The 72,089-nt window shown below is 38.6% G+C and overlaps 4 protein-coding genes, 1 long non-coding RNA gene and 2 pseudogenes across 6 annotated transcripts in view; 3 read left to right on the forward strand and 4 right to left on the reverse strand.

Moving 5' to 3' along the window:
- The window catches only part of LOC115667633 (ankyrin repeat-containing protein At5g02620-like), a 9,756-nt gene extending 8,318 nt beyond the window's left edge, over nucleotides 1-1,438 (reverse strand). Inside the window, exon 1 of the mRNA XM_056318411.1 lies at nucleotides 758-1,438. Coding sequence (XP_056174386.1) covers nucleotides 758-1,364 — 607 coding nt within the window. The 5' untranslated portion in view covers nucleotides 1,365-1,438. The remainder of the gene's footprint in view (nucleotides 1-757) is intronic.
- Nucleotides 1,439-19,324: 17,886 nt separating this feature from the next.
- LOC115663773 (uncharacterized) lies at nucleotides 19,325-20,165 on the reverse strand. Its single transcript, XM_030585751.2, has one exon. It carries the CDS (start codon nucleotides 20,132-20,134, stop codon nucleotides 19,535-19,537), a length of 600 nt encoding a protein of 199 aa, XP_030441611.2. The 5' UTR covers nucleotides 20,135-20,165; the 3' UTR covers nucleotides 19,325-19,534.
- Nucleotides 20,166-35,146: 14,981 nt separating this feature from the next.
- Nucleotides 35,147-41,535, forward strand: LOC130140056 (peptidyl-prolyl cis-trans isomerase CYP59-like; the record flags this gene model as incomplete). The annotated part of the gene is made up of 6 exons (XM_056318412.1): nucleotides 35,147-35,316; nucleotides 37,777-37,951; nucleotides 40,527-40,618; nucleotides 40,708-40,807; nucleotides 41,235-41,357; nucleotides 41,455-41,535. Coding segments are annotated over exons 1-6 (741 nt in total), but the record flags the coding sequence as incomplete, so codon positions are not given.
- Nucleotides 41,536-42,443: 908 nt separating this feature from the next.
- LOC130140006 (uncharacterized) lies at nucleotides 42,444-43,778 on the forward strand. 2 transcript variants are annotated; one of them, XR_008818009.1, is made up of 4 exons: nucleotides 42,444-42,544; nucleotides 42,630-42,907; nucleotides 43,019-43,516; nucleotides 43,581-43,778. It is a non-coding gene; the product is annotated as an uncharacterized LOC130140006 (long non-coding RNA). The 2 variants fall into 2 exon arrangements; XR_008818008.1 differs by lacking the exon at nucleotides 42,444-42,544 and having other exon boundaries at nucleotides 42,556-42,907.
- A 3,785-nt stretch (nucleotides 43,779-47,563) lies between these two features.
- Nucleotides 47,564-55,512, forward strand: LOC115662325 (uncharacterized vacuolar membrane protein YML018C-like). Its single transcript, XM_056318413.1, is given in 8 exon segments — nucleotides 47,564-47,587; nucleotides 50,253-50,321; nucleotides 50,920-51,038; nucleotides 52,797-53,003; nucleotides 53,607-53,797; nucleotides 54,137-54,257; nucleotides 55,049-55,184; nucleotides 55,501-55,512. Coding segments are annotated over 8 exon segments (879 nt in total).
- Nucleotides 55,513-64,673: 9,161 nt separating this feature from the next.
- Nucleotides 64,674-67,659, reverse strand: LOC115662322 (ankyrin repeat-containing protein At5g02620-like; annotated as a pseudogene).
- A 2,917-nt stretch (nucleotides 67,660-70,576) lies between these two features.
- Nucleotides 70,577-71,689, reverse strand: LOC115662324 (uncharacterized; annotated as a pseudogene).
- Nucleotides 71,690-72,089: the final 400 nt, after the last annotated feature.

Consider the following 72,089-nt stretch of genomic DNA (forward strand, 5'->3'; position numbering starts at 1 on the left):
TTTTCTTTCAACTCGTCATAATTTTCCCTCGAGGGTTAAGAAAATTTGCGTGCATACCCTGATCTTTTGGAAATATATTGCAATGTGCCCTGTCATCAATTGCAAACTGAAAAGCAATTAATCATAAGGAGAAAAGTGTTGAAACAAAGAAGAATACAAAAAAAAAAAAGGGAAGAAGAAGAAGAACTGGATGAGAAAGAAAAGGGAACAGGTAGGGGTGTGATGGTGATGGTGATGGTTGATGATGATCTGCCGGTGGAAATCGTAAAAAAAAAAGTCCTAAAATTCACGAAAAAGTAAGAGAACAAGATCTAGAAAAGCGTGTAGAACGAAATTAGTGAGTGAAAAATACTATTATCAACACTATTATCAAAATAGTGATTTTCCCTAATAGATGCTTAATCTAAAATGATTACATTATTTTTAGTCCCCGTCCGAGGACGAATCGATTCGAACTTATTTAATAGTCAATGAGGAAACCAATAAAGAGAATGCAACGAGAATAGCAACGAGAATCTTTTCAAAACATAACCCTCAACTGATCAAGGGGCGTTTCCTTGGAAAAAAAAATGACCTTTCACAAAAATAAACGTAATAATAAATAAATAAGTACTGTATTTACTGTTATACTTATTGAAAATTAGGATAGATGGCGGTCCTCACTGCTAACACCAGCACTCTCATCTAAGAGAAGCATTGCACGAGAGAGAACTTTCAATAAATTTTTTTTCACTGGGCATTATCGTGTGATACTTACTGGTCAATGAGAGAGAGATTCCGGCATGTAGAGCTGTCAAGCCCTTAGGGCCCTTATAAGAGGATGACGATGAGAAAGCACTTAAAATCAGCTCGGTGATACGAGAAAGTCCTCGATCCGCTGCAAGATAAAGCGGGGACTCATCAGCAGCATTAGTATTATCACACAGTTGGGGATCTTCGTCAAGCAGCAACTCCACCACCAAATCATGGCCTCCTCTTACTGCAGAGTGCAACGTGGTATCCTTACGGAAATTCTGCTTTCGAAGTAGCTCTTTGCATGCGTCAACTTGTCCGTTCTCAACAACCCAATGAAGTGATTTTGCCAAATCAACGAAGACTCGAACTGCTTCGCAACTTCCCACTTTAGCAGCAACATGTAGGGGAGTATCTCCTTTGTAGTTACCCTGCCAAAGAAGAGACGATCCTGATGGATGTCCAAGAAGATGCTGAATCAAATTTACCTGCTTGTATTGAGCCGCAACATGAAGAATGTTGTTCCCTTTTGGCGTTGTTTGGTGGAAAAGGTCCTCTCCATTTCCCAAAATTATTGTCATCAGGTAATCATAATCTCCTATCTTTGCAGCCTCATACACTTTAGGATGCATTCTCACTCTCTCTTTATCGTTTACAGAACACAGAGTAGTTAAAATTGAACTTATTAAAGGAGCAATGAGTACTGGAAAGGAGACTATTATATATATAGATGGTCCTGGTTCAGATAAAATACGAGTTTACCAGATTTAAAGAATAATTTCCGAAAAGCCAAATTGAATTGTTCCTTTGAATTTTCTGTTCTCTCACGGGCGAATTTATAATAACAAAAGTGGGGGTTGAAAGGAAAAAGGACACTAAGAAAATCGACGGTTAGGTCTCCCCTGAAGCTTCTTTTTTTTTTTTATATATATTTATTTTGACTTTGGAACCACCTGGTCTTCTCCTTTGAACTTACACAGCCTTAAGAACCGTCCTCGTTGGTTCTTCAGCCAAGTAAATATTCCAAGGAACCTTCAAGGATGGCGTCATCCAGATAGGGAAATTCTAACGAATCAATATCGAATGGCTGAGATTTATCCAACTAATTGACTTGGTCAATTATCATCATCCAAAGATAATTAATATGCAATGTCACTCTCTCTCTATAGTTCCCAGGACAAGATTAGTTGGAAGTGCAATGAGTTCAAGTGCGAGAAATGTCTTTGAGCCTTCCAACGGGATTAGAATAAAGGCAGGATGGCGGGAAGGATATTTCTTTGGGCTTTCCAAGAGGAGTTCTTTGAACTTTCAAAGAGTACTCGACTACAGGGAGGGTGTCAGGGAGGAAATTTCTCAGAGTTTTCTAAAAGAATTAAATCAAAGAGAGGATGGTGGAGAGACAATTTCTTTGAACTTTCCAAGAGGACTTTTTTAAACTTTTCAAAGGGCCTGGACTAAAGGGAGAATATTATGGGGCAGATTGTTTTGAGCTTCTCACGAGTACCGAAAATGACACTATCATAAGCATATGGATGGTCCATCAATTATATAAATAACATGTAAATTTATCAGAGTTAGGGAATAGTTTTCACAAATCAAATTGATCTGCTCATTTGAATCCTCCGTACTCAATACTCACCACGCGAACATAATAAGAAGGGTTAATATCACGAAAAACCCAAAATTGATACATCCGTGACAAATTTACCTCAAAATAATTTTTTAACTATAAAAAACCCTAAATTGGTAGACCCGTGATAAATTTACCCCAAAATAATTTTTTGACCACCAAAAACCCTAAACTGGTACACTTGTGACAAATTTACCCTCCGTTAAATTGGATTAATACCAAGAAAAACTACAGACTGATAAATCTGTGACAAACTATGGGGTACAATCCTAAACTGGTACACTCATTAACTGTCACGTATCATCCAACTCAGCAATTTAATAGTAAAATTTAACGAAAATTAACGGAGGGTAAATTTATCATAGGTGTACCAGTTTGGAGTTTTTGATAGTTAAAAAATTATTTAAATATAAATTTATCATAAGTGTGCTAGTTTAGGATTTTTTATGGTATTAACCTTAATAAGAAAGTGGAGTGAATATCGCTGAAAGGAAGATGGACAAGTACAAATATAAAAAAAATCAACGGCCGTCTCCCCTGCATCTTCTAAGTTATTTTGACTTTTGTCCCATCTGGTCTTCCACTTGTGAGGCTTCTTATTTATTTTGACTTTTTGACTTTTGTCCCATCTGGTCTTCCACTTGTGAGGCTTCTTATTTTATTTTGACTTTTTGACTTTTGTCCCATCTGGTCTTCCACTTGTGAGGCGTCTTATTTTATTTTGACTTTTTGACTTTTGTCCACATCTGGTCTCCCACTTTTGAGTTGTCTTTATTTTATTTAGACTTTTAGACTTTTGAACCATCTTGTGTTCTACTTTTCATCTAAAACAAAACCATTGCACATCCACAGTACTTCCTGGAACATGATAACTTTAGACTTCCGTGGCTTCCCCCCCGTGGGTACGTAGCAATGAGAACCATCTTCGATAGTTCTTCAGCCAAGTAAATATTCTACAAAACCTTCAAGGAAAATTCTAACGAATCAACCCTCAATAGCTCATGAAGTTATCGATTGCTATCACGACCACCATTTCCGTTTCTATGCATCACCGCAATCACCATCTCTTTCATGGCCAAAGTGATCTATTTCCTTGAATTTTCTATTCTCCCACACCCAAATCTATCCTAAGAAAGTGGCGGGACTCTTTTTTGAAAGTTAAAAAAAGGTAAGGAAAAAAAAAAAAATCAATGGCCAGGTCTACCCAGCGTCTTCTTTTTTATCTTTTTGACTTCTGAACCATCTTGTCTTCCACTTTTTCATCAGAAGCAAAACCATTGCACATCCAGGATACTTCCTCGAACATAGTAATTTTAGACTTCTATGCCTTCCCCCTCTGGGTACGTAGCAATGAGAACCATCTTCGATATTTCTTCGGCTAAGTGAACATTTTAAGGAACCTTCACGGATGGCGTCAAATCAATCGGCGGTGAACAAATTTATACTCCAGACTACCAGAAATGGGGAAAATAAGCAGGGTAGATTCTTATGTAGAGAAAAACGGTAGCTTAATCCACAAGCTTATATTATTTGAAGTCATTCCACAAAATCAAGACAATCATGTTTCAAGAGATAAGGAAGCTCACACTAAATCAAAAAAAGGAAAACAAGTTTTAATGTATATTTGTCATTGCAATGTCCACCAGACGAAAACTTACTGTGGGCCATTTCTAAAATGCCGTTGAACTAGAGGACTCCAAAAATTGTTTCAGTCATGTAATAATTTCTTTAATGAGTTGGCAGAAAAACTCATAACACAATGTATGCAAGATGTTTGTGACCTTCATTTTGTTCATATGCGTTCCTCTTTGGACAAGTTCATGTGCACCAAACACATTTATGCCTATAGGGGGTTACAAAACTGGAACTAGCACAACATCGCGAAGTAGCCATCTTTTGCTCCATTTGGGCCAAACCTTGATGCTGCCACTCAGGCATTACCCAATAGAAGTGCAAGGCTGATAGAAGTACTTAAACAAAACAACCACAATTACTACTTCCAATTGGTAAACAAACTCTAGTCATTTATGCAGTTAGTAATGGATTATGTGATGGAATACCGCTAGACGGAAATTCAAGAATAACCTATCAAATGAATTTCAAATTTCTGGAACAAAAATTTTGTGTCGTTATCAAACACTATAATTTGCTTAGAAATTCGTCAAGGGAATAGAATGGTTTTCATTCGCGCCCTAAGCAATGTCAAGGTGGAGAATACTAGAGCATTGAGAAATTATTAACGCTCGAAAATTACATACAATAGGTGATAATTTACCATCAAATATCTAATGACATATACATTATGGAAAAGTTACCCCATTAGTCTTGAATTTATCATAACAATAAAAAGTCAATCCTAAACTTTCTAATTTTGCCAATTTAATCCTAAATCTTTGCGTAAATTTCCAATATAGTCTTTCCAACCAATTTTGTTGGAAATTGTTGACGTGATAGTCAAGTCAACAATTTTTAGTGAAAATTGACCAGAAAGACTACATTATTGGGGCAAAGATTTAGGACTAAATTAATAAAATTGAAAAGCTTATGACTAAATTGCCATCCAGATAATAGGTTTAAATCCGATAAGATAATTTTCCCTGTACATTTTCTATTTGTTTTCCGCATGCAAACCTACTAAGCCACATGCGGATAACTATATGTTGGTTCCGTGTGAATTGACTAAAATACTTCAATTTCCATTACCGATTTATTTGTTATTCTAGGGTATCGTTATTGCAGAAATTTTTCTATATAAACATTAATATTTAGTGGCCATAGAATCACTGCCAATTTCCTGTTTCAATTTTCTCACTACGGTATTAACTCAGATCTAACATCTAAGCTAATCTTATGTATTATACTAAAAGTAACATTTTCACATTAAACACATTAAATTTTATTGAATGGAGTCTTTTTTTTAAAGGAAAATAATTAGTAAAGTAGACCTTGAGAATGGCAAAAATATTTTCAAGAAAGAAATCAATAGAGAAAAATTTAAAATGTTAATAGAGGTATTAATATTACATCTATTTAGTAATATCAAATCTAATAAGTAGTAAAATGAACTCAACAAGAATGAGAACGCAATTATATCTATAATTTCACATAAGATTGACTCTATTACGCATAGTATGTTTTGTGATATATTTACAGAAAAATTCTACTCACATATTTATAGAATAAAATGGAGAGAAAATTTGACTCACCCACTTGCAATGCTGTACACCTTAGAGAGTTAATTATTTCAATTCCAACCGATACAACATATAGTATATACAGTATTAGAGTTAAAGTTACTTAAATGATAATAATTACTTAAAAAGGATCGGAATGGTCAGGTCGAATAATATATAAATAGTTCCTGATGAATTCAACTTTTTGTCCAATATGACATAGGAAATGTTTGTTAAGTGTAAAGCGAATTTATACGTAAGGTAAATCAATCCACAATATTCAATCATCTACCAAATGATACATATTATTATCAAGTGATATTTCATTTACAATTTCATGATCATCATCACCGCGACAACTCTAAAAGTACTATTTACATATAAGTTGAATGTGTAAGAGTAGACAAGCAGGTTTATTAAAAGAATACATTATGTAATAAATCCATGAGAAGCATACGTAAATGTACTAATTTGATGGATACTAATTAATTTGATGGTAATTTATGCAATATCCTAGCAACCAGTAATAATTTGTTCAATATCCTCGTAATCTATAATAACAGCCATTCCTTTTCTGTAGCGATTCTCGTTCCAGTTCAAATACACCATCACACGGCCTTAAGTTGGGTTAAAATAACTCAATGTCAATGTCAAATGTGAGCTACAAATAATCTCCAAAACTACCTAAAGAAATCACGTTCTATTGTTCAACTTTGTTTCTTTTCCAAGTTTCTTTTCTTTGTTCATGAGATCAGAACTAGAAGATTGACAAAAGGAAAAGGGAATATCTTAATTCAATCCGGAGATTAAAAAAGGGCCAAAAATAACTCTACCCTTTTTACATACACTAACAAAAGTGCACATTTGCCATTTGTATATAACAAAATTGGCATTTTGCAAAATCGTCTGATTGCGAAATATTTCAATTTGGAAAGAAGTTATTGACTAAATATGAGGAAATTACACTCATTTATGTGTAATGAGAAAGATATTTCAAGATTTAACTTTTTCTGGTAAGTTTGTTGGTAAGATAGCGTGGATCCAAATTTAAAATTAAAATACACATGAGAGGTAAAATATAATTATTAATTTATGTACGGATTTATACCATTAAAAATCTCAAACTGGTGCAAATGATGCATTTATCCCAAACTGGTACTGCAAATCCATCATTTGTTAAAATGCATAGTATCAATCCATGTGGATTTTCCACGTCAGATATGTGATTCTTCATGTCAAATTTGGCTTGCAATTGTTTGTTCGGTGTGTTGGCTCGTAGATATTTTAACAGGATATTAGACGAAATATCAAAGGAGGGTAGATTTTGTTTAGGGTATTGGGTTGGGGCTTTTTGTGAAAAGAAAATTTATTTTTGGGGTAAATATATAACGGGAGTACTAGTTTGTAATTTTTTGTTAACTGAAAATTAGATTGGGCCAAATGTGTCATAGGTACAAATTTGGAATATTCAATGGTATTAAACCTTTCCATATTTGACTATTGATAGAATATTTATCAAAAAAATTAATTGAGGATATTTAATTATTATAACTGGGTGTGCATAAATATTAAATATTCTATCACTTCCCCTCACGCTTAGTCTGATTTTTTTTTCTTTTTTTCATCTTTTGTGCATTCAACTTATGTGAAGATTTAGTATTTTTAAAACTGTAGTAGTGGCAAAATTATTAAATTGTATAAATGGAAAGAAATACTACTTGAAAAATAACATAGAAGTGGCAATAAATATTAAGTAATCAGTTCAATTGGGTTCATTGAGCTTTTCAAGATGATTGGGCTAAAGGGAGGATGTTGGGGAGGAAATTTCTTTAAACTTCATAAGAGCGTCGAAAAGGAGATTATTATGTGTATATGAATGGTCCATCAATAGTTCAAATAAAATAGAAGTCGATATATTGTGTCACGCCTTGGACCCTAACGGGCTCGCGACACCCCTCGAAGGTCGTATTGCACGCGACGTCCCAGGACGCGTCGCCGACTCAAAGGATACATGCGATGACATATGACAGCGGAAGCAGAAATCAAACAACCCAGACAATAAAACAATGACGAATGGGTAGTACTTACACAAATCAATAAACTCATATCATTAGCAAGAGGCCAAAAATGCATACATTAGGCTCCTAGGATTAGCATCCACCTTCATCATAAAAAAGGGACAAGTGGTAGGGTATAGACTACGGAATACACAACAAGGGCTCTACCAAAAAGCATCTACGCCCAGCATCCAAACACTCATACGGTGCCTAATCCAAATCAGACCCTGAAGACTCGGACTCCGTATCCGAGTTGATCTTGATCGGCTCTTCCTCGTGCTCGGACTCCAACGGCTCTGGCACGGGCTCTGGCTCAGGCTCGGGCTCTTCAAATTCCTCCTTGAGCTCGGGACCCGTAAGCTCTACGGGTTCTGGTATGGGCTCGGGTTCGGGACTAGGGTTCTCCAGGGGATCTTCGGCATCCAGAATCTCTCCGTCACGAGCGTACATGTCCACGGGCTCCCAATCCACGGCATCCTCGTTGTCGTGCTGTTGTCCCTCAAAACCCCGGATTGGGCCCACTAGCTCCAACCCATTACGATAGAACCAGGCTAGGTAAGTGTAGCGCTGCAAGGCCTCTAAGCCCACATCTACCTAGACTGAAGTAAGGTGCCTAATGTAAGTCTGATTTGGACCTACCGGGTACTCGATCTCCTCATGCACCGTATGCATAGGGACTCCAAAACGCCGCGGCAGCGGCATGATCAAGGTAGGGGTCGAGGTCGGGGTCGGGGTTGGGGATCTGAAATGGTTTGCACTACAGCAATGAGAATAAATCTCAATAAGCAGACAACCTATACCCCACCTAGGCCAATACGTACCCAGATGAGTCTAAGATGCAATCTAACAGACAACACATTCGAATCCACACAAACATACTTACCTCGCCTTAAATCAAGTGCCAACTCTGCATATTAGTTAAATCATCATAATGCAATAATAACTCAAGAACATAACATAAACACTCAAAAACCATAACAACGTACATTCACCCAATTCAACTAAACACCTTTCGCATGCGTGGCCGAACAACTATCCACGACCCGCGTCAACACGCCTCAGGCTCAGCCCTCCGATCAATTCGAGCTCAGTCCCGCATAACCACGTCTTAGGACATTTCTTTCGACCCGCGTAACCATGCATCAGGTCATTTCTTGCCTTTCTAGCCACACCCACGTAACCATGCCTCATGTTGGCAGCCCTCCGATCAATCCAAGCTCAGTCCCGCGCAAACACACCTCAGGACATTTTTCTCGACCGTGTAACCACGCCTCAGGTCATTTCTTGCCTTTCTAGCCACACTCGCGTAATCACGCCTCAGGTTGGTAGCCTTCCGATCAATTCGGGCTTAGTCCCGCGTAACCACGCCTCAGGACATTCCTCATGCACATACACCACAACACAATTCGCCAATACCAATCTCACACGTCATACTATTCAAAACCAAGCCATGCTCACCACATTAACCCCTCTAATCCGACCTTCAAGCCAGCCATATTCAAACACCAATTTCACCCACAAACACCACTACAATTTAGTAATTGAATTACTAATTTAGCACAAAATTACCACCACAATAAACCATAAAACAATCACATCCAATTAACTAAACCCTACCCAATTTAATCACTAAACCAACACTAATCACCCCTAAACAAGTCTAATAATACCCAAAGTACTAAGTAGGGTTTAGGGAGTCACTTACCTAGGTTTGGCTTGGGGAAAACCGGCTAGGGGCCAAAATGGCCCGGTGGAACAGTAACGGGCTCGGCGCGGCATGGGCGCAACGGGCACGGTGGCTGGCCATGGCTCAACACAGCTCTCGGCCATGACCGGGCGAGCGGCCAGGCGAGGGGCGAGCGGCTGGGCACGGCACGGGCATGGCTGGGACTGCTCGGCCACGGCCAGGCGAGCGGGCGAACGGCTGGGCACGGCTGGGACGGTTCGGCCAAGGCCCGGGGGAGCGGCTAGGCGAGTTGGCCACGGCTTGGGCAGCGGCCAGGCGAGCTCGGCCTGTGAGCTGGGGCTGGCGGCCGGACGGCGGCGGCGAGCTGGCGGCGACGGTGACGGTGACGGGCTCGGCCAGGCGAGCAGGAGAGCGGCCGGCAATGGCGACGGGCAACCGGGGAGCTGGGGTGGTGGTGGCGAGCAGGTGGGGGGCGGTGGCTGGTTGAGCTGGTGACGGTTGGGGGTGTGCTGCGAGCAACAGCGGCGGCGGCTGGCGGACGACGCGCGGCGACTAGACGGCAGCACTCAGTGGCGAGCAAGAGGCGCGCACCGGAGGGGAAAGGGGGAGAAGGGCAGTCGGTCCAGGGGTGAACGGTGGGACGAACGGCGGCCCTGGCGGCTGGGCATGCGGCGGCGCAAGGCGGACGGCCGGCGACGGTCGGGTGTCGGTGAGCGGCGGTCAGTAGAGGGGAGCAGGAGCAACGGCGAGGGAAGGGAGAAGAAGAAGAAGGAAGAAGAAGAAAAGAATAAAGAGAAGAAGAAAAAGAAAAAGAAAAGGAGGAGAGAGAGAGTCTGCATGGGGGGATGGGGGAGGGGACGTGCACGCAGGGGGGACGCGACCGGAGAGAGAGAGAAAAGCCAAAGAAATCGAGTGCGATCTGACAGCCCACGTTCAAATCCGAAATTGATCCAACAATCCACGAAAAATTTCAATTTATAAATTAGAAAAAAGCCAAAAATATTAACTAAAATACACTACGAATGAGGTCTACTAATTCAAATTCGCATTCGGTCCAAATTTCACTTTTCGTCAATTTCGAGTAATATCGATGCTGGCCACAATAATTTCAACACCGTCCAATTAAATTCGTCACGAAACTCCGAGAAATTCGACACCAAAATTCGGATTCTAAATAACGACCAAATTCGATCGAGTGCGATTCTAGTGAAATCTCTAATTTAAAAATAATCCAATAGTAATCAGTTCTGGGCGAGATTTTACTACAAGCACACTGACAAAATACACGCTTTATATATCTAAAAAATAGGTCGAAATTCAGAACGTCACAGATTTGGGTTTAGAGAAGAGTTTCTCAAATGCCTAATTGATTAGTTCCCTTGAATTTTCTATTCTTTTGCCCGCAATTCTATAATAACAACTCGAGGGAGAATTCTGGCCTGACTAATTCCAAAGAAAAAAGTACCAACTTTACATCGAGTAATAATTATGGCCCAAACATTTTTTTTTGTCTCAATAAAAAATATCAAATTTTACTCGAGTCCCACATCTGACTCTCGTGATGTAAAATTTTCGAATTATTTGGCCAGATTTGAGATTTAAGTCAAGTTGATGATTTTTTATGAGATAAAAAAAGTTCGAGTCAAAATTGTCACTTAACATAAACGTGCTGCATTTTTTTTTGAATCCCAAAAGGATCGTAAGAAAGACTCGATGGCTTTGGTCTTCTCTCGGCTGCTTTTTTTTTTCTTTTTTATTTTGACACTTGCATTATCATAAAGGAAAGACTCAAGTGCACGGTTTTCCCTGCAACTTCTTTGTTTTTTTTTGAGCTCTGAACCATCGACTGGTCTTCCACTTTTCATCCAAATTAAAACCTTCGCACATGCATGATGCTTCTTGGAACACGGACCTTGTCAAAATAAAAACCTGCGCACATACATGATACTGTGTAGGGGTGAGCAACTTGACCGCTCAAATCGGAACCGGACCGGACCGACGAGTTTGATCCGGCTCTTGGGACTATCGGTCCGGTTCCCGATTCCTAAAAGCGGAGCCGGTTTCCGGGCGGTCCGGTTCCCGATTCCAAGGGGGAACCGGTCCGATTCTTGGTCTGATCGAACCCCTTTTAATCTCTAAACTAGGTGCCTAAGTGGTATTTTTTAAAATTTCTTAGTTTAGGGATTAAAAGGGGTTTTAAACCCCTAAAAAGGATTAGACAAGCCAATAAACCATGCTTATTGATTTTTTTCACTTATAACTTGTAGTTATAGTTAAATAAAAGATATAGATTTGAATGTAAAAAAATTGGGAATAGAAATTTTTTTGGTTGTACCAAATGCATTTCTATTCTTTTTCTATTCCAGGAATAGAAATTTTGTGCAGTTACCAAACGCATTCTTTTGCTCAAAAACTCATCCAGAAAATAGAAATAGAAAAAATTATTTTTGAAAAGAAATTGTTCCCAGAAACAGAAACGTTACCAAACGCGCCCTTACTCCATCCAATTTAGCTAACAGAAAATACTGACGTTATTTTTTTTTTCCACAGGACAGTTGGCACAAAAGTGAAGATTCTGACAATGGAGGAGAGCTGGTAAGAGAGGGGAATTTACAATTTTTTATGCTTTCACGTTATTATCGATTACTTATTTTATGATTTAATCAATATTCCGATTTTAATTCTCATTTTTTTAATCAGGGAGGATAAATTAAATGATGGGTTGCAGATCCACTCAAAGTAAAACCTTGCTTAAATATTAACAGAGAATTTGATTAATGTGAATATTTATTTCTACAAAATTCTGCATATTATTTCTAGTACGAAAATTTGCGTTAACACCAACATTTCAAATAATATAACAACAGTCTCATACCCGTGCTATGCGTGGGGCATCTAGCTAGTTGGTTAATAAGTTTAGAGAATTACAACTAAAAAAATTTAATTATTTGTGGAAAGTCTAAAATACGCATAGATAGAGTCTTGAGGGTTACTCTCTCTTCATGAAAATTACTAAGCAATGTCAGGGTGGCGACAGACCAAAAAAAAAATAATTTGTCAGGGTGGCGATTACTAAAGCATTGAGAAATTATTACCGCTCGAACATTACATACCATAGGTAACAATTTATCATCAAATATCTAATGAGTGCATATATATATACATTTTGGAAAAATTACCTAATTAATCATAATTCTATTATACGGATGTCAATTCAGTCCTAAATTTTCTAATTTTGTCAATTTATTTCTATACTTTTGCATGGAATTTCAATGTAGTCCTTCCAGCCAATTTTCATCGAAAATTGCTGATGTGACGGTGAATCACAAAGATGGCCAACGAGTCAGCAATTTCCCGTGAAAATTGATCAAAAGAACTATATTGATTCGAGGAAGGGTTTAGGGTTAAATTGACAAAATTAAAAAATTTAAAACTGAATTGGCATTCGTACAATAAGTTTAAAACCGATTAGACAATTTGTCTTACATTTTATATTCGTTTTCTGCATGAGAACCTAGTAAGCCGCGTGCAGATAACTATGTGGTGGTTCCGTGTGAATTGACCGAAATACTTCAATTTCCATTACTGATTTATTTTTTATTCTAGTATATTTTTATTTTAAATCGGGTTGTACTTTTTCCTATATAGACATTAATATTAATTATTGGCTATAGAGTCACTGTCAATTTCGTGTTGTAATTTTTTCACTACGCTATTTACTCAGAGTCTAACCTCTAAGCTAATCTTATATATTATACTAAAAGTCTAAAAGTGACATTTGCACATTTACGCATTAAATTTTATTGAATAGAGCCTTTTCTTTTTCAAAGGAAAATTTAATTTTTTTTAAAGAAAAAGTGAAAGTTTACGGGAAAATCTCTTGAAAATAAATAGTAAGGTTGACCTTGAGAATGGGAAACTATTTTCAATAATTTTTTTAAATACATCAATACTTTTTATGCAAATTAAAACTGCTTTTCTAGTTTTTTTTTTTTGGCCTGTAACTGCTTTTCTAGTATACTTGCCCATACATCAATACTTTTTTAAAGTTGACCTTGGAAATCCTTATAAACTAGTATACTTGCCCTTGCTTCCCATGGGTTTTATACCTCAATAATTTTTTATGCGATGCTTTTCTACTTTTGTCCATTCAACTTATGTAAAGATTTAGTATTTCTAAAACTACAGCAGTGGCAATAATCATTAAATTGTATAAACGGAAAGAAATACTACTTGAAAAATAACATAGCAGTGGCAATAGCAATGAGTTCAATTGGGAGCAATTTCTTTGAGCTTGATGGCTGGGTCAAAGGGGGGATATTGAGGAGGAAATTTCTTTAAACTTCTTAAGAGTTCCGAAAAGGAGATAATTATATGCATATGAATGGTATATCAATAGTTCAAATAAAATCTAAATTGATATATGGAGTTTAGAAAAGAGTTTCTTAAAAGCTTAATTTATCTGTTCTTTTGAATTTTCTACTCTTCTACATGCAAATCTATAATAACAACGTGGTGTAACTTGTAGAGACGAAAAAAGAGAAGTACAAAAAGAACATGGGAAAGACTCGATGGCTTGGTCTTCACTCAACTGCTTTTTTTTTTTTTTTTTCTATTTTGATACTTGAATTATCACAAAAGAAAGACTCAATTGCCCGGTCTTTCCCCGCAACTTCTTTGTTTATTTTGAGTTCTGAACCATCATCCGGTCTTCCACTTTTCATCAAAATCAAAACCATTGCACATGCATGATGCTTCCTGGAAATGGAAGACCGTAACTTTTAAACTTATACTCTTTTCCCTGTCGGTAGGCAGCAATGAGAACCATCTTCAACAGTTTTTCCGCCAAGTGAATATCCTAACGAACGTTTAAGGATAGTGTTGTGCTGATAGGGAAATTCAAATGATACAGCATCCAACGGCTAATTAAAGGAGTTCAGTACGATGTTATACTATAAAAGGTGTCCGAGTGGGAGGCGATTGAAGTTAGAGCGAAAAATATGTAAAAAGACGGATAAGATTAAATCGTACATAAAGGACAGACTCATGAGCAAAGGACCTACCCACAGTTCACTTCACTCCCTTTAAGATGTCCCAAATCAATCGGCTGTGAACAAATTTATACCCTAGACTACCAGAAATGGGCAAAAGAAGCAAGTAGATTCATATGTAGAGAAAAAAATAGCTTAATCCACGAGCTCACATTATACAAACTCATTCCTTCGAATCAAGATAATCATGTTTTAAAAATTTGTGAAATTCACATTAAAAAAAAAAAAGAAAACACGTTGAGCACAAGTTTCAACGTAAATTTCTCATGGCAAGTAACTATGTCCACAAGATCCGCTATGAAACGAAACTTACCACGTGCCATTTCTACAATGCTAACGAACTAGACGACTCCACAGATTATTTCAGTCATGTAATTTCTTTAAAGGATTGGCAGCAAGACTCATAACACACAGTGTATGCAAGATGTTTGTGACCGTTGTTTTCTTCGTGCCCGTTCCTTTTTGGACAAGCACATGTTGACCAAACACGTTTATACCTATTAGGGGTTTCAACAAATCTCTGTCTGTTCGTAAACCTTTTGTGGATGAGGATGTCAACGATTTGGGCCATGAAAATGATATAGAATCTATGTCCATGCATGTGAATATTTTCAAACATATTAAAGACAATCAGGACCAGCTCCATCTGGATGCCGCACTAGATTTCTTTTGCAGTGAGCTTGATCACTCCTCAACATGCTACTTTCACACATGGGATAATGACACAAACATTCCTTGAACTTTGGCGTAATGTACAATTTGGTCCATAAACTTTTAATTTGTTCAATGTAGTCCCTAAACTTTAGCTAAATGTTCAATTTAGTCTCTGAACTATATGAAATATTCTATGTAGTCCATGAACTTGAATTAAAAGAAGGACTACATTGAATATTTTCATATAATTCAGGAACTAAATTGAACATGTACCAAAAGTTCAAGAACCACGTTAACCAAATTAAAAATTCAAGGACCACATTGCATATTGGGTTAAAGTTCAGGGACTACATTGAATAAACTAAAAATTATGACTCACATTGTATATTGGATCAAAGTTCATGGACTTTTTGTGTCATTTTTCCTTCACACATCCAACAGCCTCTGCTAAAGAAACGGGAAAAGAAAAAACTTTGGGCCCATTTTCATCTTCTTGTGTCTCTAAACTACAGCTGAGCCTCCCCAAGGCCAGGATAAAAAGCTAGGCTTCCTTTGGGCCTCTTTACGAAAATTGCAGAGCTAGAACCTCTCTTTACTCTACCCTCACTTCCTGTTATTTCTGGATCCAACTTGCAACTGAACTCTCAAATTATCAATTTGGATGTTGTCTTACATGGTGGAATTGAATCCCATTCAGGGAAGACTACCGTCTCGAGAAGTCCTTTGATGTTTACAAGTCTATTCACCCTTCGAAGAGAGTACGCAGACTTCAATAGTAAATCTTCTCTTCCTTCTCCTAAAGATTAACCGAGGTTAGCGGAGCATTGGTCACTATCTCCAGAGGACCAGCAAAATTTTCTTGGCCAACCCTTTACGACAAATGAAGTCTAAGATGTTTTTCAGTTGGTTCCATCGAAAGCCCCTAGGACCTAATGAAGCGCCAACCATCTTTTATATAAAATATTGCGATATTGTTGGACTGTTGGAATCTTATCACTTTCGCCATCAGATTTCATGCTTCATCAAACGAACGACACATTAATTTCCCTGAAGGCTCCCAATCCTCAATCCATCTTTGGATTAATTTATACCTATCAGTTTTGGCCAACCGTCTCAAACTTGTCCTAGATTCTCCTATTTCTGGCTGTTAAGGAGGTGTTGTGTCAGGCAAAGTAATTCTAATACTTTGGTAGTTCCTGAGCTGGTTCAAAAATTTTGAAAGCCAAAAAAAAAAGTGTCATTGCTTTTTGCTACATTTAGGCTTGAAAATGAGCAAAGCCTTGGATAGATTAAACTGAACGTTTCTTTTGGAGGTTTTTAGTAAGTTGGGCTTTAAGCGATCGTTGTTGCCACTTCAATTGGCAACGTGTCTCCCCAGTCTACTTTCTTGCTTTTGATAAATGGCTCGCCCTCGCACCCTTTCAAGCCTTTATGTGTTTTGCTAAATGAGAATGTCAAGTTGCAGATGAAAATGTGGCAGCATTAGTGTTGAAGGAGTGCGGAATGTTAAAGGAAACCAGCTCAAACAAATGTCCCACCCTACGGCCAGTCCTAACAAATCTGTCTCATCTGTGGGTCTTGCACAATACAACCATAGGAAGAGAAGTGAATATCAAAGTCAAGTTCATATAATTGTCCTATAGAGATCAGTAGTGAGAGTTTAGGAACAAGAATGGTGTTAGATAAGGACAAGGGGGATGTGTATATGTCTCCCGTATGACTGACGCTAAGCTGTGTTATCGGTTGTGTGAATAGTGGGTGCAACGCGAAGTGAATGTTTTAGATAGAAACAAAGCACAGTTCGAAGTCATGTGATTGTAGCAAGCGAAATAAAAAAACCATGAAGCCAAAGTACCTAGAATGATAGATATAGCAGAAGTATTTGAAACATAGGGCTAAGGGTACCAGAATCTTGAAGAATAAATTCAAGCATAGAATGAAGGTTTTTGAAGAATTTAGGACAAGAATGGTGTTAGGTAAGGACAATGAGGATGTGGATATGTCTCTCGTATGACTGGCTCTAAGCTATGTATTAGTGGTTGTGTGAATAGTGGGTGCAATGTGGAGGGAATGTTTTAGATCGAAACAAAGTAGAGTTCGAAGTCATGTTATTGAAGCAAGCGGAATAAAAAAACCAAGAAGTAAAGGCATCTAGAGTAATAGACATAGTAGAAGTGTTTGAACATACAACTAAGGGTACTAGATTCTTGAAGAATGGATTCAAGCATAGAACGAAGATTCTCTAATGATTCACTAGAAGAAGCTTATGCGGTAGCAACACTGGCAAATGATAGTGTAGGGTGACCGCAATTTTGGGGTTGGTTGTCTGGCCCTAGAAGTTGCTTAGCTTGTAATTGATAGTAATTGGATATTGGATGACCACGTCGTCGATGCTTACAGTATTGGTTGAAGAGGAAGCGGGCACAGCAAGCACTGCATCTGTAGGTGTAAAGGTGGGCACATTAGGACGCTATGACTTAGAAGTTGTTAGGCGAGTCTCCGTAATTAATAATTCGGAGACAACTGACTCAAGATCAAGAAATGGATCTATGTGTAGAAGTGAAGCTTGTACAGGCTCAAACTCATCCTTGAGAACCATTAGAAATTGCATAACACGCAAACGATTACGATACTTAAGAAATTTGTGAGCCTTAGTATCCACAGCCGATCGTGGTTAAGATAAAGCTAATTGATCCCAAAATAGTATGTTTTGAGGACAAAAACCCATTAATGGATTAACTTGGCTCCTGACTCATACGATACATATTTCCAAATAGCTGATACTAATGAACAATATCTGCAGTTGAATAACGACTGACAAGGAAATCCCGAACTTCCTTTGCTGTTCTAAAGTGACCAAACTGAAATCGGATAGATGAAATCGAAGTGTTTCAAATTCATGTTATATTATGATGATTCTTACTATCCCATTCATCTAAACGAACATATTTATCTTCACTTATCAGTAAGCTTTGTAGGGAGGCAGACATCACCTGTAATACAATGTTAGAGCCTACGTTCTTTCAAGAACCCTGACATTTGTCGAACCCATAAAACATAGTTGGTTCCATCCAAAACAACTTGAATAGGAACAGAGACATCCATTTTGTCCTATCTAAGTGCTGATGCGACCCATCGTCCTACAATTATGGCCAATTCACACATATTTATAAAATGTACTCTTTTCCGCTGTACCATGGAACACAGATATAATTTCCCAACGAATTTGGAGGCGAGCATTCGTTCCGATTAAATAACGACAAATATAACGGCACGTGATGAGCTGGAAAGAGATCACCCATGTGTTTCACGATCGCGCAAGCGACAAAACAGATTATGGACTTTTTGGGAATAATTATCTGCAAAGAGTGTAATAGAGCTCTTCATTTAGCCAATTAAATCTTGAAATATTTTAGCAAATATTCAACCTAAGTCCGATTTACTAACTTTGTTAGTTAGATTTCACAAAAATAGTGATAGTGCCAAGTGGCAGTATGTCACATATAGGATTTGGTCGATTTTTATATGAGAGGACTTGATTGAGCATCTACAGAAAAAGTTTAGGACTTTATTTTGATTATTCAAACTACAATTGTCAAGGTGCATTCATTTCATGAAGAATTCATGATTTGATATTTACTTGTTCGTATCTTTTTGAAAATTAGTCAACGTAGAATATTTTTTTTATTAATTATAACATATATACAAACAATTTTAAAAAAAGTTTTTCAAATTATTACTTTTTCGCGAAACAGACACATTATAACACTCGATTGGATTTCGAGCAAAAATCTGAGGTTATTGCTTTGATTATCTTTCGATTTTGTTCAGTTGACCTTTGATGGTTCTCTACGTTGCTTTGATGCTTCGTGTGGTGTCGTGAAAAGTAAGAACTTGGGAAGATGGTATTGATGCTGTTCGAGGCCAGGGCAGTTTGGTCTTTTCGATCGCGAGGTTTTGAGGGTGCAAAGTGGTGTTTTGAGTAATAGAGTTTTGTGAAGTGTTCTTGAGATCAAAAGTGGGGAGGGTATATGGTATTTTTCCGAATGCTCTTTCGTTCGGGTATACACAAGCTAAGTTTATGCTGGCTTCACCTCCCCCGGATCTTGTCGCCGTCGATGATTCACGAGACAGAGCTCATGGTGAAATTACAAAGAGCTTGACGGAAGAGATGGAGCTGGGGGGAGAGAGAGACAAAGCGGCGCATGAACTCCAAGTGGCCCCCTCATCAGCCCTGGCAACAGATGGTGGAGCAGCCTAGATCGGTCTAATCATGGTGGCGATGGAGATTTAGTGGTGGGTCGCGGCGAAGAATAAATTAAGAGGGACACGTTGAGAAAGAAGACAACAAATGCAAATACATTTAACATACAACAGATCTGAATGGTACATTCCAAATACGAACATCACCCACATTAATTTTAATTAAGTTTACATGTCCATGAAATTCATATTTATATCCAACTAAGTAAAAACTTGCATGGAGAGAAAAACACGGAGCTCACAGATATATAGCTTTTTAAACAGGAGCACCTCCTTGTCTCCTTTTGTTACCCCCGGGCATTGGGCGGCGCTCCACACTCCTGGCTCTTGCTGTCCGGTCCCTGCGTGCGTCTATTCTGGAGCTTCCCACACGTCTGGAATACACACCGACATATCACTGGCAACGCCCCTGCGATCAGCACATAGCGGAACCTCACCGAGTCATGTGGCGTCACGGCAAAGATCGCCGACGCGTAGGTCACCATCATCGAGGCCGTGGCCACCCATATCTCGAAGTGGAGTGGGAACCTGTAAGTGAGACAGACAATGACAAGTAGAGAAGTGGAGAGCGCGAAAGTGTTGGAGACCAAGAACACATAAAAGGCGATCTGATTAGATGCGTAAATCGCTCTGCCAGCTGTGTGGCCATCGTCGTTGTCTTGCCATATCCCGCCGGGAGGGTTCACGCCTGACTGGAACGTGACCGCCGCGATCAGGGTAGCAATGATCAGCAGGATGTTCCGCACCTCGCCCGGTGAGTCGCAGCTGGGGTCGTACTGGAATTGTCGGAACCAGTTTTCTGCTATGTTAACTGGGATGCCAGTCCGTTGTCTTTGACACTTATTGTCATCGCCTTCCTCCATTTTTTCAGGCTTGCGTTCGTCCATTTTTTCAGAGAGAGAGAGAGAGAGAGAGAGAGTGAAGATGCTGGACTGTGTAATATTTCGGTCGTTTTAGTTAATATAGGACTGAGAAGAATCATAAAATTATTGAAGGATGCCTCGAAACTTTTTCTTGATGTATCCGACAAAAGCAAAGTCCGCATCGCGCTCACCTTTGAGAAAACTTGTCACCAAAGTGCAATAGAGTTCTAAAATTTTCAAAAAGTACAATCGAGTCTTAAAACTTGTCACGAAAATACAATCGAGTTCTAAAACTTTCAAAAAGTCAATCAAGTCCTAAAACTTATCACAAAAGTGTAATCCAATCCTAAAACTTTTAAAAAGTGCAACCAACAGATGGACTTGATTTGATCAATTTGACAAGTTTTAAGACTTGATTGCACTTTCGTGATAAGTTTTAGAACTTCTAGTGCACTTTTTGAAAGTTTTATGACTCAATTGTACTTATGTGATAAAACAAGGATTTAGCCACGGAAAATTAGTGACGAATAATTTTTCGTCGCTAATTTGCAATGGAATTAGTGATGAATTTTTTTTCGTCGGAAATTAGCGACGAAAAAAAATTCGTCGCCAATTTCCGACGGAAAAAAATCCATCGGTAATTTGCGATGGAATTTGTCACTAAAAAAAATTTGTGGCTAATTTGCGATGGAATTAGCGACGAATTTTTTTTCCGTTGCTAATTTGCGACGAAAAAAAATATCGTCGCTAATTTGCGACGGAATTTGCCACGAAAAAAAATTCTTCGCAAATTAGCGACGAATTTTTTTTCCGTTGCTAATTTGCGACAGAAAAAAATGTCGTCGCTAATTTGCAACAGAATTTACTACGAAAAAAAATTCGTCGCTAATTTGTGACGGAATTTACGATGAAAAAAATCCGTCGCTAATTTGCAACGGAATTTGCGACGAAAAGGTATCGTTGCTAATTAGCAACGGAGTTAGCGACTTATTTTTTTTCGTCGCTATTTTAGAGACGTAATTTGCAACGAAAAATAAATTCGTCGCTAATTTGTGACGGAAAATAAATTCGTCGCTAATTCACTAATTGTCCCCCTTGCTACTTGTAATATACCCCTACCCCCAATTTCTCTCTCTCCCTGCTAATTCCTCATATCCCTCTTCGTAGTTCTCCGTCCTTCTCCCTCTTTCATTTCTCTTGATAAACCTCTCTGCGCCCGCAAATCAATCTCGGTAAAGCTTTTCTGCCGGTAAGTGGCGTAGCTAATTTCGTGGCTAATTGGCGACGAAGATGGTTCGTCGTAAAACTATTCATTGCTAGATTCGAATTTTTTTTATTTTATTGACTTTTTTTTCTCTTTTTTTTTTCATAACAATGAACTTCGTCGCCAGTCGCCTGTCCGGAAACCAGCGAGACCTCGCCGGCCATGGGCGAGGCTGAGCGGCCTCGCCATGGCCGCCGCTCGACCTCGTCATGAGGTCCAACGGCGCCCAGATCTGGGCGGCGAGGTCGAGCGGCGGCCTCGCCATGGCCGCCGTTGGACCTCATGGCGAGGTCCAACGGCGCCCAGATCTGGGCGGCGAGGTCGAGCGACGGTCTCGCCCATGGCCAGCGAGGTGACCTCGCCCATGGCCATGGTGAGGCCGCTGAACCTCGCCCATGGCCGGCGAGGTCCAACTTGCCCATGGTCGGCAAGGTCCAACTCGCCGGCCTTAGCCGGTCGCCGGTTCGGCGATCGGCAAAAAATATCTAGAAAAAAAAATTTCGAAAATAAAAATATTTTAAAAAAAAATCTGAAGTCATTTTTTTTAGGTACGTATCCATTTGAAAATCTTGCAAATAAAGTGAACGTTGCAATTCTCATCAAATTGAGCACTTTCTACTACAAAAATTTCAATCAAATACTTGGGCAAGTCTTCTTGACATGGTAATTTTTTCATTTTTTTCAATTTCAAAGTAATTGTTTCGTCAAAAACAAAATTTTAATTTTTAGAATTTTATGGTTTTAATCAAGAAAATTTTATGGTTTTAATATTTTACGAGATTTTTATATTTTTATATAGACACTATGCAAAGAGACAGGGCTTGGATGTATAATAAGAACTTACCTGGACGTCGATGATTGACCGATGAGTTTTGTACTGGGTTAAAACTATTTTTGGACTTTGCTAGTAGTAAATATGAGTTAATGGATGGAAATAAGTTACGGTGTCCGTGTAACAAGTGCAGTAATGGTCAATTTCATGTGTGTGATAAAGTTAGAGAATATCTTTGTAGATTTGGGTTTACTCCGAACTACTATAATTGGACTTGCCATGGTGAACAATTTATATCTGATGAAGGATATCGAATAAGTGACCAATTTTCAGTTAGAGAAGAATGTAGCTATTATGACCAATTAAACCCATACTAGAGGATGGTGATTGATGTAGCTGGTTAGAATATTATTTCAGATTCGAACCATGCAAGTACTAGTTTTACTCCTACACTTGAATAATTGGAAGAGATAGGAGTAACAGATTTTGATGAGAATGTGTGTAATGAAACGTTTCCATCTAATCAGTTCTGGAAAGTATTGAAAGCAGCAGATGAACCTTTATGGGCAAGTTGTGACAACCACACTCAGTTATCAGTGATAGCAAGATTGTTAAATATCAAGGCAGAGTATAATGTGTTTGAGAATTGCTTTAACTCTTTTGTTGAAATAATGCGAGAAATAATGCCTCGTGATAACATCATGCCAAGTGATTTTTACGATATGAAGAAGTTAGTGGATAACTTAAGTCTTCCAGTTGAAAGGATTGAAGTATGTAGTAGGGGTTGTATGTTATATTTGAGAGATGATGAAAATGCAGAATCTTGAAAATTCTGTAGCCAACCTAGGTACAAGATTAACAGGAGGCAGGATCGTAATCAGAAGCGTAAACCATGCAAGCAAATGTTTATCTGCCCTTAATCCCCAGATTGCAAAAGCTTTATGCGTACCAAGCCACTGCTGAACACATGACTTGGCATGCAAATCATGAAATAGAATATGGTCTAATGTGTCATCCTTCAGATGCATAGGCATGGAAACATTATGATAGAACATACCCTGAGTTTGCGATAGAGTCTCGAAACATCAGGTTAAGTCTCTGTGCCAATGGATTTGCCCCATTTGGGAAATCAGAAAAAAGTTATTCATGTTGGCCAGTTATCTTAACTCCATACAATCTTCCATCCGGTATGTGCATGAAGATACCTTACATGTTTTTGACATTGATCGTGACTGGCTCGCAAAATCCGAAAAAGTTGATAGATGTTTATATGCAACCATTGATTGAAGAGTTACAACGGCCATGGGATGAAAGTGTCGTTACGTATGATGTTTCTACTGATCAAATATTTGTAATAAAGGCTGCTCTTCTTTGGACGATAAATGACTTTCCAACTTATAGAATGTTATCTGGATGGAGTACAGTTGGGATCTTAGGATATCCGATATGTTTGGAGAGATCGAAGTCATTCAGATTAAGACATGGTAAGAAGCCCAGCTATTTTGACTGTCACGGACAATTTTTGCCGACGAATCATACATTCAAAAGGAATAAAAAAAAGAGTTCATCAAGAATAGGATTGAAAAAATACCTCCACCATTGAGTTTGACTGGTGATCAAATTTGGGAGCGAGTGCAGGACTTTCCAATTGTTGTTGAAAACCCTCATGGCACAACTATTGTGTACACATAAGTGGACTAAACGCAGTATATTTTGGAATCTACCATATTTGAAGGCCTATCTTATTCATCATAATCTTGACGTCATGCATATTGAAAAGAATGTTTTCGACAATGTCATAAATACTGTGATGGATGTCACTGGAAAAACAAAAGACAACTTGAATGCAAGAAAAGATATGAGAGATATTTGTGATTGGCCAACACTAGATGTGGATGCAAGTAGCAAGGGACCAAAACCAAAAGCAGTTTATACATTGGATAAGGAGCAGAGACGAGTCGTTTGTCAATAGTTGAAAATCTGTGCAGTTTCCTGATGGATATGCTTCAAACATCGGGAGATGTATTGATTTGAACGAATGTAAGTTGACAGCATTAAAGAGTCATGATTGTCACATATTTATGGAAAGACTAATTCCAATAACTTTCAAGGAACTTCTACCAAACTTTGTATGGGGCGTCACTGCAGAGTTAAGTAATTTCCTTCATGATATTTGCTCAACAGTGTTAAAAGCATCATACATGGAGAAACTAGAGAGAGACATTCCAATTATTCTTTACAACTTAGAAAGGATATTTCCTCCATCATTTTTTGATTCAATGGAGCATCTCTTAGTTCACTTGCCTTATGAGGCCTAAGTTGCAGGTCCCGTCCAATTTCGATGGATGTATCCATTTGAGAGGTAAAAAAATTTTTAAAATAAATTTCAAAATACTTTATTATATATTATGTTCTGATAAACTTCTTTCTATTACAACTAGATTCTTATATCATTTGAAGAAAAAAGTGAAGAATAAAACATGTGTTGAAGCTTCAATTTGTAATGCATATATTGTGAAAGAAGTGACAACATTTGCATCATACTATTTTGAGCCGCACGTGCAGTGCAAGAGGCGGAGAGCAGGAAGAAATGATGAGGGTTCCATTGATCTTAATTGCAAATCATTCTCTATTTTCAATTATCTCGATCGACCAAGCGGCGCATGTAAGTTTGGTTGCTTAACAGGTGTCGCGACCTAAATTTTCTCAGGCTAATGGATTATTAGGACTAAGCCTAACTCGGGCCCTCCCAAGCCCTACCAATTCGCAACTTAGGGTTTAAGTTTTTCACATGCAAAAGTTTTCATGCTTGGAGTCGCCACTAATCTATTTGTGGTAGGTCGATTAGAAACCTAAATAAAACATAGGGAGATATGTTTTATTCCTACAAACCAGAGATTCTAAGCTCTGGGACTTGATTACGCTAGATCTAGTCTAACGCCCTTTCGGTATCTTTTCTTTTCAAAAATGTTTATGCAGGCAGTGTGGATCCATTTTATTACCTAATCACTAACATGTGAGGTGTTCATGCGGGTGCGCAAACCATCAATTTAACATCCAAGAAAGTAGTAAATAAATTACAAGATTAGGAGAAAGACATACCTTAATGCAACGCAAGCATCTGCATTATTAGTAGAAAATCATATAGACAATCCTAATATGATTTCTAATTAACAAAACAAGGCACTTGAGGTGTTCTTTAGGGTTTGCGCTTTATTAAAATGCAAACTAACCTATATGCAATGACGTGCAAAATATGACATGCGATTAATGTAACCTAGCATGCGAACTATATGTCATGCGACGACGTGACCTAATTCTGATGACGGACAAATGATTTATTTTTGGTATTTTCAAATGAAATTCGGAATTAAAAATACTCAAATCAACATGCAATCTATCCTAGAGAAAATGATTTGATCTATCCTAAAGTGATTATTTTTTTTGAGGATTTTTTTATTAAAATTCGAAATTTTAAAATAACCTAAATAATCTATTAGAATAACACCTAATTTAAACTAGGAAATAAATTATCTCAAGTCCTAATTTAAATTAAATAATTATCCTATCTTCTAGATACATTTAGGGTTCCCTATACATGCAAAACTTCTAATTTAAATCTAACTAACAAATTTTTGGATTTTCTTTATTTAAAAGGAAAGCAATCAAACAAAGATAACAAGCACATTCAAACAATCCACGCAATCCACAAGATTCTTCAAATTCGGATAAGGCAAAGAAATCAAACTAACGGTTATATCTATAGGGTTATAGATATCGACAGAAAGTTGATTGTTTAAATTTGGAAAGCAAATAAAATCTATTATTGTATCCAAGTGATTATGGATAAGATAACGATTTTCCGTATCGCCGCGTATCGTACCTTAGGGATAAGGTCGGATAGTCGTCCAGATACGTTGCCAAATTAGGAAAAATTCCTAATTTAGGGTATCTTAGAACATTGCGGATAAAGAAAACATTATCCTAAAAATTCCTAGCAATCCACAGAATATTCACCAAAATATTTGAAATATCGAAAAAACTAGGAAACCAAATATTCTGAAAGTATCGGATAATGTTCTTACCTAATTTCGGGATATTTCCAAATTTGAACTCGCGGATCGGGATTGCGGATCGGGATGACCAACGGTGGGTGGACCGGTGGCGATGGTGGTAGCCCGCGGATGCGGCAGCTCGGCTAATCTAGACTCACGGACACCACAATGGCAGTGGCGTCGGTTCGGCGGGCCGAGCGGCGTCGGTTCGGGCAGTAGAGCGGCAAGAGCCCGGCTTGTCGTGGGCGGTACAAGAACGACGAGGACGTTGGCTTAGCACAGCAGTGGCGCAAGGAGCTGCTACAACGTCTTCAAGGAAAATCCACCGAGTGATCCTCAAAGAAAATTTTCTTTGGTCTCTTAGTTTAACCCCTCAACTTCTGACCGAATTTGGCTAGTCTTGTGACAGTCTTCTTTGATTATCAGACTTTGACTTCCCAAGCCCCACAATTAAAATTTCCACTTGTCTGTCCTTTATCCCTCCGCGTGTATCAAGCGAAGAACCTGCAACAAAAATTCAAGTGAATCGCCTAAAGAAAAACTGGTCTTCTTTGGAGTCCACCACGGGAAGACAGCTCGGTGGCAAAACCGATGCGGTTAATGCAGGGGACGTCAGGCTGATTGCTGGATGCTTCGTGGTCCTCGCGTTGGCAAGAGAAGAAAAACAATGACGTCGTGGTCGCTGAACTCGGAGCAGCAAACGATGCTTGGTGGCTTCGTCGTCAGAGGGCTGGTTCAACGTCGTTGTCGGTGATGCGGCCACAAGTCTGGCTGCGAAAGGATGGGGGCTTGGCCGTGGAGGATCAAGCCAAGCTCCTTCTCTCTCTTTTCGCTCTAACTCTCTCTCGTGCTCTTAGGAATTGTGTTCTGAAAATTATGAGAGTCCACCTTTGATTATGACGCATGACGACATATTTATATCGCAGCCCTAGGTTATTTAACCGGGCTTCCTAGTCCTAATGGGCTTAAACTTAGGCTTTATCATTTAATTTTATTTTAATTCCAAATGGGCTAAATTAATTCGGGCTGATTTAAGCTCAAATTAAAACAACCAAAGCCTTTTAGACTTGTGAATTTTGGCCCCCAATCCCTTGAGTGAGCCGAGTGCTCGAGCTCGGTTTACGCGATGAATTTTCAGCTTTCTCGCCACCGCTGGTCTGATGCGGAATGCAACTAAACTATATGATCCTAAACTATATGCTATGCGATTTTGATATTTTTGTTTAGAGGTTAAAATTTAATCCCTAATTTTTTATGCAATTAATCACTAAATGATGTGCCAAAATTTAGGTGTCAACAGCTGCCCCTCCTTGAAGGGGAGCTCGAAGAGGTTTCATTCAAAGATAAAATGATACCTAAATTTTGACTATGCAAATACCATGAGAAAAATTAATCTTTTTGTCGAGTAAACGGGATCTCAATGAGCCCACACCCATTTTCTAATGTGATATGCGGATGCTAATGCTAATGTAAAGATAGAAAACATACCTGCATTTACTTACCTGTGAATTCGGGAAAGCAAATTTGGGGTATGGAACAACTTTTGAAAACCTACCAAGTATCTGGAAACCCTCTCAAGTAGTCGAAAAAGTCATTTGAAAGGTGACTCAGATGCTTGAAAGACTCGAAAAATTCCCTTCGGATTTTCGGTAATGATACTTGAAATTTCAATAGGATATTTGAATGGGTTCGATGATTCCCTTCGGATCTTCGAGAAGGTATCTAAAACTGCAATCAGATATGATTAATAGAATAAAAAATTCCCTTCGGATTTTCGAAAATGATACTTGAAACTTCAATCGGATATTTGAATGTTGAAAAATATTTAAACAAATTCGAAGCTTCAGATAGCAACTCGAGCGTCATGGACTCTTCAGTCTTCGAGGAAACATTACCTGTCGGACATGACTAGAGCAAAAACACATATGCATTCATCAAAGAGATTAGCAATCACGGCTACTCTAGAACACACATTTCAAAATTCATTAATTCAATTGAGGTTTATGCATGATGATTTTACCATATTTGCATAACCAAATTTCCACTGGGGAGAATTATCATTAAGACAATTTTCACTTATAACGTGGATTTCTTAAGAATGCTAAATGAGAGACTTTTAGTTAAAAAGGGCTTTCACTCACTCTCATTTAGAAGGGCTGTTTTATGAGAATCACTCTATCTCACCATCATCATGTTGATAAGGGTCCGAGTATTCTCGCAAGCGGTACAACCTTACCAATTTGAGAGGTCTTTGTCAGGACCGTAGTGTCGGTTTGGTCAATGGCTTAACAAAGGAGACTCTTCGAGTCGAGGCTATTGAAAGAAAATACTCCGCAATCGTCTTCGGGTTTACAAGTCAAGAACCCTGCAAAATGAGATAAAAATAGACTTGCTTGCACTTCTTCGAGCTAAGCTTATAAACATCTAAATTCTACGTTAATTCAAGTGCCCTAATCCGAAGAGACTTTGCAAGGGACGTAACGTAGGCTAGATTCACGGTTCAAGAAACGAAAGTATATATCAGGCTAAAAAATGTGTATAAGGGTGAGAGTTGGTGATCATCTAGGCATAATCACCGGTTTTCTTCTTCGCCTTGAAGAATTGTCTTCTTGATAGATGTACTATCAGTCTTGAGTTCACCACTTGATTCCTTCGAGGCTTGTAAGACCACTGCTCCACTGGGATTCATGACTTTGACATGTCATATCTTGACATTTTTTCTCTAAAGTTCTTCCCTTTTTTTTTCGACTTTTTTTCTTTCATTCTCTTATTCTTCTTTTCTTTTCTTTTTCACGGGCATTGGCCTTGCTTTTATCAGGCACACTGCTTTTTCATGTCCCCTAGTTTTTCTTTTTTCTTTTTTTCTTTTTTGACTTTTGACACACATTGTCTACAATGCATATATTGGCCAGCCACCCTTTGGCTTGTTTTGACCGACTTACTAACATTTGGACTCTCAGGGTCTTCGTCTTCTATTGATGTTCCGGATATGCTGCATGGACAGTGATGGCTTTTACCTTGCCCCAGTGTGGGGGATGATCACCAACTGGGTTTTTATGAAATGAAATTGCAGGCTCAAATGGGCTAAGCAATGGATAAAGTGTGTAGGATAGAGAAAGAACCGCTCTTCATCATTCTAAGGCACTTGAATTAATGTTTGAGTTCATTTGCAATAGCAACACTTGAAGATTGATGCAAGTGTGAGTAAGAAAATTTCTATCCATTTTTCTCACGTTACGATGTCGACTTACCTCCAGTTTACCCCGATGTGGGGTGGTTCTTGACAGAGGTAATTTGAAAAAACTTCTCCAAGTGTTTGGGCTCAAAGTGGCGAAACAATGGATAACCTGTATTGTTTAGGATAGAGAAGTGAATTGCCTCTCGTCATTTCGGTAGTCGTACCTTTCGCGAGATAACCCTATACCTTGTGAACATGGAATTTTTCACTCATCTCACAAGTGTATGAATAGGGGATGGTGTATAGGATATGGCTTGCCTTTCATCATCCCAACATATCTCATTTAGCATACTCAAGCAGTTCCACATCATTCATTGAATTGTCCATCTTGACAAATTTCAACATGAAATTGATGGGTCAAATAGGTAAACTTACCAAGCAAAATTTCTTTTCCTTGAAAGATGTGATCATTTCACAAGCTTATCAATTTCAAGCATAAAAAAGTTTGCAACTTCTGAACATATTTATTATACTAAAAAATCTCATCATAAGCATGAAAAATATGGCATTGAGCATTCAAAATAAATGGTCCCTGCAAAAGGTGTGAGAACATCAACACGGAGAGACAATTTTTGGAATGGGAGCCCTTTGATTGCCCCTATTTAGAAGGAATGGACACATGAATGCTCCATCGTTGCTTTTTCCCCTGCACAAGACAACGTGCATGAATAGGATTCTATGTAACGCAAAATGAGACTTAGTAAATTTCGATTATCCAAGGAATTATCTCAATGGCTGCTACAGGAGTCTGTCATGCCCCCGATTTGTCATCTCCTTTTCTGGCTTTCCAGATATAGCACCACACCAAATCAAGTTATGATTCATTGCCCCCAGATAAGTCTTTGCAAGCTCACTTTCCTTCGAAGGCTTTGTTAGCTCTCAACTGAACGAATGGGTTCATCACAGTTGAACTGGATGTGTCATTTTCTTATCATAACAAGCTAGAGTATTATGCTCTGAGACATGAAGTAAATGAGTCAGACGAACAAACAGGGTTTATTTGATGCATGATTTGGAAAAAGGTTTTTTTTTAAAGCAATGAAATGCTTTTTATTTTCGGAAAGTCTTTTTTGGAGGGAGCATGAGAAAGCCCAGCCCTCAGAATTTCTCCCTGGATGATATTTTCTTTAGATGGTTGGATATCATCACCGGGCTAGTTTGGTATACTTCAACATACCCTCAAAATGCAAATAAACTTGTAATTTCATTGAATAGAGTCGAATGAATTACATTATTGGAAGGGAAATGCAAATAATCAAACCCCTACGAATAAAAACATAAACATGAATTGAAATCTTAGAAAACACTTGAAATCCTAGAAAGCATGAAAGACTCCTTTGCAGAGGAGTACAGAAATTTCTCTACTCAATAACAGCATCCGCGCTTCCGACATGGTTGGGTAGAGGGTTCCGCTGGACATTTGGTTGATCACTGCAGAAAGAGAATGCCTTTGTGTCCAAGAGGTCTTGAATTCTATGTTTCACTACGTAACAATCATCAGTAGAATGACCGACCTCCCCCATATGATACTCACATTTTTTAGAGGAGTCATAACCAGAGAATCGCTCGGGTTCGGGCGTTTCGGCTCACTTGAAAGCAAATTTTTCTTTTGGAGGGCAGGCAGAACTTTGGATAACGGCCCAGGCAGAGGCGTGAAGTTCCTTTTAGTACCTTGTTGTCGACTAGTGAATTGGCGTCCACCTTGTTGTTTGCCAGCAGACTGCATTGTCGGAGCAGTGTCATGGCTTTGTTGAGAGTAAGCTACATTCACTTCAGGTGCCGGTTCCTTATCTTTCTTGAGGGTGAATTTCTTAGCGGAGGTAGTTTGCTCAGTGGCCCAACCGTCGCGCAGGGCGATCTCGATACGTTCTCCTGCTGGTATCAGCTCAGCTAAATAATTAAAATTGGAACCCAACATTCGATTACGAAACTCGAATGGTAAAGTCTTCATAAAGGTATCGAGCATCTCTTTCTCAGTTAACTCGGGAATGATTTGCACAGCTAAAGCTCTCCACCTAGTGGCATAGGCCTTGAAGGTTTCGATCTTTTTCTTCTCAGTGCGAATCAAATCCTCACGAGACAGGGCCACGTCAATATTGAATTTGTATTGACGGATGAAGGCATCAGACAAATCCTCCCATGTCTTGAGCGAGTGAATCTTCTTCAAAACGAACCATTGTAAGGGGGGTCCGGTTAAGCTATCTTGGAAAGTGTGGATCATGAGTGGCACATTATCGGCATACGGCGCCATCCTCGTTGTGTAGTACTGTAAATGGATCTTAGGACAGGAAAGGCCATCGAACTTGTTAAACTCAGGCGCTTTGAACTTCTTAGGGACTTGGACCTTGACAATGTGAGCAAGACCTCATGAGAGTTGATCATCAAAGCCTTGCATTTGACGGAATTTTTCTTCAAGCTTATCAATGCGCTCAGCCTCATCACTCTTTGGTGGCTTAGAAGATGCATCGTCCCCATTTGTAATGAGCGGACAAGTTTTGTCAGTTAAAGTTGCACCATTCTCGATCGAGGAAGTGCCAATGGCAACGGTTTTTCCCTTATCTTTTGACTCAACAGGAGGAGAGTCATCGAGCAGTACAATCTCTACACTCGGTTGAGCGGGTGCAGACAGTGTGGAAATGCTTGTTTGTAGGGAAGCAACTTGTTTGGTGAGATTCTCGAGCACATTCAGGACTTGCTTCATCTCGGTTTCAAGGACAGCAACACGAGTCTGTTCATTTTGGTCAGTCATTTTTGCTCTTGAGCGAGTACGGATTGGGGAACGTTGACGGTCCGTAATAACCTAATTAAAAAATAGAGCATGGTAAGTATACGTCCTCAAAACGATCAGTCCATGACTCAGTCTAATTGTCCCTTTTTATTCCCATTTTCATGACATTGTACTTGTGAAAATGATGGCAAATTTCTCAGGAAATAATGACCTATGACACATTTAGGAAAATAAAGACATAGATTGAAAATAATTCTCCAAAAGAGCTTTCTTTCTTCTTTTTTTTTTTTGTTAAAAAAAAGGACTCAATGATTATTACTTTCAAATTTAAAACCCACCTAGACCTATCATGGACCGACCCGAAAAATGCAATAACTAAATAAATTGCAAAAAGGAGAGTTTAGAAGACTTACTTTACCCGGTAGGACCATGGCAATCACATAAACATGCGCATGAAATGTGAGGTTCGATTTTTATCTAGACTCTGGTTTGCAAAATGGAGACACGAGGATTACCGGGCTAAACCAGTCATAGTTGTGGTTAGACCGGGGTTCCCCTGACTTCGGCTTAGTCAAGGAGCTGACCCGGGTTGCAAAGGGTGCAACCGTGGTGGGAACTCAATGACACCGTGAAAGAGCTTTTGGGACTAAGGAGGGCGACCCATGCCACGCGGGTGTGGTCGGGGTGTCTGCTGTCTCAGTACTATCCTAAACCTGTGCCGCCCAGGTCCGGCAACGGGTAGTGTGTGCGGTGTAGTGTAAATGCAAGGCATGCACAGCAGGTTATATCATACAGCACTTCGTGTATAAAATAAACCATACATCCAAACACCTCCCTACAAAACAAGGGTTAACAATCACGCCTCCCCTTATACCTCTCATTCTGCAAAAACATTTAACACCTTAAACGTTAGGGACGTACCTAGGATCTTCGCTGCCAAACAAAAATATTTTTTGAAAAGAAAAACTGGCCTAAGTCCACTAAAAGTTTTAACTCAAGTCCCCAGCGGAGTCGCCAAGCTGTCGCGACCTAAATTTTCTCAGGCTAATGGATTATTAGGACTAAGCCTAACTCGGGCCCTCCCAAGCCCTATCAATTCGCAACTTAGGGTTTAAGATTTTTACATGCAAAAGTTTTCATGCTTGGAGTCGCCACTAATCTATTTGTGGTAGGTCGATTAGAAACCTAAATAAAATATATGGAGATATGTTTTATTCCTACGAACCAGAGATTCTAAGCTCGGGGACTTGATTACGCTAGATCTAGTTTAACGCCCTTTCGGTACCTTTTCTTTTCAAAAATGTTTATGCAGGCAGTCTGGATCCATTTTATTACCTAATCACTAACATGTGAGGTGTTCATGTGGGTGCGCAAACCATCAATTTAACATCCAAGAAAGCAGCAAATAAATTACAAGATTAGGAGAAAGACATACCTTAATGCAACGCAAGCATCTGCATTGTTAGTAGAAAATCATACAGACAATCCTAATATGATTTCTAATTAACAAAACAAGGCACTCGAGGTGTTCTTTAGGGTTTGCGCTTTATTAAAATGCAAACTAACCTATATGCAATGACGTGCAAAATATGACATGCGATTAATGTAACCTAGCATGCGAACTATATGTCATGCGACGACGTGACCTAATTCTGATGACGGACAAATGATTTATTTTTGGTATTTTCAAATGAAATTCGAAATTAAAAATACTCAAATCAACATGCAATCTATCCTAGAGAAAATGATTTGATCTATCCTAAAGTGATTATTTTTTTTGAGGATTTTTTATTAAAATTCGAAATTTTAAAATAACCTAAATAATCTATTAGAATAACACCTAATTTAAACTAGGAAATAAATTATCTCAAGTCCTAATTTAAATTAAATAATTATCCTATCTTCTAGATACATTTAGGGTTCCCTAAACATGCAAAACTTCTAATTTAAATCTAACTAATAAATTTTTGGATTTTCTTTATTTAAAAGGAAAGCAATCAAACAAAGATAACAAGCACATTCAAACGTTCCACGCAATCCACAAGATTCTTCAAATTCGGATAAAGCAAAGAAATCAAACTAACGGTCATATCTATAGGGTTATAGATATCGACAGAAAGTTGATTGTTTAAATTTGGAAAGCAAATAAAATCTATTATCGTATCCAAGTGATTATGGATAAGATAACGATTTTTCGTATCGCCGCGTATCGTACCTTAGGGATAAGGTCAGATAGTCGTCCAGATACGTTGCCAAATTAGGAAAAATTCCTAATTTAGGGTATCTTAGAACATTGCGGATAAAGAAAACATTATCCTAAAAATTCCTAGCAATCCACAGAATATTCACCAAAATATTTGAAATATCGAAAAAACTAGGAAACCAAATATTCTGAAAGTATCGGATAATGTTCTTACCTAATTTCGGGATATTTCCAAATTTGAACTCGCGGATCGGGATTGCGGATCGGGATGACCAACGGTGGGTGGACCGGCGGCGATGGTGGTAGCCCGCGGATGCGGCAGCTCGGCTAATCTAGACTCATGGACACCACAATGGCAGCGGCGTCGGTTCGGCGGGCCGAGCGGTGTTGGTTCGCGGGCAGTAGAGGCAAGCACCCGGCTTGTCGTGGGCGGTACAGCCAGCCGACGAGGACGTTGGCTCGGCACAGCCAGTGGCGCAAGGAGCTGCTACAACGTCTTCAAGGAAAATCCACCGAGTGATCCCCAAAGAAAATTTTCTTTGGTCTCTTAGTTTAACCCCTCAACTTCCGACCGAATTTGGCTAGTCTTGTGACAGTCTTCTTTGATTATCGACTTTGACTTCCCAAGCCCCACAATTAAAATTTCCACTTGTCTGTCCTCTATCCCTCCGCGTGTATCAAGCGAAGAACCTGCAACAAAAATTCAAGTGAATCGCCTAAAGAAAAACTGGTCTTGCAGGAGTCCACGCGGGGAAGACAGCTCGGTGGCAAAACCGATGCGGTTGTGTAGGGACGTCGGGCGATTGCTGGATCTTCGTGGTCCTCGCGTTGGCAAGAGAAGAAAAATAATGACGTCGTGGTCGCTGAACTCGGAGCAGCAAACGATGCTTGGTGGCTTCGTCGTCAGAGGGCTGGTTCAACGTCGTTGTCGGTGGTGCGACCACAGGTCTGGCCACGAAAGGATGGGGGCTTGGCCGTGGAGGATCAAGCCAAGCTCCTTCTCTCTCTTTTCGCTCTAACTCTCTCTCATGCTCTTAGGAATTGTGTTCTGAAAATTATGAGAGTCCACCTTTGATTATGACGTATGACGACATATTTATATCGCAATCCTAGGTTAATTAACCGGGCTTCTTAGTCCTAATGGGCTTAGACTTAGGCTTTATCATTTAATTTTATTTTAATTCCAAATGGGCTAAATTAATTCGGGCTGATTTAAGCTCAAATTAAAACAACCAAAGCCTTTTAGACTTGTGAATTTTGGCCCACAATCCCTTGAGTGAGACGAGTGCTCGAGCTCGGTTTGCGCGATGAATTTTCAGCTTTCTCGCCACCGCTGATCCAATGCGGAATGCAACTAAACTATATGATCCTAAACTATATGCTATGCGATTTTGATATTTTTGTTTAGAGGTTAAAATTTAATCCCTAATTTTCTATGCAATTAATCACTAAATGATGTGCCAAAATTTAGGTGTCAACAACAGGCGATGAACGGCTGGCAGCCCATACATATATTTTACTGAACTGTCCAGAAGTGGAGCCATACTTCGAGTAAGTGTATATTTGCAAATATATGTATTGCGTGTCAAATATTTACTAATATATAAATGTAAATTGTAAATAGGATTTTTCAAACTTCAATGTATAAACTACCACCAAATGAGTTTGACCGTTTGTGCGATGAACAATTTGCAGCATGGTTCAAAACATATGTAAGTTGCCTATAGACCAAAACCAAGTTATTAATATTTTATACATCATTTAAATATATATTATTGACTTTGCGTGTGTGACCTTAAGTTCACAGTAATCATGATCAAGTTGAAGTGCAAGGATGTCATGGGGTCCAAAATCAAGAGTACGAACTTGGATAGCATATTTCATAAACAGGTATAATTTTCACACTCAAGAATATGGAATGGGAAAAGTTACAATGAATAGTGATGTGTGTATTCGGTCATCCAACGGTGGCAGTTTAAAAGATTATTTTTATGGCATGTTGGATGAAATCATGGAGATAGAGTACCCCAGACCATTAATGCGGGTTGTGTTATTTAAGTGCATGTGATTCGACCCTGTCAAAGGAATGAAGGTGCATACGAAGTTTAATTTGGTTGAAATAAATCATAAGAAAAGGTATATGAAATATGAACCATTTGTGTTGGCACAACAAGCAATTCAAGTATATTATGCATCATATCCTAGTTTGAAACGTGACAAAGCTGATTGGTGGGCTGTATGTAAAATCAAAGCACGAAGAAAAATCGAGAAATACCGGAAGGATACAACATATCAACAAGAGAAAGTTTGTAACACGGTTCAAACTGAAGAATATAACATTCCAATTCTACGAGATCCATGTAGAGCAATGATAGAAGTAAATCTAACTGAAATTCACGAATCAAATTTAGAAGGTGTTGCAAAATTTGATTTTGAGATAGAGGATGATGACGACGACGATGATGCTCATGAAGAAGATGAAGATCAAGATGAAGACGAAGGTGAAGATGAAGATTTAGATTTTTGAGACTTTTTACTAATTATGTCGTAATTATTATTATTATTATTATGACAAGAGTTTATTGTTGTTGTCATATTTATTATTATTGTTGTTATCGTAATTATTAGTATTGTTGTTATTATTATTATTGTTATTATTATAATTATAATTATTATTGTTGTTGTTGTTGATTATTATTATTGCTATTATTGTTACTGAAACGTTATTGTCGAGAAAAAAATGAATTAGGCGTGTGTGGGCTAGTAGAAATGAAATTCGTGGCTAAATCTGTGGCAAATTTGCCACGGATTTAGCAACGAATTTGAAAAAAAAATGAATTAGGCATGTGTGGGCATTTTTTTTCAAATTTGTGGCTAATTAGCCACGGATTTAGCCACGAATTAGAAAAAAAATGAGGACTGGCGTGTGTGGGCATTTTTTTTCAAATTCGTGGCTAAATCCGTGGCTAATTTTGCCACGGATTTAGCCACGAATTTGAAAAATAGGCTAGTAGAAATGAAATTCGTGGCTAAATCTGTGGCAAATTTGCCACGGATTTAGCCACGAATTTGAAAAATAGGCTAGTAGAAATGAAATTCGTGGCTAAATCCGTGGTAGCCACGGAAAAAATATTAGGGTTTGCCGCGACAATTTTATATTTCGATTCGAATTTGCTTCGACAAAATTAAAATTCGTGGCTAATATTGTGGCAAATTAGCCACGGATTAAAATTCGTGGTTAATGTGCGACGGAATTAGCCACGAATTTGAATCCGTGGCTAATTTGCCACGATATTAGCCACGCATTTTAATCCGTGGCTAATTTTGGCGAAAATTCGCAAAACGGTGTCATCTTCATTTGCGGGTAGAACTAGTATTACGGTTTTCTTCTCTTCGAACAATTTAGGGTTTTCTTCTCTTCCTCTTCTCCCTCTTCTTTGTCTCTGTCTTTGTCTCTCTCGATCAAACAATTCTCAGCGACCTTCGGCGTTCTTCGGCGCGATTCTCGGCGTTCTTCGGCAGCGGATGCTGGGAAGCACAAGGACATCCAGCGCGAGAATCGTCGTCTGAGAGTTTTAGAGGTACGTTCTCTAAATTTTTTTGTGGAAGTTTGCTTCTACTTCTGCTTCTGTTGTTTGTGTTGGGTCTGCTGTTTTTGCTTCTATTGGACGACTTAGCTTGGGTCTGCTTGCTGGTTTTGGGTCTGCTGTTTTTGCTTCTGTTGGACGTTGGGCGAAACAGATTTGATTTTGTTTTGGTTCTGTTTTGATTCTGCTTGCTTGCTGGTTTTGGTTCTGTTTCGGCCACGAATTTGATTCTGTTCGTGGGCGAAACAGAATGGTTCTGTTTCGCCCACGAAATAGAATGGTTCTGTTTGTGGGCGAAATAGAATGGTTGACTGTTAGCCGTAAATGGAATTTCCGGCGAATTTATTCTGTTCACCGAGTGGAAACGAGCTGAAATTTGGTCAGATTTATGTTGAAATTTGGTCGGAATAAGCTGAAATTTGGTCGGATTTGGGTTGAAATTTGGTTGAAATTCGTTTGAAACTTGGTCGGAATGAGGTGAAATGTGGTCGGAATGAGCTGAAATTTGATCGGTCAAGTGGAAACGGCCTGCTGATCCAAAATCACCGCCTTTGGCCGTGACGCAAGTCTTTTTTTGGCGTTTCGGAGTCATTTACATGGGTTTTTGAGAAAAAAACAATTCTGGATGAACAGTGATTTCAGTTCGATTTTAGTTTTTTGTGCCGTTTCGGAGTCGTTTCATTATTATTTTATTTATATCTAGGTTTGAATATTGAAACCAATAAAAAATAGGCTATAATGTGATGACGAATGTCATGTAGGTTTGTTGTAACAGGTGGGGCGAACCGCGATTTGTTGTAACATGTGGGGCGGAGAGATATTAGAATGGTTTTATGCTATGCCTTTAATCGTTTTAGTCGCAAAATTGCAGATATATAGTTTTTATCTTGTTTAAGATGGGGGGTGATAAGATGGCTTTTTTTTTTTCCACTGTTGATCGTACTGCTTGAATTTAGTCGTTCATGTTCTTTATGGAGCCTAAGTTATTATCTTGGTCTTCTCTACTTGCTCCATAATGCTTCTCCAAATATGGTCACTTCTAAGAGGTATAAATAAGGATGCACAAACTTCAGTAGGTAGCTATGTAGAAAGATCTTTCGATTGGAAATCGCAGCTGGTAATTGACATGTTTTAGGACCCAAAACAATCAGTATTTTACTTAGAGGACTATAGTGAGGCCGGTTGTAGTATGTGAAATGTGACCAATTAAGGTTAGGCAAGAAGAATGTTGTATTGCTTTGGCTAGAGGAGTGAGAAACATGATTAGAAATAAAGTAGATGTGGAGACTTTCAGTTGGCTGCATTAAGGATATATTGTGGTAGACAAATTGGAGAAGCTTAGGACCATTTAGGATAATGTTGGACTCCCAAATTCTTTTAATAGAAAGCAGGTAATTAGCTGCCTTTGTCATTATGCTGTGAAAAGGAAGGTTTTGGGCTCAAAGGGTTCTAAAATAATATGTTCAAACATCAAGACTTTCATTCAAAGGATTTTGCAAGTCTGAAGCTGTTTTTTGAGTTTCTCGAATTCGCCCTTAGTCGTTCATGGAGCTGTCTTGTATATGTGCTGGTGAGAAGGATTGGGCTTATGTCGGACTAAGATAAACAATGGTAGACCAATTGCCCAGTAAAGAAAGGAATGGTAGACCTAGTTATGCATTGATAATGGAAAGAGAAGATGGTTGATCTGAACCTGATGAGCTAAGTGCAAAACAAAGAGTCCATGTGATACGAAGATGGTAATTTCGTTGACTCATTGTGCTGTAACAGATTTTTGTTGTGTTGAGTTGATTGAATTCGTTTTAATATGTTTCCTACAAAATTTTAATAAAATATTTATTATGCTCCTTTGATTTCTTGCGAACTATGTAATGCAAGTCTGTGAGGTTTGTTTACAAATTGCAGTGTTCCAAATGGAAATTTTAGGGTTAACTTTTCCCTAGCTTTCCTCTTCGGGGACCATGTTCTCCTCGAACTCCTCATTTGGACATTAAGACAAATTACTAGAATAGTTGGAATTAAGTGGAGCAGCAGTTAGACTGGGTTTTGCAGCAACTAAAATTTTGATCAGGCTTCTTTATCACCTGGAAGTGTCTTTTTTATTACATCTTCATGGACTATAGACACGTGCAATTTCAGTTAGTAAACACTCATTTGGAATCTAGTTCATCCTGGAGTCTCTACCGATTGGTTCAATCAATTCTATTGAATACATGTAGGGAAGTCTTGTCAAGTCATTTCATGATTGAATGTACCCACTACTTTTGTGCATTCTGGGCATTTATATGTGGTTATAAACGTGGAATGGTGTATATGGCTGGGGACTTTGTTCTATTGATGTTTATTTTGGTGTGCTGTAAGTGTGCTTAGTTGTTGCTTATCGATTTTAGATTGATTTCTTCATTTTAGTGAAAAAAAATTGTAAATATAAAAAAAGAAAACTGGAATAGCATATAAGTGATATCGTATCTGCATAATAAGCTTCCTATTTGTTGAGTTGCCTATTTTGGCTTTCAGCATCATTGATCATTTTGCGCTTGGTATTCAACAAATTATTCATCATTGTTAGGTGTTTGGTGAAGTTGCAGAAGGAGTTGAGACATTGACTAAGATTAATGAAGCCTATGTAGATGAAAAGGGGAGACCCTATAAAATCATCAGGTTCGTTCTCATTCCACTCTCTTGCTCATTGAATTACTACGTGTCACTCTTTTGTTTATTTGCAGTATGGTTCCTTTTGTTTTGAGCAGGATCAGGCACACATATATACTGGATGATCCTTTTGATGACCCTCCCCAGCTAGCTGAGTTGATTCCTGATGCTTCCTTCGAAGGAAAGCCGAAAGATGAGGTATTGACTGCTTAAAGATTTTATTATCAGTTAGCCTCCGAAGAAAATATGATCGCAAATACTCTCTGTCATTTTAAATGCTCGAGTAATACATTAGTATATGTATTGCCACCACCTTCTTTGTAAAATTGGCATCTCTTTAATCGCATTGATAGAGATTGAAGTTGGACAAGAATGCTCTGAATATGCTGCCAAAATTCATACTTAAAGAGTAAATATATGATAAAATGCAAGGAGTGGCTTCTCTCTATGATAGCTAGAAGTAAGGTAAATCAATTGTGTTTTTTAGTTCTAAGTTTCCTCAAAGAAACGCTGGCATGAAATTAATGTGTCTCCTCTGCCCTTTCTTTTCCCTTCCTAGAAGTTTATCTAGAATGATTCATGTTTGTTTCACAGCATATGGTTTGTTTATGCATGTCGGAAGCAGGTGGTTGATGAAGTGCGACTTGAAGATGATTGGGTACCTTTGGATGAGCAACTAGGCCCGGCTCAGCTTGAGGAGGCAATTCGTGTTAAGGAAGCATGCTCTAGTGCAGTTGTGCTTGAGAGTGTAAGTAAATCTGAGATGTTTTTCTCATGCTTCTGTATCAAGATGTTCTCTTCATCTTCTTCACAAAGAATCCTCATCTGTCTCATCTACATTGCAGATTGGGGATATTCCTGATGCTGAGATAAAGCCTCCAGATAATGTGCTCTTTGTTTGTAAACTGAATCCAGTCACCGAAGTGAGTTTTGCTAATTGCCTAGTAGGGAAGTCTCTGCAAGTTGGTGTCAGGGAAGGCCGGCCTTTTGATTTTTGGCGAATAGTGTATGGTATGTTCTCTTGCTAGACCTTGAGTTCAAGGTGTTTAGTTCTGGGCGGGGCATTGATATCAAAGCTGGTGGTGAATGTATAATTTGTCGATATTTTTTTGGTGCATCTTGAATTCTTCGCTAAATTATAAGTGAAAATGTTGGTTTTGTATTGGGTACGCGAAAATTTGTTTGACGAAATGTTTTTGATTCATTTTCTCTCATTACTTCCTTCAACTGTAGCATCATAAATGGTAAAGCAGGACTCTTTTGCAGTCATTTTGATCAATTTTTCTCCCTTCTTATATGCACTTCCCCTTCTTTTGGGACATCACACTCTCTGTGTGTTCTTCTTGACCTTAGAAAGACATTTTCCTCTTGTGTAAATTTGCTGGTAAAAATTTGACGTTATTCCTTTTAAGGAACGACAAACTAATCGCTAGTATATCTCACAGAATGAAAGAAGAGTTTTCTTTGATTTTCTGACTGTGTTTCATTGACTCTGCAGAGGGCGTTGTTGCTGGAGGTACGGCTGGTGTTGTTGTTGAAGCAGCACTTTACCCAATTGACACCATTAAAACTAGACTTCAGGCAAGATTAAATCCTTATGTGTTCAACCAATCCTTTTGTTTGCCTGTCCTCCAATCGTCACACTTGAGCACCTTCGAGTGTAAACTGGTAGTTGGGAAGCTTTTGCAACAAGTAGTGTTGTTTAGCTCTTATTGCTGCAACTTTAGTGGCTGGAAGTTAATTTTCTTTTGATGAATATTGGGCTGTTTGCTGCCACCGACCAAGCAGCATATGTTTTTCTGGAATACTGCTTATTATTGCTGTTGTTATCCCTATTTTACTGTTGTACGACCAGAAATTAAGCTCGTATATATTTCCGAATTGCTTGCTTTTTATTAGGGGCTAAGTTTATCTCTTGCTCTCAAAAACAAAATGGTAAGCTTCACGACGTACATCATTATGTGTCCCTAATACATATTCATATTTTTTAACATATTTGTCTAACCTTCCAACTTGTTAGTATAAACGTGGAGGTCACATGCGTCGTGGTGTAGCTTCACAAAGAAGACCAGGCCCTTCCCCTTCCTCGTCCTCGTCCCCGTCCCTTTCCTCTTCCCCTGCCCTTTCATCTAACCCTCAACCAGTACATGCTGATGGACACATTGGCCCTTCCTCCGACCCTCAAATGCAAACTGAATCTACTTCAGTTCCATCGCCTTCGGTTCTACCTTCTTCTTCAATGCAACACTCGAATGATGAAGAAGATAGCCGATTCATGATATCCCCATTTGGATATTCGTAAGTACTTCATTTTTTTTAAGTATATGTAAATTATTATCGATGTCAATTGAATTATCCATATGCTTCACGAATGTTACGTATGTTGACATCGTTATAACCTGTTTGCAGATTCACGGATGCTACGTATGTTGTGAGGAAACTTAATAAAACAATCAATAACTGTTGGATGGGGCAGTATAGTAGTTGGACCACCGCTCCAAAAGAAGTAAAGGAACTGTGGTGGAATGAGTTCAAGATAAGTTTTGTCCTTCTATTTTCGCACAAACTAAGTTCGATTTAGCATACTGAGTGTACAATCGTTTTTCTATTGATTGCTTACAGCAGAAGTTCAGGTGAGATGAAGCGGAAGAGAAAGAAGTTAGAAGAATTTTTAAGAAAAAAGCCAGTGATCACATGCGAAATGTGATGAATAGAGCAAAGAAAAGTCAAGAAAAGCCGGATTTTATTACAGCTGACAATTGGGCAGAAATTAAGAGAACTTGAGACACCGAAAAGCATAAGCAAATCAGTGAAATAAATAAGAAGAATCGAGCTTCTAGTTCTAGTGAAGGGTCTGCCATATATGCTGGGGGCTCTATCAACATCGGGGAGCGTAGAAAAAGAATGGTAAGTTTGTTAAACATGTTGTAAGTTAATTCAATGATTACTCATTTATGTTTATATTTTGTAGGCAGATGAATTGGGGACGGAACCGATATTTATAGCTACATTTGAATGCACATTTCAGAAAAAAGATAAGACATGGACTGGCAATCGAGCAAAAGCTATTAAGGTATGTAAGGTTATATTTTATATTTATATATATGAAGTTTTTTTTTTATCTATATTATTAATGTAGGACAAATATGATGAACTTGTAATGAGCACTGCTGCTAGTGGTGATGGTGATGGTGATGGTGATGGTGTTGCTGCGTCCGAGTCATCGGTTGACAGTATGGCATTATGAGTGGAGGCATCTGGTGGAATGAGAAGAGGTCAAATATTTGGGATGGGATCCTTGTTAAGGATATACACAACGTCGGCTGCTACAACTTCATCCTTCAATTCGGCTTTTTTAAGGAGGACACAACACGAGGAGCAAATGACCCAAGAATTGAACCAACTGAAACATTTACTTGCATAGAATGACGAAGAAATAAGAGGAGTGAAACAACATTTACAATTGATCATGTGACACCTCAACCTCGATCACGATGACGTTCCTCCTGTACCTCCTACTAATCCAATAGGTGATGGACACAATGATGAGCGACACAATGATAATGACATTGCTGATGATGGTGCTAATGATGATGCTGATGATGATGATGATCCTTGCTAGTTAAAATTTCCAAACTCGAGGGTAATCTTGCTTCAGCATTATCTATTTATTTATAGGACAAGTTATTAGTTGTTGCATTTGTTCAATGCACATGTATCGATTCTGTTAAAAGTTCAACAACTGTTATAAGTTCAACAACTATTTTTGCATATGTACACGAGAGACAATGGACTAATCAAGCTGATGCTCGGCTATCTCTCTCCCTTGTTCACGCACGCACGTGCATTCTAGGAACAAAGTTGCTGGGATCTGAATTACTTGGCACTGATTCTTTGAAGAATCTTTGGAATGATCATGATGCCATATTGTGTTGTTATCTGTTATTTGTATTACTCGAAATTGTTAAAAGTGAATTTTGCCATGTATGTAATTAGGAATGATTAATGACAGTCATCCTTTTGGTTTGGCAATCTATTCCAATTTTCGTCTTTGCAAACTAGGCAGGACTTGACATGTTAGAGACCACTTTTGGTGGCTTTACAAGATATCACTTTGGCTTAGATATTTGACGAGTCAGTTCGCAGAGAATTGTGCCTTGGGTTCACTAAGTTAATGCAAGAGGTACTTATATCATTTTTTATGCTACATGACAATAAGCGTTCGGTTTGCATACATGCCCTCTGGAATTGGTCTTTTGTGTGAGCATAGCCTAATATATTCTTTTTTGAACACCTCTTTTTCTGCTGTTGAATAGATGTGAAAAAATTAAGAGGGGTTAGGAGTTTGATATTGTGATGTTTGCACTGCAGATGGACAGGACTTCGATTCTTGGAGACACTATAGACTACGTGACTACGTGAAAGAACTTCTTGGCAAAATCAACAGTTGCAACAAGAGAGCGAACTAGATTTGAAGCAGTTGAATTTGTTGGATCCTCTCAAGGATTTTTCATACAAATTTAGTGCTTTGTTCCATTTCTTTCTTTTTTGTGTTTGTTCTTGTCTTGACTGTGATTCTATCAATGTTAAATATAAATTCTATAATTTCTGTTAATTAGATTTCAAATCGAAATCGTCCCTAAACAACATTCGTCGCAGACCTCGTCGCTAAATTATTCATTAAAATTCGTCGCCAAATTCGTTTCGGAACAATGTTCGTGGCAAAAGTCAAAATTTTTCGTGGCAAATTAGTGACGAATTTTGCCATGAATAAGTTCGTTGCTAAATACTGACAAAAAAAAAATTTGGTGGCAAATTAGCCACGAAATGTGTTCGTCGCAAATTACCCACGAATTTTGCCACGAATAAGTTCGTCGCAAAAAACCGACAAAAAAAATTTTGTGGCAAATTAGCCACGAATTTTGCCACAAAATTTGTTCGTCGCAAATTAGCGATAAATTTTGCCACAAATAATTAGCAACAATTTTTGCCACGAAAAGATTTCGTCGCAATTTTGCGACCAACAAAAAAAAAATTGAAAAAAATAGCGACGAATTTTGCCACGAATACAGTTCGTGGCAAATTAGCGACGAATTTTGCCACGAATATTTAGGAATGAATTTTGCCATAAATAATTAGCGACAAATTTTGCCACGAATACAGTTCGTGGCAAATTAGCGACAAATTTTGCCACGAATATAGTTCGTGGCAAATTAGCCACGAATAATTAGCGACGAATTTTTTTTCGTCGCAAATTAGCCACGAATTTTGCCACGAATAATTAGCGACGAATTTTTTTTTGTCGCAAATTAACGACAAAAATTGAAATTTTCCGTCGCAAAATTTTGCGACAGCCTATTAGCGACGAATTTTTTTCAGTCGCAAATTCGTTTAGCGATGAATTTTGCCAAATTTTTCGTGGCAAAATTCATCGCTAAAACCAACTTGTTTTTTAGTGATCATTAAATTGTATAAACGGAAAGAAATATTACTTTAAAAATAACATAGCAGTGACAATAATCATTAAGCAATGATTTCAATTAGGAGAAATTTCTTTGAGCTTTCAAGATTACTAGGCTAAAGGAAAGATGTTGGGGACGAAATTTCTTTAAACTTCTTAAGAGCGTCGAACGGGAGATTATTATATATATACGAATGATCCATCAATCGTTCAAATAAAATCAATAGCTTAGGCTTATCTCAGCTGCTTTTTTTTTCTTTATTTTGACACTTGAATTATCATAAAAGAAAGACTCAACTGCCCGGTCTTCCCCGCAACTTCTTTGTTTATTATGAGTTCTGAACCATCTTCTCTTCCACTTTTCATCAAAATCAAAACCATTCTACTCGGAAGATGCTTTCTAGTTTCTAGAACATGGTAACTATAAACTTATATTACCTTACCAAAAAAAAAAAAACTATAAACTTATACGCCTTCCCCTTATGGGTTGGTAGCAATGAGAGCCATCTTCGTTAGTTCTCCAGCCAAGGAATATTCTAAGGAACCTTCAAGGGCGGTGTCATCGAGACAAGAAGAGAAAAATTATTCACAAAATCCTAAACCTATTTCACTTTTACCGATTTAGTTATAAACCTTTCAATTTTGTCAATTGGGTACATCTTCGCTGATGTGAATACCGGCTACATGACACGTCTGATGCTGACGTGGATAATTTTTAATAATTTTTTTGATTTTTTCCCCTTTTTCTTTATTTTTTTTTCCTTTCTTCTTCATTTTGCCATAGGCGATGGTCGGGCGGGCAAGCTGGCCACGCTTGGGTGAGGGTCGCCGTCGCCCACCATAAATGAGGTCCGATAGGCTAAGGGTGAGCCCCTGCGAGGTTTTCCCTTGCAATATCTGGGGGCCTCGCCTTGGTAAAGGCGAGCCCCAACGAGGGATCTTCACACCGGATCTAGCGAGGCCAACTTTCATCATATCTAGGGAGGGGAGCCCTCTCTAGGGCTCACCTATGACGGCAACAGTGAACCTCGCCCAAGCGAGGTTAGCCTGCCTAGTCATGGCTGGCGGCTAGCCATCACCTGTGAAAATATGAATGAACTGTTAATGACTTAGATAAAATGTGAAAATATGAGGTTTAAGAATAGTTCCCGTAAAATCACATTGGTCTGTCTCTTTGAATTTGCTGTTCTCCCGCACGCAAATATAATAAGAAAGCGGGCGAATCTTGCTGAACGGAAGATGGACTACTAAAAAACAGCAAAAACAAAAGAATCAAACGGGCACGTCTCCCCAGCAGATTCTTATTGTATTTCGACTTCTGTGCCTACCGGTGTTCCACTTGGGAGGCTTCTCATTTTTTTACTTTGACCTGTTGACTTTTGTCCCATCTGGTCTTCCCCTTTGGGAGGCTTCTTATTTTATTTTGACTTTCTGACTTTTGTCCAATCGGGTCTTCCACTTTTTTTTATCATATATCAAAACCATTACCCACGATGGATGCTACTTCCTGGAACATGGTACGCAGCGATGAGTACCGTCTCCGATGGTTCTTGGGCTAGGTGAATATTCTAAAAAACCTTCAAGGATAGTGCCATCAAGGTGGGGTAATTCTAACTAATCAAACATTCAACGAGCATTATCCAACTAGTTTACTTCATCAACCATTGTCATCCAAAGATAGACAATTAATGGTGTATTGTATACTATTGTACTGTGTAATGTGTCGGAAAGTGAGATGAATAAAGTGAGAGCAAAAAAGGTAAAAAGACAGAGAGATGACATCGCACATGAAGGACTCACTCACAAGCAAAGGACCCGGGGTTGGTTCACTTCACTCCCTTTAAGAAGCCTCAAATCAATCGGCAGTGAACAAATTTATGCTCTAGACTACCAGAAATGGGGAAAATAAGCAAGGTAGATTCATTTGTTGAGAAAAAAGATAGCTTAGTCCATGGGATCATATTATTTGAACCCATTCCAAGAAATCAAGTCAATCATGTTTTAAGAAATTGTGAAATTCACATTTAAAAGAAAACACGATGATTCACAAGTTTCAATGTATATTTGTCATCGCAATTAACGTCTCCATTAGATCCTCTATGAAACAAAAACTTACCACATGCCATTGTACAATGCCGTTGAATTAGAGGACTCCAAAAAGTTGTTTTAGTCATGTGTCGATAATTTTGAAGGATTGGTATCAGAATTCATAACACTATGTGCAAGATGTTTGTAACTGTTGTTTTCTTCATGTCTATCCCTTTTTGGATAAGCGCATGTGCACCAAACACATTTATGTCTATTAGGGTTCCAAAAATCTCTGCCTGTTCATTATAGTTTTGTGAATGAGGATATGATCGATTTGAGCAATCAGATTGGTATAGAATCTACGTTTATGTATGTGTATATGTTCAAACGTATTCAAGACAATCAGGAACTGCTCCATCTATATCCCACGCCAGATTATTTACTCCGGGCATGATTTGTGTTTAGCATTGAGAGCTAGCTTTTTTGCCTGATCACTCCTCTCCATCTATCTCTCGACCTACATGCTTTTTGGGCAAACCGTTCAACAAAGAAATCGTGTTACATTATCAGAAAAGGATTGCTCATCCCAAAGCTAATGATAGTAATCACGAGGCATACCTACTGCACAGCAAGAAACCATCGTGCATGGCCGTCCTTACATATGCAACATGCTACTTTCACACATCATACCGTCTCCGCTAAAAAGATGGAAAAGCAAAAGCTTTGGGCCCATATTCATCTCCTTGGGCCTCTGAACTACGGCTGAGCCTCGCTCGAGCCAAGATAATAAGCTGGGCTTCCTTTGAGCCTCCCTACAAAAAATGCAGAGTTAGAACCTCTCCTGATTCTACCTACACTTCCTGTTACTTCTGGATCTAACTTGCATGTTGCATCTCACTCTCAAATTACCAACTTGGATATTGTTCTGCATGGTGGAGTTGAATCCAAATCAGGGAAGATTACCATTTTAAGAAGTCCTTAGATGTTTCCAAGTCAAATCACCCTTCGGAGAGAAAGTGTGCAGACTTATCTTCCTTCTCTTAAAGACAAACCAAGCCGAGGTAACGGAGCACTGGTCGCTATCTTCAGTGGACCAGCAAAATTTCCTACACCAACCTGTTACAAAAGATGAAGTTTAAAACGTTGTTTTTCAATTGGGTCCATTGAAAGCCCCTAGACCTAATCAAACGCTGACCATGTTTTATATAAAATATTGCGTTTTGAACTGATGCAGTATTCTCCTATTTGCCATCAGATTTTCTGCTTCGCGAAACAAAAAACATATTCATTTTCCTAAACACTCCGAATCCTCAATTTATATAATGGAAAAGCTCTAGTAAGTTTGCAATAAATTTTCATTAATGGTACACTTGAATTTCCTAATGACTACAATCACGATCTTGACCACCAGAAAATGGAGAACTTTGGATGGAAGTTGGTACGTCTGTCTTTTTCCCTTCTTTTGTAGTCGGATATCTCGCAGCAAATATTTTCCTACACTGCAGACATGAAACCACGTGATGTCACCTAATATAATTGATGAATTTTTTTTTGGTCAAAATAATTGATCAATTCATTAGGAAGCTAAATTACTTCTCCAGAGTGCTTCCGTTAACTGTTGTAACAGAGCAGGCTTGTTTCTCTGTTCATGGAATAGGTGAAGAACTTCATATCACTAGCAGTTATCCACGCTCGAATTGTGTCTATACTGTTTTGTGGAGTGAGTACTTCATTCCTTTCCCGATTGATCCAACCTATTTGCCAAGTTTTAGCAAAGAAAAGGTAGCTTGTTATGTTTGTGATATTGTAAGCGAGAAAGTTAAGTATGCTTTCACGAAATGCGGAAGACTATATAGGATGAAGAGATAATCTGATTGGCTAATTGAGAGTAGTTCTGTCCAGTATAATTGTATACGGCAAAAACGAGAAGAAATTGTCTTTTCAAGTCTTTTCTATATTTATTTCCAAATATCATTGATCTCCTAATTTAGGACACAGGATGTTTCTCTTTGGGTAAGCTCTGACACGCATTTCTTTCTACCATGGTTTTTAGATTGATCTGGCATTAGGATATACCATTCTTTAATGTTCCCTTGGTTGAGGTCACTGGGAGGTTGAAGTTTGCTTATTTTAATTTTTTGCCTTCTTTTACAGTCTGGTATCTTCTGCCTTCTCGAGGATTATATGATCGAGCTCCTAGGGGTGTACTCTGACAATGTCCAGGTTTGGCTTGGCTTCCTAGTCATTTTGTGATATACATTACCGTTTTGCTATATCGATACCCGAGGATAATCTTGCTCAAAGTCTTATCCAGGTTACTTTTTCTGCATCATCAATTACTAGCTTGTTTACACGTCCACCGTAGAAATATTTTGCCAAACTAATTGTCTCTCTTCTTTCATACTTCACTGTATAACATCATCTTCTTGTTTTGTTCGGGAACCTTTCTACAATCACAGGAGTACTTGGCACCCGCTGGTCATGTGAAGATTCCCACTTTGAGTATGATTCCGCGTTAAGAGAGAAAAATGTTTAGATAGGATGATTTTTTGTTTATAATCTCTTCATGGTCCTAATTTTGTACATCTTTCTATAATATCCAGTGAAAATTTGTATAATTATCCCAATATAAGTGGCACACAATACTCTTCTTATAATATAGGACCTCTGCATATGTTCGTGATTCCCTATTTTTAGCTTCATGTGTTTGATTTGCTAGTGATTTTTCTCAATGCAAAACCTCATTTCACTTGCCATTGTGTCACAAAGTCTGAATGTTCTTTCAATTAAGTATGGTGTGAATTGCCTTTTGTTTCTGCAGGACCTTGCTAACTATCTAAAAGGTTGTAGATTTCTCCCAAAATTAAACAATGAACTCGTGGATTACAGGAACTCAACCTACAAGGAATTGCTAGCTTGCAGAACCTACTCCTTATTATGGTGAGTTTTGTACATGTTGATTATGCACTCGTCTTTTGTAGCTTTGTGATGCTAACTATTTATTTCCCGGCAAGACAATGTGTTGATACGAAAGTGTTTCACCAAAAATGGGTGCCAACCCAAATAGTGAAAAACCTTTCACCAAAAAGTTGATTTTTGGTTTTGTTGAAATAGTTTCAATGGTAATTCAGATAGGAATTCGATCGGTGTTGCAACAAAGATAAAAAATGACTTTAAAGGTACAAGAGGGAAAAGTACCAAAAAGAGTACTAAATCCATTGCATTGGTATCAACTCAGTCCTAAACTTTTCACTTTAACTAATTTAGTCCTAAACATTTTCATATTGGTACCAATTTAATCCATCTAGCCAATTTAGGCCGGAAATCGGTGACTCGGACATGGACATTGTTAATAATATTTTCATATTTTTTTAGTTTTTTAAAATAATTTTTTGATTTTTTTCTTTTTTTTTCCTTTCCTTTTTCTTTCCCTTTTCTTTTTATTGATGTCGGTGGCCAGTTGTTGACCATCAGCCATAGGCCATGGTCAGCGAGGGCTAGCCTCGCTTGGGTGAGGGCGAGGGTGAGCTCCAGTGAGGCACCCCTCGCTAGATCTGGCAAGACCAACCCTTGCTTGGGCAATGACAAGCCTCGCCTGGGCAACGACAAGCCTCGCCATGGCTTGGGCGAGGGTTGGTCTCGCGTTGAGGAGGCCGACCCTCGCCCAGGCCAAGGTGAGCCTCACCAAGCCTCGCCCTCTACCACGCGAGGCCGGGTGAGGCCAACCCTCACCCAGGCGAGGCACAGTGAGGCCGCCTTGGCCTGGGCAAGGGTCGGCCTCACCAGAGCTCGCCCTCGCCCAACTAGAAAAAAGAAAAGGGAAAGAAGCTGGCAATCGCCACCAGCAAAAAGAAAGGGGAAAGGAAAAAAAAAGAAAAAAACTATTAAAAAAGAAAAAAATTCAAAAATTATTTAAAAATAATATAAAAAAATGTCCACGTGGATGCCGACATCCACATTAGTGATTTTCTGTCTAAATTAGCCGGATGGACTAAATTTATACCATTGTGAAAATGTTTGAGACTAAATTGATTCAATTGAAAAGTTTAGGACTAAATTGATACCAATGCAATAGGTTTAGGACTTTTTTGGTACTTTTTCCAAGTAAAAGACCATGCAATAATGGAAATTGAAGAGACAATATTATTAATAAATTGAGAAAAGTACATTGCGAATATATGTTTTTAATGCCAGATGATGGATCTCTCACATAATCACATGATGCCATATATATAAACGTTAATTATAACTACTCATTAGCAGTTATTATGCCAAGTACGGTTGTAATTGCGCTCCTGAGATTCCAACCCCTTTATCCATACACCGATCTCATCCATAACCAGTTGCAACTTCCAAGGCTACTGGGCTACTCAAACGCCTCTCGGTATCTTTGCTTTCAGTTGTTATTCTTGTCTTCATGTTCCCTCTTTGCTTCTAACACTTAGCCAAATTTGGAATGAACAAGTCTTCGCTCGTTTTATCGATGAGCTTCATCAAGCACTCCTCAGCTACTTGTCGATACCGATCCCACAGCCATCGATAAATTTTCTTTATAGGTGTCGATACGTAGAAAACATTCTAATTCGGATACTATCCAGATGGTTCTTTTGATACTATTTTACCTGCAAAGGAGGTACTCATCGTGTTGCTTGGACACATGATTAATATTCAGGTAGTTTGTCGTTAAATATTATTCAGTTGGTTTTTTCCCTCATCAAAAAAACTTGTTGCTAGTACGATTGTACTATCGTCCACTTTAGGCCTTTTCACTCTGTTCATCCGCGTCCTTTTGGGCCAAGATTCCTTAAATGTATCAAAAGTTGTTGCAGTCTTCATCATGATCCGTGTTGCCATGACAACTGTCGAGAAAACTTGGGCAGCTAACGATTTCAAATTTAACACTTCTTTATAAGTTTCTTAGTGATGCTGTTGTTCATACTTCCATATATATGTGGATTAAAGTTTGGTACTTTAGTATCATACTTTAATCATGTATAATGAAATGTAGCTGACTTGCAAAGTTTGCGGTGCCATTCTTTGGGTGTTTCCCTCCCTTTTCTTCAGTAAACTAGCTTTTAGAGAGACCACGTGAGTACAAAGAGTATTAAAAAACTCATTATCAAGCTATATGAGAATCTTTCAACACTCCTCTTACGTGCATGCCGTGTTCAAGCTGCGTGCAAGCCAGATTAGACAAATGAAAACAAACAAATCAAGATATGAAAACAATGTAGACAAATTGAGATAATCACATCAAAAACGATAATGATAGACAAGTAAACAACGTGCGAAACGTGGTCCGATTCAAGTCAATATTTTGTAGTAGTTATTGTGTTAATCGTAGGAGCAGGATCAAGCTTCATACAATAGAGCAGGAACTGCATGGTGCTGATTGACAATATTGTATGGATTGCAATATTTATCAAATGTGGCCTTCGCAAGAACAAGTGTTACTAGTACGACTGTATTATCGTCCACTTCAGGCCTTTTCACTCGATTCATCGGCATCCTTTTGGGCCAACATTCTTTAATACTCTCTCTCACAATATTGTCCTTCTATTTTATATCAACCTACTAGTGAACTAAATCAAATATTACGGTACTTCTCAATAAGTTTGCTCGTGAAGTAGGGGAGGGAGTTGATGTGCACAAGTTGTTTGGATACACTAGATTGTTTATCCTTGTAGCTCTATGGTGGCTTTATAAGATCCTCTCTCTCTTAATAAAAGATGGCCTAAATTCAAGCCTCGTGCAAGCCATGTGCAAGTCTCGTGCAAGTCGGATAGTGGTCCCTTGATTTTGAGAAATTTCTGCCATCTTCTATCGTAAAGGTCTAAAGAGGACCCATTTAGTGCTTTTTTTTTTCCAGAGAAAGAAAACAACAAAATTTCAAGACATTCTGCTCCACATTTTTTAAGTGTGATGATTGTAATAAGAACTTCTGCAACATCATCATCTTGAATATTTTCTCTTTAGTTCCTTTTTCATGAATTTATTTTAGCTTCTTGATTCTAGACTAGAATCTGTCTTTCATCTTGTAGTTTGGCCATTGACAGCATTAGGGATAGAGCCTAAGCTCACAATTCCTCGTTCTGTAAAGATGGAAGAAGTTGTTCTTGCCAATGGCTTTGTTGGAAGTGTCATTTCCGACTATTTTTGGTAAGTACCTTTATTTTTTTGATAAGACATTTCACACATGCCATTTCCTGATCCCACGTGTCTGACTATTTTGTAGGGCATTATGTGTTATATGGACAACACCATTAGTGGCTACACTAGGGATGTCTCTCACCGTACCACTTGCGATGTTGGTTGATATGGTGATCCATGGTCATCCTTATTCCGCAATTTACATCCTCGGCTCAACTCAAGTGACTAATCAATCTCAGTGGTAGGGCTATCAGGCAATTAAACCACAACACGCCGTCACTAGTAGCACAATAATAAAGATGGCCTGAATTCAAGCCTCGTGCAAGCCATGCGCAAATCTCGTACAAACCTGATAGTGGTCCCTTGATTTTGAGAAATTCCTGCCATCTTCTATCCTAAAGGTCTAAAGAGGACCCATTCAGTCCTCTCTTTTTTTCCAGAGAAAGAATATAAAAAAATTTCAAGACATTCTGCTCCACATTTTAGAGGGGTGATGATTGTAATAAGAACTTCCGCAATATCGTCATCTTGAATTTTTTCTCATTAGTTGCTTTTTAAAAGTTCAATGTCCTTTTCGTGAATTTATAGTGGCTTCTTGATTCTAGACTTGAATCTGTCTTTCATCTTGTAGTTTGACCATTGACAGCATTAGGGATAGAGCCTAAGCTCAGAATTCCTCATTCTATAAAGATAGATGAATGTGTTCTTGCCAATGGCTTTGTTGGAAGTGTCCTTTCCGACTATTTCTGATTATTTCTGGTATGTACCTTTATGGACCCACGTGTCTGACTATTTTGTAGGGCATTATGTGTTGTATGGACAACATCAATAGTGGCTACACTAGGGATGTCTCTCACCATACCACTTGCGATGTTGGCTGACATGGTGATTCATGGTCGTCATTATTCCGCAATTTACACCCTCGGTTCAACTCAGGTAACTAATCAATCTTAGTGGTAGGGTTATCAGGCAACTAAACCGTGACATGCTGTCACAAGTAGCACAATAATAAAAATGGCCTGAATTCATGGCTCGTGCAAACCATGTGCAAGTCATGAGCAAGTCTCGTGCAAGCCAAATAGTGGTCCCTTGATTTGAGACATTCCTGCCATCTTCTATCCTAAAGGTCGAAAGAGGAACCATTTAGTTTTGAATTTTTTCTCATTAGTTCCTTTTTACAAATTCAATTTCCTTTTCAAGAATTTATAGTAGATTCTTGATTCTAGACTTGAATCTCTCTTTCATCTTGTAGTTTGGCCATTGACAGTATTAGGGATAGAGCCTAAGCTCACTTCCTCATTCTGTAAAGAGTTGTTCTTGCCAATGGCTTTGCATACCTTTATTACTTCGATAACATACCTATCTTAATTCACCATCGGCTTTACATAAAATTTGTGGGGAAAAAGTTTGTGGTGGAAACCTTAAATTTGGGTTTGATCTGGGATTTATAAAGCAATTGATAATAAAGATTTTATGATGACATGCCAAATCGTTCATTGCCCTTTTTTCTTAACTTGTTTTCCTTTTTCACACTCCCGTGTTGCCATTTGTTGCTAAAGGAGAAAAGGAAAAGTATTTTCTTCCTTATTGGTATTCAGATTTTAAGTCATGCAGACTTTTTATCTTATCTTATGTAATCTCGACTAGTCTATTCATTTACACGGTGTTCATTTGGTCTTGTTTGTGCATTTTTTTAATGAAAAATATGGACATCGAATAAATTGCGTGAATGTGCAAAATTATCGAGCAAAAGAGCACACACTTCACGCACAATCAGAATTGGGAAAAAATAGAAAGATTTGTCGCTTAAATTCGAAAAGTATTAGAGATTTAAGAGATTATGATTTAAAGTGTTAGAGATTCATCTTACAATTAAATTAAATCGCACTTTTTCCACTCCTCTTTGAGCTTAGACACTCCCTTTTTTAATATTTTGACCATACTATCCCTTTTGGGGTACACCGCTTATGGTACAAAGTGATCAACTTTTTTATTTTGTTTTTTTTTTTTCTTACGGCTCTCACTTTCCTTCTTCTTTCTTTCTTTCCATGCCTTTGATGTCTTCTCTACTCTTGCAAATCGTCGCTATGTTTTCTCTCTTACAGGTCATTCTATTCTTTCTACGATGCCAACCTCGTTGTCGTCCACACTTTCGCTAGCACCGGCATTGGGCTCACCTGTGACCTCCCCAACGAGCCATTTTTTCTCCGCTGCACATAGGCTCTTCTTGCGCCATGGAAGGTAATGCTTCTCTCTCTCTTTTTTAATATTTTTCTTCTTGCACATGTGAGTGTAGAAAAAGAAAAGGTGTCTCTACCATGTGCAAGCATAAAAGTGAAAGGCAATAGGTGAGTTGTGTTCTTTTAGGTAATACGAAGCGGGATTTTAATTAGTGGTTTAATTTGATTGCAGTTTTTGAGTGTTGAAATAAAAATTGTGCTTTGATAGATTAATTTCTTGGAACACACCGCTACAATGATGCATTTGTTCTTTCATTTGTGTTGCAAATGTTGCTTTTACCCCTAAACTCTAGTTGTGTGTAGAGTTGAACTTGTTTTTGAACTACCAAAACCGTACCTCCGATATTGAATGAAGATGGCGTGGATTGTTTGAGTAAGCAGTTTTTTTTGGGATTGCATATGCAGGAGAGATTTGTGGAAGAAGAAGGGGTGGCAGGTGTAGGAAGAAGGTAATATCTTGCAAGAGAGAAAAGAAAAAGACGATTTGCAAGAGCAGAATACTGAGACATCAAAGGAATGGAAAGAAAGGAACAAGGAAAGTGGAACCTGCAAGGAAAAAGAAGAAACAAAATAAAAAGATTTGACCAAATAATAAAAAAAATGGAAAATACCATCAAAAACCCCAAACTATGCCACTTGTGATAAATTTGCTCTGAACTTTTTTTGTGACACTAAAAACCTAACACTATGCCTATTGTGACACATTTACTTCACAACACTTTGGCCCAAGGGCATTTTTGTCTTTTTTCTTTTTTTTTTTTTCCTTTTGTCTCTTCCCTCCGCCGACCATGGCGGAGGGAAGCCGGCGAGGGCTGCCCTCGCCCGATCTGGCAAGGGCGACCCTCGCCGGTGTCAGGCAAGGGCTCGCAACCCTCGCCTGAGTCCCTTGCCCGACTCAGGCGAGGCTTCCCTCGCCGACGTCGGGCGAGGGCGACCCTCGCCTGAGTCGGGTTAGGGCTGCCCTCGCTCGACGCCGGCGAGGGCGACTCTCTCCCGACGCTGGTGAGGGTAGCCTTGCCTGATTCGGGTGAGGGACTCAGGCGAGGACGACTCTCGCCCAACACCAGCGAGAGCAACCCTCGCCTAGCATCGGCGAGGGTCGCCCTCGCCAAATTCGGCGAGGGCCGCCCTCGCCGACTTCCCTTCGCCATGACCGACAGAGGGAAGAGAGAAGAAAGGAAAAAAAAAACAGAAAAAGGAAAAAGACGAAAATGCCCTTGCGCCAAAGTGTTGTTGGGTAAATGTGTCACAATGGGCATAGTTTTGGGTTTTTAGTTTCACAAAAAGAAGTTCAGGGTAAATTTGTCACAAGTGGCATAGTTTTGGGTTTTTCGTGTCACAAAACAAAGTTTAGGGTAAATTTGTCACAAGTGGCATAATTTAGGGTTTTTGGTGGTATTTTCCCTGAAAAAACTCACTTTTGTATAGTTGTATCATAAGTGGTGGGTCCCACAAGGGATAGTATGGTCAAAACACAAAAAAATAGAGTGTATAAGCCAAAGAGAAGTGGAAAATGCGCGACTCTTAAATTTTAATAGAACATACCATTCTCATTCAGGTCAACTTTTCGTCAACTTTATGGGAACATTTGGATTTTTTGTTTCTTTGGAAATTTGATTTTAGAAGGTTCTCTTGCACAAGCTCGAGTATTTGAATATTTGTTGTCATTACAAAAACTCATAAATGACAATATATTTATAAAAAAAGGGTTAATACAACGAAAAGTTCCAAATTGGTACACATGTGATAAATTTACCCCAAACTAATTTTTTGATCACCAAAAATCACAAACTGGTAATCTTCTGACCCGCGAAAGGACTGTTTGTTTCCCAACATTGCAGCTAATATTGCTGACTTTAATCCAAATTCTCCCCATTGTTTGGAAAAACCGAGATTCCTTGGGCCATGTCGGTTCTCATCAGGAAATTGGATAACTGGGTGAAAATGAATGTCGAGTGATGAATGGTGAATGATGGTCGCGTCGGATGATTTTACATCAACCTAAGTTTCAAACTTATTTCATATGCATTTCTCTATTGGCTCCACCAAATTCAAATTCATTGTTTGGCAGATTACATTTCTGAAAAAGAATAGAGTACCTTTGTGAAGAATACGAATTCATTGTGAATTATATGGATTCGGCAATGTTTGAAAAATTGACGAGAGTACATTCCTTAAAAAGAAATTTATTAGCCTTACAGTGCATGGTGGTGTTGATGCAAATGAATAAATTTCTTTATTTTCTCTCATGAGCAACCTGAACGAGCAGAGAGTATAGAAGCTTCTCTTACATACCGAAAGCAAAAACAATGTAGTGGAAAGTAAAATAAGATCAAGGACATAACTGGAATTCAAGTAACATCTTTTACTATTCTGATTCTTCCCCTTTCCGCAATTTTCTTCCTCTTAGATACAATGTATGTTCAGAGTCCTGAACTTTTTGTCATTTTGATTTAACAGATCTATGTTGCTATATAGTTTCAATATGTTCTTTTTGGCACTTTTTTCATCAATGGAACAGCATCCGTTGCTGAGACAGACGGTGATTTACATCTGTGCCACTTTGGATTGTTGGCCTCCTCATAAATGTGATTATGGCACTTGCAGCTGGGAAAGAGCCTTGCTCCTCTCTCTCTCTCGATCTCTCTCAATCTCGATGTTTGGGTTTTTTCGGGGGGGGGGGGGTGGGGGTGGGGCGTGGGGGGTGGGGGTGGTGGGGGTGGTGTTGGCGGTTATCTGGAATTATTGAGCTTCTGGATGATCTTCAATCATGCACAGATACTTGAGTCTGGCTCTGGATTAAAATCTGCACACATGCGCACGCAGCGCCACCAAAAGAAAAAAAAAGTAATCAAAGAGAGCTTAATTTGAGTATTTGAGGATCGTGGCATTAGCATTTCCTTTGTTCATTATAATTTTCGGCAAAAGGACACTATAAGTGCCATAAATTGTGTACGGAGATCACTTTGGTGCCATAACTTTTTTTCGGATCACTTTAGTGCCAAGTCGGAGGAAAAGAGATCACTTTAGTGACTCCGGCCAAAATTCTGACAAAAAAAAGAGTCACGTTAGATTTCCGGCGAGCCATGTCAGCATCGAAAATTAATAAAAAAAGAGCCACATCAGATTTCCGGCGGCCATGTCAACATTGGCACTAAAGTGATCGTTTTTCAAAAAAGTTGACACCAAAGTGATCCGAAAAAAAGTTATGGCACCAAAGTTATCTCCGTACACAACTTATAGCACTTATAGTGTCCTTTTGCCTATAATTTTTGTTTTGCGAGTCTTGTGGGTATTTGTTTGTAAAACAAACAAACAAGACATTTTCCTTATCCCACATAAGAAAGAAAGGAAAGTTTTGGTCTCTTTATAAGTTAAAGTGTTATTTACTATTATAAATAGAGAAAATGGGTGAGTGGACTAGACAGACACAACCCTTCATGTCAATGACATGAAGGGTTGTGTCCGAATGACGATTTTCACACACAAAGGGTTATGTCCAAATTGCAATTTTTTCAGACATGAATGGGTGTGTCCGTATTGGCAGTTTAAACACTATATATATTGGACAATTCTGTTCAATTTTTCAATGAACAAAACTCCCTTCACTTTCGTCTTCCTTAAAAGAAAAACGAGACAGTCATTTTCCCAATTGTTTCGCAGAGAGTTTTAAGAGATTTACTGGAATTGCTATCCAGTATTCTCACCAAGACTTTGTTGTATCCTAAAGGGAATTTGCCAGTAATCTATAGCAACTCCGTGGGGCAAATTGATCCTAAAAGAGAGTGATTACACTCCTCAAAGTCCAACTACGTTCCGATTCCATTTCTTCCAACCTTTTTGCACAACAAGTCTTGCCTTCTCAAAATTGATTTTCTCTCGTGAGGATGTGAAAAACACACTTCTGCTAAATGCTGTAAAAGGTATGTGATCATGCAGGCTGATCCTCATTAAACAATCTCAACATGTCGCATCATCTTGGCAGTTCAAGATTAAAGTTGTTGATTCTATGCTGTATTGCAGCTTTTTTACCTCTGAGGATTAGAATAGGAGGGACTTTGCAAGACAACATAGTATAGGAAACAAGGGTTATGGGACACCTTGCAGCATCTTCATTAAGAACAGCTCAGAATTTCTTGGTTTCTCACAAGGATGCTTACCTATGGCCCCATTGGACCAGCTGAACTCATTTTTCAAGCAGACAGGGTGGGCCTAAGGCTAAGATTTTGTGTACCATTTGTTCCACCATATGGCATGAATTTGAAGCCCCTTGTGTTGTGATATCTAAGGGCGCGAATGATAACCATTCTGTTCCATAAATCAAATTCTTGCCAGAAATTAATTTCTGGAGGAGAAATCTGTTTGATAAAACAAGACAAATTCTGCTTCAGAAATTGATTTCTGCTTCTGGAAATTTTTGAATGTGCCCAACAAAAATCAAAAAATTTAAATTTCACTCAAAGTGGGTGGCCACAGGTATTCTAAGACATTCTGTAAAATTTGACATTTTTTATTTTTTTTATTTTTTTTGGCACCTCAAAAAATTTAAATTTCACTCAAAGTGGGTGGCCACATGCATTCTAAGCCATTCTGTGAAGTTTTGAAATTTTTTATTTTTTGATTTTTTTTGGGCACCCAATAAAATTTAAATTTCACTCAAAGTGAGTGGCCACAAGTATTCTAAGATATTCTGTGAAGTTTTGAAATTTTTTATTTTTTGATTTTTTTTGGGGCACCTCTAAAAATTTAAATTTCACTCAAAGTGGGTGACCACAGGTATTCTAAGCCATTATGTGAAGTTTTGAAATTTTTGATTTTTTAATTTTTTTTAGGTACCTCTAAAAATTTAAAGTTCACTCAAAGTGGGTGGCCACAGGTATTCTAAGCCATTCTGTGAAGTTTTGAAATTTTTTATTTTTTGATTTTTTTTTGGCACCTCAAAATATTTAAATTTCACTCAAAGTAGGTGGCCACAAGTAATCTAAACCATCCTGTGAAGTTTTGAAATTTTTAATCTTTTGATTTTTTTTGGACACCTCTAAAAGTTTAAATTTCACTCAAAGTGGGTGGCCACAGGTATTCTCAGTCATTCCGTGAAGTTTTAAAATTTTTTATTTTTTGATTTTTTTTGGGCATATCAAAAAATTTAAATTTCACTCAAAGTGGGTAGCCACAGGTATTCTAAGCCATTTTGTGAAGTTTTGAAATTTTTGATTTTTTAATTTTTTTTGGGGCACCTCTAAAAATTTAAATTTCACTCAAAGTGGGTGGCCATAGGTATTCTAAGCCATTAAGTGAAGTTTTGAAATTTTTGATTTTTTAATTTTTTTTGGGCACCTCTAAAAATTTAAAGTTCACTCAAAGTGGATGGTTACAGGTATTCTAAGCCATTCTGTGAAGTTTTGAATTTTTTGATTTTTTTGGGCACCTCAAAAAATTTAAATTTCACTCAAAGTGGGTGACCACAAGTATTCTAAGTCATTCTATGAAGTTTTGAATTTTTTGAATTTTTTTGGAAAAAATTCAAAAAATTTCCTATTTTCCCAAAATCTTACTTTTTTTTATTTTCTGTAAATTTTTATGAATTTTTCTGGAATTTTTCAATTTTTATGGATTTTCTGAATTTTTTTTTTAGATTTTTAGGAATTTTCCAGATTTTCTAATTTTTAGGAATTTATGGAGAAAAGAAGGAAATCTCATTCTGGAAGAGAGAAGCTAGAAAAAGTAGCTTCTGTTTTTTGGGCCAAAATGCATTCTGGAATCAAAAAGTGATTCCGGAGCAAAAAAAAAATGCATTTTTACCAAACGCATTTTTGTTTCAAAATGCAAAAATTACTTCAGAATGCATTCCGAAAATTATTTAACAAATGCATTTCTGTTTCAGAATGCGTTTCGTGTGCACCCTAAGTACACTGATGGTGCTGTGCATATACTACAGGGCAGCCATCACATTTGGCCCGAATGCGTTATATGGCAGGATAATCGTTCAGACAGTTCTGTCAATGGGCTCTGGAATTCCAGTACTGCTGAATCTCTCATTCCGTACAGTGTCAATAAAGGCTAGTCTATCCTCGGTTAAGAGATTGGTAAGCATAGTAATCCTTGTCTCAGCATGGACCAGGAAAGGTGGAAAAGATACATTTACGGGCCAGGTTAATATATTACCTTAGAGCTATCAAATTAACTAACTCTTCAAATGACCTAAAATTTTTTATAGCACGTCAGTAACTTGAAATGCAGTCATCACTGTCTTTAGCCACCAATGCTCTCGAGGAAAAAACTAGGTAATGTTTGGGTGATAGCGACAGTCACTGATAAGCAGTGGTAAAGTATTTGTGCTAGATGAGGGTAGAATCTCCTTGTGGTTAAGAAAGCATGCATTATAAAAGGTTCCATTCCTTTGAGAATTATTTCCTGTACTCGAACCAGTACCATAATTAAGAATTCGCTCAAAGACTTGCATGCACATACATGAAAAACCATGTTTGTGGAATATATAAAATATTTTTGCACTTTGTACGGTCCACTGAGAAATAGAACAGAGAAAAAGTCAAAACATTTTCCAATCCTTCTATGTGAATGATTAACCATGTTTAAAGTAATACTGAGGATTATCAAAACGTTATCTTTACTGAGCTCTTCGTCTGCGATTGCATTTTTTAGTGATTTATGATTTTCATTTGATCCTCGAGCAATTGGCTTTGAGAAGTCGATAATCTACAAAAAATTGCATTTACGTGAGAAAAATGGACGGAACGGAATGGGTGAAACAACATATAGTGATATCGTCATGTCACTGTGGTGTAATCTCATCGTAACATGCTTTTGCCCTTACTCAATGCTATATTTTGCATCATCATTAACCATTAATACAATGGGAAAGAAAGAGGAATGTATCCAACTGATGCATTTCCGGCAGACAGAGCTTTACATCGAGGACTGGATTGGATTGAATACCTTAAAGAAGCTGGGAAAGTCAAATTCATCAACGTCTCTAGGAACCATCTCCAGATCTCACTTACCAACGTGCAAAAACATGTAGTACCTTACTTGGTGGATTATGCAGCTTCAGCGAAGAACGTGGCAACAGGGACTGCTTCTCGTAATTGGACCTGGGTTTCGGTTTTGTATCGAAGACTGGTTAGGCTGTTCAAGGATTGACCGCTGCTTCTCTCTTTCCATTAGTGAGTGACGCATATATTCCACGAATGAACATGAAAGACGCAGCGAAATGATTGCTTTTGGCGTAAAGTTCTTAGATAACACTGAAAGATGACATTCCCATTTCTATGAAGGCTTATGAAACTTTTTGAATTATCGGAGGGGAAGGATCCTGCATCAGCCATGACTCCTGCTTTCAATAGATGCTAAAATGTGATGGTACTTCCCGCAATTATGCGCACCTATGCCACTAAAGAGCAACGCATAGAAAGTCGAAGGCAAGTCCCAATCTAGCAGCAACTTCAACTATATGCTAGTAAGCATCACATTCTTCGGCAAACCTCCTGCGGTGTACTAACCTCTATACACACCTACTTGTAAAACTTACTTTTAATCATGCCCACTTGTAAAATTTAGAAGGTGTCGGTGGCTTACTAATTCATTTGACAGTGGTATATTCATTACCGTGTCGGTAACTTATCAACCTCTTCCTCCATCCACCTGTAAAATTTAGAAGTTGTTAACTTACTAATCAAGTTAACGTTGGTCGATTCAGTATGGTGTTGGTAATGTATTAAACTCTACCCTGTTCATCTGTAAAATCTAAAAGAAGTAGGTAATATACAAATAAATTTGACGTTGGAGAATGTTCGAGGAATTCATGGAAATTGAAGTAATGGCAATCGGTGGTAAAAACAAATAAAACTCATTAATGCCACGAAGAGGATTTTTTCAATGAAAATACCCGAAATCCAACACGTTCCTTGCAACATAACGATTGTCACCAAACCAATACCAACTCGGCGTTTCAACGCAATTGCTCAGCAGCTACTAACCCTCTTGGCTTTCATTTGGCTAACTGTGATGCGATCGAGTTGTACATCCTTCACATACACGTTGTCGGGTTTTAAATCTGACAGCTGACATTAAAGTGCTTGAACTCGAAGGCTGACAAAGCAAAACGAAAATATCCTGCACACAAGGTCACGGGACCATAGAGCTGTCCAACTTGTTAGCAGCTTTCCTAGAGGATCCCATAATCAAACAGTAAGTTTCGGACGTATCTTCTGGGAGCTCCGTGGCAACCAGAAACCAACCTCGGGGTCAAGGAAAACACCGATGCGGTGCATAGTCAGGAGACATCCAAACACAACAAAAAGAACGATTCCGAGCATGATGGTTCTGGTCAATACAACATACGTACCGCAAGCAAAGGCTATCGCCAACCCGCATATCGCAAAGTAAATGTAATATCCTGCAGCGGCGGTGTACCTTGCCTGTTGGCGAGCGCCCCAGAAAGAAGGATCATATTGTAAGAATAATGCCATGATGGAGAAACAGAATGCGGTAGTGTTAGCTATCACAAAGGCTTTGAAAGCTGGCCTGCCAGCAAGAATCGCCATTCCTTGATCAGGTCCATCATTGTAATAACCCCCAGGCATCGTGAAGGCTGCGGCGAAGGTGACTGTGACTATGAGCACTGCCACTAGTAGTTGAAGGTCGATAATGCTTCTTTTTGACGAATCGACATTTTCTAGGTTAGCGGTATTAATTCCTGTGGTCATAGACACAGCTGGCTGACCCTCAACAAATTGCTTGTCTAACCTCTTCGTAACATATTCAGTAACCCAGTCTTGGAAACACTGGATTCCATGAGATCCTTTCAACACATGAAGAACTTTTGCAGCTCTGTAACTGACCTAAAAATGTACAGACAGTGTCACTCAAAATGCTAACAAACAGAACTCCCGTTGAGTCCAAAAACATTATGGAGAACTCATTCAATTCGTCTCTTTTAGATGAGGTAGCAGGTAGACAAAATCAATAAACAAAGTTTCTTGGAGTGAACAATTACAGTTTTGGGTATCATTTGAAGTCCTTTTTTCAGTTGGGGCAGAGTGCAGGTTCTCTCTTTTACCTCAAAAACCATTGGAAAGGGGCCAAAAAGAAAAGGAAGGATTCTAGCTATATTGTACGGAACATTCTGATTCTTTCATATGCTGTGGCAAAATAATTATTTCGAAGTCAATATGCAACAATCGAATAAGAAAAGAAAGTTGACGGAAAAGACTTCAATCAGATTGTTTGTTTGCACCTGAAATGATTATTACCTAGGCCATAGTTTCTAAACGATACTGAAGAAATTACTCTGCGAATGAACAAATCAGGTTCTGTAGTGTTCAAGCAAGCATACCTCGTCATGGTCAGCAAAAATGTCGAGGGCGGTCAAATGATCCTTATTTGTGGCCAAACGGTCCACCCTCTTGTCCCGTGCAAGTATGTATATGATGTTGTGTTTTTTATGAAGCGCAGCTAAATGCAGAGCTGTGTTTCCATTGCTGTCTTGTTCGTTGATAAGATCCTCCAGGTTTGGCATCCCTAGTATGTACTTGACTACATTTACTCGTCCACCCACAACAGCTGCATGAAGAGCCGTTTGCCCCTTGGTGTTTATAATGTCACAAGCATCAGGACAGGATCTAATAAGCTCATCAATGACATTGAAGTGGCCTCGAAATGCTGCAATGTGAAGAGCTGATTCCCCCCCTTTGTCTAAGTCGTATGCCACAGAAGTATCGTATTGCAGGAGCAGTTGAACTGCTTCGACTTCGCCAAAGCAAGCAACATAGTGAAGAGCAGTCCACCCCAAATTATCTCCTTCTCTTATCACTTCTGGTCTCTTCTCCAGGATTTTCCACCAACCTTCGCAAATACAATAGGAATATGCCCTGATTTAGACTGTCTTGACATAGATATTAAAATTGCATTCCATCCCATTAATTTTTCCCGTTTCTCTCTAATAGGAAGGAATATGCCATGGTTATTCAGAAGTTTATCTAGTGATCTTGGGTAACACATGTAGAATTTAACTATCTTCAGTGTAGCATATTGCAGAAATTCGTAAAGATTTCTTTTTAGTATGTGAAATTGTTAGAAATTCATAAAGTTGATTGAGAAGAAGCTTCTCTTATTTTTAGCAAGGCATCTGCTCTATAAAGGCTAGAGCAAAAGACCGACGGTTTTTACTCTGATGCCAATCATTTTTACTGAAATATCATTCCCAACCCAAATTTATAAAAAAACTTCAGTATTTACAAACTCTAATCTTCTTTTCTTAGTCCGCATTAAAGAAGACGGACCGGTTTGAAATTGTTCAATAGTGAATGAGCAAAACAATAAAGAGAATGCGAGGATAATAACAACTCATTCTTGGGAAAAAGGATATTTCATCATCAAAATAAAAAAAATATATTGTGCTTCTTATTATATTTATAGAATACTAGGATAGGTGGAAGCCATTATACTTATAAGATACTAGCACTCTCACCTAAGAGAAGCTCTGCACGAGAGATTATTTCCATTAAAATTTGTTTCACTGGGCTTAGAATCTTGTGATACTTACTGGTCAATGAGCAGTGCACTGCGGCATGCAGAGCTGTCAATCCCTTAGGACCCTTATGAGAGGATGATAATGAGAATGCACCTAAAATCAGCTCGGTGATATGAGGAAGTCCTCGATCTGCTGCGAGATAAAGTGGGGACTCATCAGCAGCATTAGTAATATTACACAGCTGAGGATCTTCTTCAATTAGCAACTTCACCACCAAATCATGGCCTCCTCTTACTGCATAGTGCAGTGCGGTATCCTTACGCAAATTCGGCTTTCGGATTAGCTCTTTGCATGCATCAATTTGTCCATTTTCAACAACCCAATGCAGTGATCTCGCCATATCAGTGCACACTCGAACCGCTTCGCAGCTTCCCACTTTAGCAGCAACGTGTAGGGGAGTGTCTCCTCTGTAGTTACCCTGCCAAAGAAGGGACGGTCCCGATGGACATTGAAGAAGATCTTCAATGAAACGTACCTGCTTGTATTGAGCTGCGACGTGAAGAATGTTGTTCTCCTTTGGCGTTGTTTGGTGGAAAAGGTCCTCCCCATTTCCTGAAATTATTGTCTTCAGGAAATGAAAGTCTCCTGACTTTGCAGCCTCATACACTTTAGGATGCATTCCTCTCTCTCTCTCTCTCTCTCTCTCTCTCTCTCTCTCTCTCTCTCTCTCTCTCTCTATACCTTTTCATAGGGGAGTTGCAACTGAACTTATCAATATAAGCAATGAGTTCAAGTGGGAGGAATTTCTTTGAGCTTTCCTAGAGGACTAGTTCTTGAAAACAAAAAATTCAATGAAGGACTCTGTTTCTGGTTCTTTCATAATCCGGGGTTCATGATGTTAGACTTTTCGAAGGGATAAGAACACGTAAAGACTTGTGAGTCAGAGCACATGGAGGGAATTGGGTTTATTTTTTCTTGCTTGCATTCATTTAACAACCGTTTTGAGCATTCCATTTGGAAGTCGTGGTTGACTTGATTTGTCTCTTTTTGAAGAGACTTGTAACACAACCACAAGAAACAAAAAAATCAAAAGGAAAGGCTCAAAATGCATTGCATGGTAAATCCCGAATTATGTTACGTTTCTTTAGGACAATAATTAGATGAAATATTTTTACTAATGATTCACAACCAGAGTTCGAGAAGAGGCCCAACTAGGAGACGAACAGCTGAGATTTATCCAGCCACTTGTCTTGACTTTGTCAACCAATCTTCGGCGGTTCTTCAGCCAAGTGAAAATCCAAAGGAGCATTTTGACCGAAAAAAAAACATCCAAAGGAGCATTCAAGGACAGTGCCATCCAAATACCGAAATTCTAGCGCATCGACATCCAGCTGCTGAAATTTAACTAACTACTTAGCCTCTGTCAACTATTATCATCGAAAGATAAATAATTAATCTGTGAACAAGCTCATGAGCACACCCTTTAAGGCTCTGTATTTCGTAAAAAATAAATGATTTGGAAAACATTCTCCTAAAAATGACTGCTTGTATCACTTCTAATAATGAATGAACGAAAATATTTAAATATAAATTGTTGTCGATAATGAAAACATTTTTCATTAACTAATTATTTTAATCGACACAACCGATCATTTTTAGGAAAATGTTTTTCAAATTATTCATTTTTCACGAAACAAACGGTACCTAAGATTGCCTCAAATCAATCTATGAACAACTTTATACCCTCGACTACCAGAAATGTGGACAATAAGGAGAGTAGGTTCATATGTAGAGAAATACGGTGGCTTAATCCACTAGCTCATATTATTTGAAGTCATTCCATAAAATCAAGACAATCATATTTTAAGAAATGGTGAAATTCACATTAAATGAAAAGGAAAAAAATAAAACACGTTGATGCACAAGTTCAATTTACATATGTCATCGCAATTAATTATGTCCAACAGATCCCTCTAAGGAACGAAAACTTACCACAGAAGTTAAGTATATAGTAACAATGTTTCTTCAGTCCCATCATCCTTTCGTTCTCCCAAACGTCAAAACCACCATTGAAGCAACTAAACTGTAGAGGAAGTCCATCAATTGTACATGCCGTGACACATACTTTGCATATGCACTTGACAAAGTCCCTCTTTCTCAAGACAACAAAAGTAGGGGTGATTAGTTCCCGATCCGATTCCTAGTTTAGGAACTGAGAACCGGATCAAGAGAATTGATTCTTCATTTCTGGAACCGAGAACCAGACCACTTGGTCCTGGAACCGGTGGACGCCGAGCTTGTCGGCCAAGTCGAGGGTTCAACCAAGGAAGAAGTCGGAGAGGATGGCCACGGGAGAGTTGGGTGGGAGTCGAACCACCGAGTGAGGGGAGGCAGAGGGCGGAGATCAAAGCCGATCTAGAGAATGCATAACCAAGATCAAAGCCCTTGACCCACGATTCCCATCTCTTTCACTTCCAACCAAATCAAATTCACCTAGAAGCAGGATAAGTGAAAACCTAGAACACGAACTAACGAATGACTTAATTCATACAACAATGTCGTATTGGTCGAGCCCCTCACGAAAAATTCCAATCATCAAACCTAATTTCCAAACTTGCCATCACCATAACAGCCCCTCAAATCAAGGTAAGGAATTCCCAATCCTTCAAGCGGAAAAAAACCCGATTGCTTCGTTATCAAGAAACCTAACAATCCCCGCGGACGACTACCAAACGTAGGCCCCACGGCCATCGTTGTCACCGGTGGACACCCACCTTCTAGAAAACCCTCCGATGGCAAGTGGGAGATCGTCATCGTCGAAAGAAGATAAAACCCTGATCGAAGCTTCCTTGCTACTTCGCTAGAAACCGAACGGAGAGAGAGGTGTAGAGAGAAGAAGCAAGCAAACCTGAGGAAATATAAAGCGATGAACCGAAGATCACCCTTGAATTGAAGTATGAAGATTGACAATTGAGAAGAACCGAATTGATGATCAAAAGGCTTTGCGAGTTGCGACACACAGAGAGTGAGAGGGAGAGAGAGACGATGGAGACAATCTTTCTTCCTTGGATGGGAATTGCCTAGCATTCTTATAAAGGAAGCCAAAGCATGTTTGCGTCACGGAGATGTAAATAGATCCGATCTGGTTGGTCTAATTATCACCCTGGAATTGGAAACCGGACCACCCGTCACCGGTTCCAATTTTATGGAACCGGAAACTGGACCGGCGCCCTTAGGAATAGCCCAGAATCGGCCGGTCCATCTGATTCCCAGTTCAAGTGGTTCTCGTTGCACACCTCTAAACAAAACCATCTTTTACATAGTAAACAAAGTTTATATATGCAAGTATTCAATTAATACCAAAATCCACATTTTCGTAATTTACAACTTCACCAAAAAAAACATTGTTTGATGTTGCTTAATGTCATAAAACAACAAAAGGACTACACTTGAGATCTAATATTTATAGGCACCATTAACCAAGCTTTAAAATCATAACCAAAGTTTCAATTACAGAAAACATAGACAAAAGTCGTTCTAAGCAAAGATGTATATACAAACCGCGGTACATCTTAGCCTAGAATGAGAAGTAAGTCTCATCTATGGAGAAGCATTTCCACAAATTTCTTCCTATCATCTCCTTCAAATCCAAAAAAGAGATGAATGTTCTCAAGATCCTTCACTTTTTTGTTTTGCATAATTTTATTCAATCCATGGTACTTAGACAATTTAAGAAGCTCATCATTGATTTTTCTCTTATCAATGTCTAAATCTTTAGTATGTCCAATGCATCTAGCAATTATCTCCATCCTCTCTTTAGCTTTTTCAAAGAAAGAGCCAAAAGTGCCCGCAATCTCAAATAATCTAGAAACCCATCTATCACTTGCTTTGGCCCTTTTCTTCTTAAAGGCTTGGAAGATGACGATGGTGGTGGTAAGTTTTGAGTTGTACCATTAGTTGCCTCAGCATCATGATTGTATCCTTCTTCATGGTCTAAAGCCGCATGAGCTTCTAAAGGGTTTCATTGAGATTTCCCTTGGCACGATGTTTTCCAAATATGTTTGCTGGTCGATCATATTGAGGGAATGATTCCCTCTCGATGAAGCACCTGGATAGGCCTACAAAGAAAATAAATATTTCATTAGAAAGGACACAAGTGCTTTAAAAAATGAGAAAAAAAATGATACAAACATTGCAATATTTTGCCAACTATTATCCGAATGAATATCCACACAATGCTTTTTGTGATCCCACCCAAAGCTACTGTGATTTTTCAAGTCATACATCTGATCGTACTACTTTTTCAAGTTCTTCATTTTTGACTCAATGCAAGGACTACCTCTAATGTCAGAACTAAGAAGTTTTCCATCAAACCACTTTTCTAACGTAGTTATGAAACCATTCTTGAAGTCATTATCGACTTTCATTCCTCTAGCAACTAGTTCTTCAAGATCATCTAGATGCGCATTTTCCCCATCCATTGACCATACATGTTAGTCTCTCTTTATTCCCTTTCCTTGAGTTTGACCGCAATCACCACCTTCCAATCCTAAACAACTTGTTGCAATAGTAACAACTCCCGTGCTAGGGTGTTCGGTGGTGTCCCATCGATGGCGATACAAAGTTGTCCTCGAATAAACCAATGATTCATTCCGGTGCATCATCTTCACTTTATTGCTTAGAGGGGACGACGGTCTTATGTAAGCCATCTCATCCAGATGGGACAATATCTGGAAAGTCGATGTCAGCACTTGATAGCTTAGGATGCGTTTGGCAATCATTCTATTTTCAAAAATAATTTCTGTTCAAAAATAATTCTTTTTTATTCCGTGCCCCGAAACAATTTCTAAGCATTAAAAATGTTTGGTAACTGCCCAAAATTTATATTCTTGGAATAAAAAAACAACAGAAATGCATTTGGTAACTGTACAAAATTTCTTTTTATTAATAATATTTTGAATTTTTTAATATTTCTTTCTTTATATTTTTCTTCTTCTTCCCCCCAGCCACAGGCCTGGTCGCTGGCGCCAGCGACCGGTCACAGGCCAGGGCCGGTGAGGGTGTCGCGGCCCTCGCCATTGCCCTCGCCGCCGCCACCGCCGCCCTTGC

This window comes from Syzygium oleosum, unplaced genomic scaffold (assembly GCF_021117445.2).
Source record: "Syzygium oleosum isolate NSW1041296 unplaced genomic scaffold, Sole_v2.1 Sole_v2.15, whole genome shotgun sequence".
Lineage (NCBI taxonomy): Eukaryota > Viridiplantae > Streptophyta > Magnoliopsida > Myrtales > Myrtaceae > Syzygium > Syzygium oleosum.

Excerpts from the sequence above, each read along its gene's own strand:
- LOC115663773 (XM_030585751.2), bottom strand. The coding sequence starts at position 20,134 with ATGGACGAACGCAAGCCTGAAAAAATGGAGGAAGGCGATGACAATAAG.